Here is a 54,186-nt window from a genome sequence, read left to right on the forward strand (position 1 = left end):
AGAGAGTGGGGAGGTCTCATTCGGGGGGAATTTGGGCCTGAAAATCAGGCTGCTCGCACTCTATTTCTGCCTCTGCCACTGACTTGTTTGGGAGACTTTGGGCCAGTCACTTCTGTCTGTGTCTTGGTTTTTCCAATCTGTAAAATGCATCCAATAATAATGATAGTTAATAATAATAATAATAATGACGATGATGATGATGATAGCATTTAAGTGTTTACTATGTGCAAAGCACTGCTCTAAGAGCTAGGGTAGATACAAGGTAATCAGGGTGTCCCATGTAGGGCTCACAGACTTGATCCCCATTTTACAGATGAGGGAACTGAGGCACAGAGAAGTCAAGTGACTTGCCCAAAGTCACACAGCTAACAAGTGGCAGAAGTGGGATTAGAACCCACGACCTCTCACTCCCAAGCCAGGGCTCTTTCCACCAAGCCACGCTGCTTCTTTAGCGATTATTTTAGGGATTAGTTAACGATTATGGTATTTAAGTACTTACTATGTGTCAAGCATTGTTCTAAAGCTATAACTCAGCCATCGTAGCTGTGCATCTGCCTCCAAGAAGGTGTTCTATAAAGCTTATTGGGCAGACACCCAAAAGGGGATTTGAGATGTTGCAAAGAAAGGGGGTTATGAAAAGAGAAAGAGCCACAAGGCAAGAGAAAGTGGCAGGAAGAGAAGAGGAAGAGGGGAAACTCCAATCAGAAGAGAAGATGAGGTGTCAAATTGCTTGAAGGAAAGGCCGGAATGCCGCAACTCAGCCACCCAATTGGCACATAATCCTTTGTCCACCTTCTTCTTCCTTCCCCTCCCTCAGGGGTGGACTTGCCAGGCCATTGGGTGGGTCTATGGCTCTGTGTGTGTGTGTTGGGTTTTGTTTTTGCTATTTGTTCAGCATTACATGCCAGACATTGTTCTAAGTGTTGGGCTAATCAAGTGGTTCAGTGTCTTAATTCTCATTTTACAAATGAGGTAACTGAGGCCCAGAGAAGTGAAGTGATTTGCCCAAGGTCACACAGCAGATAAGTGGCGGAGCCGGGACTAGAACCCACGTCCTTCTGACTCCCAGGCCCGTGTTCGTTCCACTGGGCCACGATGTATGTGTGTGAGAGTGTGTGGTAGGTTTACACACTACACACCAGGTGGGAATGACTGCCCAGGTACCGAGTTCTTTATTCCTGTGGCCTCTGCTTGTTTTCAGTTTCAGTCTGGCCTGTTTCTCTTCTCTAAATCGGCATGGGAATCGCAACCCGCCCAAGGCGACAGAGCTGGGGGATGCAAATTTTCCTCTGGTGAACACTTCCTCAATTGTGGTGAAAGGGGGCGGGGGCTAGGGTCCTCCGGAGGAAGGCGGGCCCGTGCTGAGGCAAAAAGGAGGGGACCATTCCATCTGGTAAACACCCCAACCGGGCCCAGGAAAATCCTGTCTAATCGGCAGAGAGAGAAAGAGAGTGGGCCCCGGGAGCCCGACTGCAGTGCCAACGACCTCCATCCCTGGGCTGACAGGGCCCTAGCTGGAGCTTGAGGGAGACTACCGGAAGACAAGGGAAGGTCTGGCTGTGCTGGACTGGAGGGAGAAGGGCCTTCCAGGCCTCTATTTTGGTCCCTCCGGACTCCTGGAGAGCCATGTCTCTTCCCCGACAACTGCGAGATGAGAGGTGAGTGGAGGACTCCAAAATCTGGACTACCATTACCTTTTGCCTCTCCGGGCCTCTAACTCTGCCCAGATTTCCTGCTACCTCCTCCAGAGAGCTTCAGCTCAGGAGGTAGGACAGGATGAGAGAGAGCACTGGGGAGCTAGGGTGAGTGAGGTTTCCTCTCGGGCTTGGAAATTCTTGGAATGGTGTCTAGCCGTGGAGTCTTTTTTCCCTGAAAATAGAACTCGACATCAGCTCCCGGGTAGACCACCCCACTTCTGAGAAAGACCCAGAACGTCAGCCTTCTCCAAGAGGCCTGGAAAATTGATTCTTGTTTTGGAGTCTGGGTGAGGAAGGTGCATTTTCATCACCCTTTTTGACCTGTCTGCCCATTTCAAATGTAGACCCCCAGGGCCCCACCCAGGGTCAGCAGAGGCAGAGCTGAAACGGGAAGGGCCCAGCTGCCGCCTTGACCCAAACCACTCACTGGAACTTTCCTTTCCATTAGATTCGGAACAAAGATGCAAATACTGGGGCTGAAAGAAACTCTGTTGACTCTGTACTTTTTCAAACAGATATTGGGTTGCCTAGGAGCCACCAGGCCTGGAGAGGTGAAAGGGGAGGTCAAAAGGCAGGGCTCTTAGAGGAGAGGGAGTTCTTTCACTTGGGAAACATATCAACACAGAGAAGCAGTATGGCCAAGTGGATAGAGCCTAGGCTTGGAAGTCAGAAGGATCTAGGTTCTAATCTCAGCTCCACCACTTGCCTGCTGTGTTGACCTTGGACAAGTCACTTAACTTCCCTGTCCCTCGGTTACCTCATCTGTAAAATGGGGATCAAGACTGTGAGCCCCATGTGGGACAGGGATTGTGTCCAACCTGATTAGCCTGTATCTACCCCAGTACTTAGGACAGTGCCTGGCACATAGAAAGTGTTTAACAAACGCCATTAAAAATAAAACAAGAGAACCAAAAAAATCCCTGTGCAAGCTGTATTAGAGAAGACACTGTACTAAGTGCTGGGGTGGATATAAGCAAATCGGTTGGGCACAGTCCCTGTCCCTCCTGGGTGTCAGAGTCTTAATCCCCATTTTACAGATGAGGTAAATGAGACACAGAGAAGTTAGGTATCTTGTCCAAGGTCACACAGAGGACAAGTGGAGGAGCCGGTATTAGAACCCAGGTCCTGCTGAATCCCAGGCCCTGGATCTCTCCATTAGGCATGTTGTTTCTCTAATGTTCATTTATGCCAAGGTCTCATCTTCATTTCCCAGTGCCAGTCCTCCCATTCTTTACCATCCTCCCTACTCTCCTGTCACTACGTGGCAAGCACAAATCGGGGCTCCAATCGACTGATCGATAGTATTTACAGAGCACTCGTTTGGGGGAGAGCACTGTACTCCTCTCAGCATTAACCCGCAGGAAGACGAACAGCCAAAAGAAATGAGACACAACATGATTTCTTTGAGGTCAAGGGACTTCACAGGAGTGATTCAGGGATGGAGACGAAAAGTCTATGCACCTTTTTTTTAATGACACTTCATTAAGTGCTAACTGTGTCCCATGCACTGTGCCGGGGTAGACAGAAATTAATCAGGGTGGATACAGTCCCTGCCCCACTTGGGGCTCACAGTCTAAACAGGTGGGATTAAGACTTAATCCTCCTTTTCACACATGAGGAAACTGAGGCCCAGAGAAGTGAAGAGACTTGTCCAAGGTCACACAGTGGAAAAGTGGCAGAGCCAGGAATAGAACCCAAGTCCTTTGACTCCCAGGCTCCTTCTATTTGAGCCTCATTGGCCTCCTTGGACTCCTTAGCCTCTAACCCTCTCCTTTGGCCTTTCAGTGATTTTGACCAGCTCCCGGACGATGTGCCTATCTCAGCCAGCATTGCTGACACTGAAGAGAAGAGAGGTTTCACCAGCTACTTCGTAAGTAACTGATTCCCTCCTGGAGGCTAGGCCGGGCCTCTGCTCAGGGCTTGAGAGAGAGCAGCCCTTTCAGCCTGCCCTCCCTCCTTCCATTCCCAAATGTCCCGCCCTGACTGGAATCATATCTGACCCCCCCAATTTGCAGCGATCTTGCCCATATTTTGGAAACGCCTCTCCCCCTCTTCTGCCGCACCTCCCCACCAGACTGGGAGCTCCTGGAGGGCAGGGATCCTGTCTAACGACTCGATTTTACTTCCCCACGGGCTTAGCCCGGTGCTCAGCACACGGTCGGCGTTGGATAAATCCCACCGGTTGAGAAAAGTGACCGGTCTGTGCTCAGTCCCGTTTAATCCAAGGTATCCGTCAGGCAGTACTATTTTGTGGCAGTGGGATCAGGGTGACTTACACATAGGAACATCTTGAAAAATGAGGAGGAGGACGGTGGGGAAGGGCAGGGGAGTCCCTTTCCCCTACCTGTCGATGGCCCAGGCTCCATTCCGCCACTGAGCCGGACTTGGCTTCCCTCTTCAGGTGTTTATCATTGAAGTGAAGACGAAAGGAGGCTCCAGGTATCTCATTTACCGTCGTTACAGCCAGTTCTACGCTCTGCACACCAAGCTGGAGGAGCGGTACGGTCCCGAGAGCAAGACCAGCCCCTACGCCTGCTCTCTCCCCACTCTTCCGGGTAGGCTGCCGGGCCCTCTAATAATGTGCTTTTTATTAATAACTTACACTATGCCCCTTACTGGACTCCCTGAGGAATAATGGGGATTGGGTCAAATTCCCACCCGTGTATTCCCTCCCAGCGCTCAGAACAGTGCTCTGCATGAAGTAGGCACTTAGTAAATCTATTACTACTACTAAGCACTGGGGTAGATGCAATCAATCAGTGGTATTTACGAAGCGCTTACTCTGTGTAGAACACTGTATTAAATGCTTAGGACAGTGGAACAGAGCTAGCAAGATAATCGTATCGTCTTGCACACAGTAGGCGCTCAATAAATACATTGAATGAATGAATCATCATATCACCTGTTCTCTCTCCTGTTTAGTTTGTGAGCCCCATGAGGGACAGAGATTGTGTGCAATCTGCTTAACTTGTAACTGCAGTGCTTAGGATGGTGTTTGACACATAGTAAGTGCTTAACAAATACCCTAATAACAATATCAGACACAAACCCTTTCTCATATGGTTCTCATAGTCTAAGGGAGAGGGAGAAGAGCATTGAATCCCCATTTTACAGGTGAGGAGACTGAGGCAAAGAGAAGTGATTTGCCCAAGGATGTGTTAGAGCCTGGATTAGAAGCCATGTCCTCTGATTCCCAAGCCTGTGTCCTTTCCAATAGGCAATGCTGTACCCCCTCCTGCCTCTCCCCCCACATCCAGCTTTCCTCCTTACCCACTTCGGAATCATTCCATACCTCTAGGGAGGGATGATATTTGTTTAGCGCTTACTATGTGCCCAGCACTATACTAAGCATTGGGGTAAATACAAGATAATCAGTTCAGACACAGTCCCTGTCCTACCTGTAGTTCACAGTCTAAAGCGGAGGGAGAACCAGTATTTTATCCCCACTTTACAGATGAGGAAATGGAGGCACAGAGAAATTAAGTGCCCCTCTCCCCCCACAACCCAAGGCCACTCAGCAGGCAGGCGGTAGAGTTGGGATTATTTATCTTGATGATGTTGTCTTGTTTTTGTGTTGTTCTGTTTTGCTTTGCTGTCTGTCCCCCCATTTAGACTGTGAGCCCACCACTGAGCAGGGATTTTCTCTATCTGTTGACGAATTGTACATTCCAAGCGCTTAGTACGGTGCTCGACACATAGTGAGCGCTCAATAAATACGATTGAATGAATGAATGAATGATTGGAACCCAGGTTGCTTGGCTCCCAGGCCTGTTAACTTTCCAATGGGCAACACTGTTTCCCATGCTGTTCCTCGGCTGATAGCTCCCCAGGAGAAAGTCTGTGTGGTCACTTGTGATTCTGGGCTTTATACACTGGATCTGCTCTACTTTTCCAAGCACTTAGTACAGTGCTCTGCACAGAGTACATGCTCAATAAATACCATTGATTTTAAAACAATTCTTTATGATATTTGTTAAGCTCTTACTGTGTGTCAGGCACTGTACTAAGTGCTGGTGTAGATACAAATTAATCAGGTTGGACACACTCCCTGTTCCACCTGAGGCTCACAGTCTTAATCCCCATTTTATAGATGAGGTAACTGAGGCACAGAGAAGTGGAGTTACTTCTCCAAGGTCCCTCAGCAGACAAATGGCAGAGCCTTAATTAGAACCCAGGTCCTTCTGACGCCCAGGCCTGTGCCCTAACCATTAGGCCATGCTGACTGATTGATCGATTGATTGGTCTAGTTCTCCAACCTCCTGCTCTCCACCCGAGATACTAACCGACTGCCGATTGCTGCTCTTTCCTCCAGCAAAGGTTTATGTCGGTGTGAAACAGGAAATTGCAGAGAACCGGATTCCTGCCCTCAACTGCTACATGAAGGTAATGCCCAGCCCTTGGGCCAGAAAGTACACCGACCCTGGCCCTGGGCTAGTTGCTCAAGCCCCATGTGTGTCACTAAAGGAATCTTTTTTTTTAATGGTATTAGTTAAGCGCTTAATAGTCAGTCCATCAATCATATTTATTGAGCTTTTGTTGTGTGCAGAGCACTTTACTAAGCACTGGGGAGAGTACAATATAACAAACACATTCCCATGAGTTTACAGTCTAGAGGGGGCTTACAGTCTAGAGAACACACAGAGAAGCGGTGTGAACTAGTGGAAAGAGCACCGTCCTGGGAGTCAGAGGATATGGGTTCTAATCCTAGCTCTGCCACAAGTCTGCTGGATAACCTTGGGCAGGTCACTTACCTTCTCCATGCCTCAGTTACCCCATCTATAAAGTGGGGATTAAATCCTACTCCGTCCTACTTAGACCGTGAGCCCATGGGGACGAAGACTGTGTCTGACCTGATTAATTTGTATCTCCTCCAGCACTTAGAACAGTGCTTGGTACATAGTAAGTGCTTAACAAGTACCTTAAAAAACAAAAACAAAACACTGTTCTAAAGGGCTGGGGGAGATACAAGTTAATCAGATCGGACACAGTCCCTGTCCCACATTCATTCATTTATTCATTCATTCATTCAATTGTATTTATTGAATACTTACTGTGTGTAGAGCACTGTACTAAGCTCTTGGAAAGCACAATTTGGCAACAGACAGGGACAATCCCTACCCAACAATGGGCTCACAGTCTAGAAGGGGGAGACAGTAAACAAAACAAGTAGAAAGGCATCACTACCATCAAAATAGATGGAGCTCGCAAGTCTAAGTAAGAGGGAGAACAGGTATTTAATCCTCATTTTACAGTTGAAGGAACAGAAGCAGAGAGAAGTTAAGTGACTTGCCCAAGGTCACTTGGCAAGCAATTGGCAGAATTAGAATTAGAACCCAGGTCCTCTGACTCCTGGGCCTGTGCTCCATCCACTAGACCACACTGCTTCTCCTAGTCCATCTCCTACCCACCCACCCATCCCCTAGCAGAGTGATTCGGAAGACAAACAAAAGCATGGCGGTAATCCGCAGGCAGAAATTCCCTTCAAACGGTCTCATCAGAACGCCTTAATCTCCTCCATCGGAGGGTCTCGATTTCTGAACTCCTTCTACCACATTCATTCATTCATTCAATCGTATTTATTGAGCGCTTACTGTGTGCAGAGCACTGTACTAAGCCCTTGGAAAGATACAGACAATCCCTACCCGAGAACTGGCTCACAGTCTAGAAGGGGGGAGACAGACAACAAAACAAACAGACAGGCATCAATAGCATCAAAATAAATAAATGGAATTATAGATATGTACACATAATTAATAAAATAGAATAATAAATATGTACATATATACACAAGTGTCGTGGGGCGGGGAGGGGCGTAGAGCAGAGGGAGGGAGTCGGGGCGATGGGGAGGGGAGGAGGAGCAGAGGAAAAGAGGGGCTCAGTCTGGGAAGGCCTCCTGGAGGAGGGGAGCTTTCACCGGAGTGACACTAAACTTCACGCAGGAAAATGACTTTTCTGTCTTTATTTTTGAGCTTTCTCGGTGAGAGGCTCCTTCATCATTTTCATCAACAGCTCAGGTGGAGAGGGAGTGATTTTCTGAAACTCGAACTCCGTTCTCTCCGGCAGGGGGCACTGTGACAATAGAGAACCGGTCGGTAGATGGAGAACGGAAAGGCTCTTGGGGCTAAAATTAATCATTGTGCAATTTGCTAAAGTGCGCACTAGGTGCCAAGCACTGCGGTAGTAGATACAAGATAATCAGGTCGGACACGGTCCCGGTCACACACACTTACAGTTTAAGTAGGAGGGATTCACTGAGGCCTAGAGAAGTAACTTGCTCAGGTTCACACTGCAGGCAATAGGCCGAGATCAGGATTAGAACCCGGGTCCTCTGCTCCAAGGCTTGTGTTCTATCCACGGGGTCGTGGCTCAGGGGAAAGAGCACAGGATTGGGAGTCAGAGGTCATGGGTTCTAATCCCGGATCCGCCACTTGTCAGCTGTGTGACCTTGGGCAAGTCGTTAATTTCTCTGGCCCTCATCTGTAAAATGGGGATTAAGACAGTGAGCCCCATGTGGGACAACCTGATTACCTCGTATCTACCCCAGCTCTTAGAAAGCCTGTCATTGGGCAGGGATTGTCTCTATCTGTTGCCGAATTGCACATTCCAAGCGCTTAGTACAGTGCTCCGCACAGAGTAAGCACTCAATAAATACTATTGAATGAATGAAATTGACATGCCTAGTGGGTCACTTAGGTCTCTCCAGTCAGAGAAGCAGTGTGGTCTAGGGGAAAGAGCATGGGCCTGGGAGTCAGAGGACCTGGGTTCTAAACCCATTTTCACTATTTGTCTGCTCTGTGACTTTGGGCAAGTCACTTAACTTCACTTTGCCTCAGCTTCCTCATCCGTAAAGGGGGATTAAATCCTACTCCTTCCTATTTAAACTGTGAGCCCTTATGTGGGACGTGATGATCTTGTATCTACCCCGGGCGTAGTATAATGCTTGACACATAGTAAATAGTAAACAAAATACCACAATTATTAGAGTGTGAGCCCCATGTGGGACAGGGACTATGTCCAACTTGATCAATGAATCAATTGTATTTATTGAGCACTTACTTTGTGCAGAGCACTGTATTAAGGGCTTGGGAGAGTACACTATAACAATATAAGACACATTCCCTGCCCACAGTGAGCTAACAGTCTAGAGGGGGGGCAGACATTAATGTACATAGAAAATTATGGCCGTGTACCTAAGTGCTGTGGGGCTGAGGGTGGGGAGAAAATATAACTCTATTCATTTAAACTGATGCTATTGATGCCTGCTTACTTGTTTTGACGTCTGTCTCCCCACTTCTAGACTGTGAACCCGTTGTGGGCAGGGATTGTCTCTGTTGCTGAATTGTACTTTCCAAGCACTTAGTATAGTGCTCTGCACACAGTAAGCGCTCAATAAATACGATTGAATGACTAGATGAATGAATAAAAGGAATAAAGTGCGACACAGAGGGAGTGGGAGAAAAAGAAATGAGGACTTAGGGAAGGCCTCTTGGAGGAGATTTGCCTTCAATAAGGCTTTGAAGTTGGGGAGAGTCACTGTCTGTTGGATATGAAGAGGGAATGCGTTCCAGGCAAGTGGTAGGACGTATGCGAGAGGTCGGTGGTGAGATAAAAGAGATCCAGATACATCAAGTAAGTTGGCATTAGAGGAGCGAAGTGTGCGGGCTGCGTCGTAGTAGGACAGCAGTGAGGTGAAGTAGGAAGGGGCAAGGTGATTGAATGCTTTAAAGATGATCTTGACTATCTTGTATCTACCCCAGAGCTCAGTACAGTGCATGGCACAAAGTAGGTGCTTAACAAGAACCATTATTATTCTACTTTCTCCCCGTCCTCTATGTCCCCCGATCCAGAACCTGCTGTGTCTGCCCACCTGGCTGCTGATGGACGAAGACGTCCGCCTCTTCTTTTACCAGTCATCCTACGACGCTGAGCAGGTGCCCCAGGGTCTGAGGCGGCTGCGGCCACGCACGCGCAAGGTGTAAGTAGAGCGACCAGCCCGCCGCCCGGCTCTACACCCGACACTCCGCTCCTTCCCCCTGACCCGTCCACCCTCCCTCCCCCGACTTTCGTCCTGTCCTTCCATCTGGGTCTGACTCAGCAACGGATGCTTTTATCTCCTATTTCATTCATTCATTCATACAACAGATTTATCAGAGCGCTTACTATAATAATAATAATGGTATTTGTTAAGTGCTTACTATGTGCCAGGCACTGTACTAAGCGCTGGGGTGGATACAAGCAAATTGGTTTGGATACTGTCCCTGTCCCATGTAGGGCTCACACTCATCCCCATTTTACAGATGAAGTAACTGAGGCACAGACAAGTGAAATGACTTGCCCACGGTCACACAACAGACAAGTGGAAGAGCAGGGACTAGAACCCATGACCTTTTGACTCCCGGGCCTATGCTCTTTCTACTACATCATGCTGCTTCTCTTTGTGCAGAGCACTGTGTTAAGTGCTTGGAAGAGTACAATAGAACAATAAACAGACACTTTCCCTGTCCACCGTAAGCTTACAGTTTAAAGAGAGTTTACAGTCTGAAGAGACCTTACAGTCTAGAGGCCATTTTTGGCCTCTCGGGTTGGACTCGCACTCTCACCTTGCACTTCAGACTTCATGCCCACCTGCGGGGGCACACAAGGACCTGAGGCAAGTGGAGAGTACAGGGGTGCCCCCCTCACCAGAGAATCTCTTCAGGATCACACAAAAACATGCTTCCACAGGACATGATGTCATCACTGTGCGTGAAGCAGCGTGGCTCAGTGGAAAGAGCCCGGGCTTGGGAGTCAGAGGTCATAGGTTCTAATCCCGGCTCTTCCACTTGTCAGCTGTGTGACTGTGGGCAAGTCACGTAACTTCTCTGTGCCTCAGTTCCCTCATCTGCAAAATGGGGATGAAGACTGTGATCCTCACGTGGGACAAACTGATGACCTTGTATCTACCCCAGTGCTTAGAACAGTGCTCTGCACATAGTAAGCACTTAACAAACTCCAACATTATTATTATAACACATGTGCTATCAAGGGCGTCTCCTGGTCGGCCTGAGGGAGGGCTGCCAATGACCAGGCCGGGGGCTCCTTTCCTGAGAGACAGCGTCCACCACCGAGGCCTTCAGGGCCAGAGAAGACAGGGTGACATCCGGCAGGCCGGGGTCCCCCTTGTCCTACCTTGTTCGAGTTAGCTCACTTCTCATTGACACAAGAAGAGTAATTCCTCTATCCCTCCCTCTGGCCATAATAATAATAATAATGATGGTATTTGTTAAGTGCTTATTATGTGCAAAGCTCTGATCGAAGCGCTGGGGGCGATACAAGGTGATTAGGTTGTCATATGTGGGGCTCACAGTCTTAGTCCCCATTTTACAGATGAGGGAACTGAGTCACAGACAAGTTAAGTGAGTTGCCCCAAATCACACAGCTGACAAGTGGCAGAGCCGGGATTAGAACCCAAGACCTCTGACTCCCAAGCCCTTTCTCTTTCCACAGGGCCATGCCGGCCATCACTCAGTCAGTCAATCGTATTTATTGAGCACTTACTGTGTGCAGAGCACTGTACTAAGCGCTTGGATTGGAAGTTGAGTGATTTTGGGGAAGAGAGAGCTTGGAGCTCCTGTTGATGGAAGGAACACAGCCTCATTTGACCTCCACCGGGCCGAGAGAGAGCAAAGCACCCAACTGTCCTCTCTTTGTTTCTTTCCTCAGCAAGAGCATCTCCCCACAAAGCCCTAGCTTCGACCGCTTGGCAGCTCCACGGGCTGAGGTGAGTCTTCGGCCTACTTCAGCGCTTAGTACAGTGCCTGTCACGTAGTAAGCGTTTAAATACCGTAATTATTATTACTCAGAGCAGATGGCTCTCTCAGGGCCCAGACTTCCTTCTCTCCTGAGGGGAAACAGAAACGGTTTGGAGGGGGCAGATCTGGAATCAGGAGTCAGAGCTACCCGTTTCTTTTGATGGTATTTGTTAAGTGCTTACCAAGTACCAATCACTGAACAAAGCACTGGAATAAATACAACCTAATCAGGTTGGACACAGTTTCTTTCTCACATAGGGCTCGGAGTCTTAATTCCTATTTTACAGATGAGGTCACTGAGGTAAAGAGAAATGAAGTGAAATGCCCAAGTTCACACAGCAGACAAGTGGCAGAGTTGGGATTAGAACCCAGGTCCTTCTGACACCCAGGCCAGTGATCTTGTATTCAGATTCTTCTATCAAGACCTCCCTATCTGTTCCCTAATTCTGTCCTGTTTATTTCAGGAATGGGAATGGGTAGGATACCTACCTAGCAACAGTAATAATCTTGGTCTTTGTTAAACACTTTGTATCAAGCACTGGGATAAATACAAACTAAAAAAGTTGGCCTCAGAGCCTGTCCCACAGGAGGCTCACAGCTTTAAGGGGGAGGGAGCCAAGATTATGAATCCCCACTTTACAGATGAGAAAACTGAAACCTGGAGAAGGGAGTGACTTGCCCAAATCCACAGGAGGTGAGTGGCAGAGATAGGATCAGGACCTAAGTTTCCTGACACCCAGTCCTAAATTGTTTCTCACTAGGCCACACTGCTTCTCTGCTTCCACCTTTTTTCTACCTTGTACTCTGAATGGGCACAGTCACTAAATCACTGTGGCCAAGTGGCTAGAGCGAGGGTCTGGGAATCAGAAGGACCTGGGTTCTAATCTCAGCTCCACCACCTGTCTGCTTTGTGACCTTGGGTAGGTCACTTCACTTCCCTGGACCTCAGTTACCTCTTCTGTAAAATGGGATTTAAGATCGTGAGCTCCATGTGGGATATGGACTGTGTCCAAGCCGATTAGCTGGTACTTACCCCAGAACTTAGTACAGTGCCTGGCAAACAATAAGCCTTTAACAGATGCCATGATTAAAATTTAAAAAAAAGAAAAAAAAGATTCTGTTCAGGCCAGCTTGGGACCGCCATGCCCAGAGCAGGGCCACAGAATAATAATAATAATAATAATAATAATAATAATAATAATAATCATTAAACTCTTACTATGTGCCAAGGATTGTGTTAAACTCAGGAGTAGACACAAGATACCCAGGTCCTAGGTGGGAATCCTAGTTTAAGTAGGAGGGAATATAGGTGTTGAACCTCCATTTTACAGATAAGGGAACAGAGGCCCAGAGAAGAGAAGTGACTTGCCCGACAAGTGGTGGAGTTGGGATTAGAACCCAGCTTCCCTGACTCCCAGGCCCCCACTATTCCAACTAACCATCCTGATTTTTGCTTCCCCCTCATCACTGTTAGGGGCACCCCACTCCCCTCAGGCAGCCATGAGCACCACCGGGCCCCTGAGGTGACCTCACAGGAAAGGTATCCCCTTTCTTGTCCCGCGGAGAGGTCAGTGACCCCAGATATACGATTGTCCTTGAAATCAACAGGATGGAAGGAGGGAAAAGATCATGGGGCCTGGATGGAGGAAACTCAATACCAGAATGCAACTCCTTTTTTCTAAATTTCAAGTGAATTCTTGGGGATTTTCCACTCCCAGGCACGGGTTTCTTCTTGGGGATTTTCCCCCGGGGTGATGTTTCTGTGGGGAAAATCCCTGAGAAGAAATGAAAAAGTTAGAAACAGGTCGCTGAAACCCTACCCCTCCGTGCTTCACATTTCTGCCACCTGGAATGTGGGCAGCTCCTGTTGCATGAATGCTCCCAGTGCACAACTGCTCCCCGTGCATAACTGCTCCCAGTGCACAGCTGCCCCCAGGGCATGGCTCCTTCAGGTGCACAGCTTCCCCGGGTGCACGACTATTCCCGGGTGCACGAGTGCTCCCCAGTGCACGACTGCCCTCACAGCACGACCGTCCCCGGTGCCCGGCTGCGGCCGCTAAGCCTATCGGACCTTTCTCCAGGCCCTGTTCAGTTTTACTGGGAACAATCAGCTTGAACTCAGCTTCAAGGCCGGAGACCTGATCTTTCTGCTCAGCCGGATCAACAAAGAATGGTTGGAGGTGAGCGCAACAGAGGGATTGGGAGACTGGTTGGGGAAACAGACAGCAGTGGAGCTCAGAGACCCCCAGAAAGGAGTTCTTTCCATCCCTTCCCCCGGGGAGGAAGGCTAGCGTGGCCACCTCTCCTCCCCACCCTCATCGTGCCCGCCTGACAGATTAGGTTCTGTTGGGTTCAGCCGCTCAGATCTTTCAGTTCAGAAGCTTGGTTTTGAGACTACACCTGGTGAGTGCTGCCTTTTTTCTCTCTTCCATTCCTGGTGTCCCGCTGATCCTCCTGGAGCAGGGAGAATCACTCCAGCCTTAAAACTCAATAAATAATAATAATAATAATAATGATAATAACAATTATGGTATTTGTTAAGCACTCTATGCCAAGCACTGTTCTAAGTGTTGGGATAGATACAAGGTGATTAGATTGTTCCACATGGGGTTTATAATCTTAATCCCCATTTTCCAGATGAGGTAACTGAGGCACTGAGAAGTGAAGTGGCTTGCCCAAAGTCATACAGCAGACAAGTAGTGGAGCCGGTAACCCACGGCCTCTGACTTCCAAACCCAAGCTCTTTTCACTTATCCATGGTGTTATTATTATTATTGCTATTGCTAATAATAATAAAAAGTATGGTGTTTGTTGGGTGCTTACTATGTGCCAGGCACTGTACTGAGCACCGGGGTAGATATGAGCTAATAGGGTGGGACCCAGTCCCTGCCCCACATATGGTTCACAGTGTCAATCACCATTTTACAGATTAGGTAAGTGAGGCACAGAGAAGTAAGGTGACTTGCCTAAGGTCACACAGCAGACAAGTGGTAGAGATAGGATTAAAACCCATGACCTTCTGACTCCCAGGCCCATGCTCTATCCACCACACCTCTATCCACCGCACCATGCTGCTTCCCATGATGTTTTTTGTATGGTACTTGCTTAGCACTTACTACGTGTCAAACACTGTTCTAAGCACTGACACTGTTCTAATATTGTTATTACTATTAATGACAATAACAATAATAGCAATAATAATAATAGCACCAAATTGTGGGGTTTGTTAAGCACTTACTATTTATATATATTAATATCTGTCTCCCCCTCTAGACTGTAAGCTTGTTGTGGCCAGGGAATATGTCTGTTATACTGTTATAATTGTACTCTCCGAAGCGCTTAGTATGGTACTCTGCACACAGTAAGCGCCTAGTAAATACGATTGACTGATGAACCGGGCACTGTACTAAGCGCTGGGGTGGATACAAGCCAATCAGGTTGGACACAGTCCCCGTCCCACTTGGGGCTCCCAGTTTTGATCCCCATTTTACCGATGGGGTACCTGAGGCACAGAGAAGTTAAGTGGCCTTAGAACCCAGTTCCTTCTGACTCCCAGGCCCAAGCCTTGTCCACTACCATTGATCGAATGATAGCTTACGGGACCCTGAAGAGTCCAGCCTCGTCCCCGGTCCCGAGTTGAAAAGGAGCCACCCCCAAACTGACCTGGGTCCTGGTGGTCACTTCTAGGGCAGATCTAGAGCAGCTCCAGGAGTTCCCGATCTGAACTATACACCCAAATAGGACTAGAGCAGATCTAAGTTTGAGTCAGTGGGATTTACTGAGTGCTTACTCTGTGCAGAGCACTGTACTAAGCGCGTGGGAGAGGACAATAGTGGTAATAGCCACGGTTCCTGCTGACAATCTAGTTTTGAACTCAACTGCTTTCAGGGGTCCCCCAATCTGGGGTTGACCCACCCCACTGGGGCTTCCCTAAAGTCACCGGGCCGGGCCGGCACCGGGCCGAAACCAGGTGAGCCTCTCGCGGGAAAGGGAGGAGACACCTCCACCTGGGCGTCTAAGGGGAATAATCAGACCTCCAGGGTGGTGGCAGGGTGGGTGGAGGGTTCTCTCCCTGGTGTTCAGTTTCACCTCAGAACCCCGCATCACTGCCTTTATTTCATAAGCTGATTCCATAGAAGCGATAGGGCCTCTCTGGGTCCTCTTTAGAACAAGGAAATGCATGCTTCATTGAGATTAGCCCGCTTCCTGTTCGAAGGATGCTCGGTGCACGCAATGACTCACCCAGGCCGGTCCATCGGGGCTGGAGGGAATCAGTGGCCCCCGCCGGTCGGAGCATCGGTGTATCCTGGATCTTCCCTCCGGGTCTGACTCCCGGACCCTCTCCCCCTGCCTGATGATCCCAGGACTGTGCCGCCAATGGTGCTGCCAGGCTCCCGGTTTCCAGTGATCATGCCCCATCCCCAAATCCTCCATTTCAGACAAGCTGGGGGAGAAGTGTCACGTCCCCTGGATCCGACACCGAGTCTGAACAAGAATCAAGCCAAAATAATAATAATAATAATAATAATAATGTCAGTATTTGTAAAGCGCTTACTATGTGCCGAGCACTGTTCTAAGCGCTGGGGTAGATACAGGGTCATCAGGTTGTCCCATGTGAGGCTCACAGTTAATCCCCATTTTGCAGATAAGGTAACTGAGGCACTGAGAAGTTAAGTGACTTGCCCACAGTCACACAGCTGACAAGTGGCAAGGGCTGGGATTCGAACTCATGACCTCTGACTCCCAAGCCCGTGCTCTTTCCACTGAGCCACGCTGCTTCTCTTGGTGAGGGCGGTATTAGGTAGAGCCTTCAGGGTATCGCAGAGCAGAGGCACCTTTATACTCGTCTCCCGAGGAAGATGGTGGGAGGGAGCACAGGCCTAGAGGAAAGGGTTCGTCATCACGGCTACCACTCTGGCACCTCTCTTCATCCAAATGACTAAAGTTCCTGCCCCCGTCGGCAAACCATCTAAAACAGGCAAGGCAAATAGTGAGGGGGCGTTTTCACTCACAATGCCATGGGGCCCTCCAACTGCCCTTCTCATCCACCGCTCCTCTCAGGGCACAGTCCATGGGGCCACCGGCATCTTCCCGCTCTCCTTTGTGAAGATCATCAAAGATCTCCCAGAGGAAGAGGACCCCAGCAACTGGTTGCGCTGTCACTACTATGAAGACACCGTCAGCGTCGTCAGGTACTGGTCTGGGGTGGAGGGGGGAAATCACGGCCTGCCCTCGCAAACTAACCTGCCTAAAGTCTCCTCAGGAAAGTCCCCTGCGTTATGTCTCCCATTTTTCCCTCACCCTTGTGTTTGCTCTCTTAGGGACATTGCCATCGAAGAGGATTTGAATAGCACCCCTTTATACAAGGATCTGCTGGCACTCATGCAGTAAGGAGAAATTACCTATTATGTTCTGTTGCTTCTCCCCCTTCCCCCCCCCCGACCTTTTAATGGTATTCACTAAGTGCTTACTATGTGCCAGGCACCTTACTAAGCACCGCTGTACATACAAGCTAATCAATTCGGACACAGTCCGTGTCCTGGGGTTCTGCCAACTGCCTGCTGTGTGACCTTCAGCAATCGCTTCAGAGCTCTGTGCCTTAGTTTCCTCGTCTACAAAATGGGGATTCAATACCTGTTCTCCCTTTTTAGGCTGTAAACTCTTTGTGGGCAGGGATCTTGTCTATCAAGTCTGTTGTATTGTACTTTCCCAAGGGTTCAGTACAGTGTTCTGCACACAGCCAGCACTCAGCACATATCACTGATATCTGTTAAGGTTTTCAGTGGGTCAAGCACTGTCCTAAGTGTTGGGGTAGACACAGTCTAGACAGAGTCTGCTAGACTCTGAGATGATTGTGAGCAGGGAATGTGTCTGTTGTTGCATTGTCCTCTCCCAAGCTCTTAGTGCAGGGCTTTGCACGTAGTAAGCACTCAATAAATACAATTGAATGAATGAATGAATGAACAAATTAATCAGGTCAGACACAATCCCTGTCCCACAGCGGATTCACAGTCTAAATGGGGAGAACAGACATTGAATTCCCATTTTACAGATGAGGAAAGTAGGCACAGAGCAGTAAAGTGACTGCCCCAAGATCACACAGCAGGCAGCTGGCAGAGCCAGGATTAGAACCCAAGTCCTCTGACTCCGAGGCTCACGCTCTTTCCACTAGGCCACGCTGCTCCTCTGACTGATCGACTGAAAGTCAAGTTCATCCTAAAGCCCCAGGAGACAATCCATCCCCTTGGCCCCTGTGCTGGGGAACTGCCGTCTCCAGGGTGCACATGCTGAGGAATCCTAGCCATGTCTCCAGCGTTGGGGTGGGAGTGGAATGTGAATGAGGAAGCCTGACTCTCTGTCTTGAGATCGGGGCCTCCCCAGCAGGAAGGACGAAAGGGCCCAGATGGGAAGGAATCGGAACACACAGACTAGGCTGAGTCTTCCCTCAGACGGAAGTGCATGTGTAGTGGCTAGAGCACGGGCCTGGGAGTCAGAAGGTCATGGGTTCTAATCCCGGCTCCGCCCCTTGTCTACTCTGTGACCTTGGACAAGTCACTTCACATCTCTGGGTCTCAGTGACCTCATCTGAAGAATGGGGATTGAGACTGTCGGCCCCACATGGGGCGGGGACTGTGTCCAAGTCTATTTGCTTGTATCCTCCCCGGTGCTTAGTACAGTGCCTAGCACATAGCAAGCGCTTAACAATACCATCTTTACTATTATTATTAAATGGGGAGGACGGATACGCCACCTTCCTCTCTGGACAGAAAGCGGATGCTCCTGGGAGAGGCGATTTCGAGCCCACCCTGAGCATCGGCAGTGAAGGTGGGTTTGGCAGCTGGGGGTGGTTCAGAACCCCGGTCCGGTCCCTCTCTCCCCATGGACCTCGGGTGACCACGGCCTCCCCTCTCGTCTCCCCAGGCGGGAGTTCCAGCGCAAAGATATCGTCCTCAACTACCGGGACCCCCAGGGAGACCTGGTGCGCCTGCTGTCTGACCAGGACGTGAGGCTCATGGTGAGGCAGTCCTCCCGCAACGCCCCCGTCCAGACCCACCTCTTCGCCTGGAAGCTGCACATCACCCAGCGAGATGACTTCAGCGTCTACAACACCTCCTCCTGAGACGGCCCGCCCCGACTGCTCGGACACTGCCGCTCTATACCGACCCTGCAGTCGTCCTCCCCTGATCGGCCGGTGGTACCGCTTGTTCCATGTGTGAAAATAATAATAATTATTATTATTATGGTACTTGTTAAGCACTTACTATGTGTCCACCACTGTTCTAAGCGCTGGGGTAGATACAGGTTCATCAGGTTGGACACAGTCTCGGTCCCACAAGAAGTTCACACTCTTATCCCCGTGAGGTAACTGAGGCTCAGAGAAGTGAAGTGACTAGCCCAAGGTCATGCAGCAGACATGTGGCAGAGGCGGTATTAGAACCCAGATCTTTCTGACTCCCCGGCCCACGCTCTAACCACCGATCCATGCAACAACACGTTCTCTGGTCTTCGGCTCCCTTTCCCTTGGTAGCATTTTTAGAATCTTAAGGATTCGGGCAAGGCCCTCACTGGGTCAGACCTTTGGTCCAGTAGTTTTCTGTCTCTGACGACCACAGTGGGATGCTTGAAGGGACTATGTGATGACTGCCCTCCCTTTCTTCTCCTCTCCTCTCGCTGTAATCGGTTCCAGGGCAAACATCTCCTCGTTGCCAGGGTGTACATCTTCATAATCACAATTGTCGTGCCAGGGTGTGCATCTTATTAATAATAGTGATAATAATAATAGTAATTGTGGTCCCAGGGCAGGTATCTTAATAATAACAATTATCATAACGATTGTGGTCCCAGGGTGAGCATCTTAATAATAATAATTGTGGTTTCTGCTAAGCACTTAGTATGTGTCAAGCACTGCACTAATAATAATAATAATAATTGTGGTATTTGTTAAATGCTTAGTACAGTGCCTGCTTACTAAGGCACTGTACTAAGCACTAGGGCGGATACAAGCAAATCGGGTTGGACACAATCCCTGTCCCACATGGGGCAAACAGTCTTGATTCCCATTTTACAGATGAGGGAATTGAGGCACAGAAAAGTGATGTGACTTCCTCAACATCAAGCAGCAGATGAACTGCGGAGCCGGGATTAGAACCCAGGTCCTTCTGACTCGCAGGCCCGTGATCTATCCACTAGGCTGTGCTGCTTCTCTTATTCCCCCTACCTCCTCTCTGAGAGCCTGGACTCTACTGGTACATGAAACTTGAAGTTAATCAGCATGGAAGCAGACATAAATTGGAAGGAGTTCAAAGAAAATCGGCTAAGAGGAAATGGTTTAAATTACAGCAAGAGAACTTGACTGTTAGAGAGAGATAAAATATTCAAAAAGCCTTCCAAGGGAATGGCCACTGTGGAGATCTTAAGAAAAAAAAGGAAGAGATAGCCATCTAGCGCACGGGCCTGAGAGTCAGAGGACCTGGGTTCTAATTCCGATTCCACCTCTTACCTGCTGTGTGATTTTGGCCAAGTCACTTCACTTTTCTGTGCCTCGGTTTCCTTCTCTATAAAATGGGGAGTCGATATCTTGTCTCCCTCCCCCTTAGGCCGTGAACCCATGGCCTAGTGGAAAGAGCACAGGCCTGAGAGTCAAAGGACCTGAGTTCTAATCCCAGCTCCGCCCCTTGTCTGCTTTGTGACCTCGAGCAAGTCATTTGACTTCTCTGAACCTCACAGTTACCTCGTCTGTAAAATGCAGATTAAGACTGTGAGCCCCAAAGGGGACATGGACTGTGTTCAACCTGGTTAGCTCGTATCTACCCCCGGCTTAGTACAGTGCCCAATACAGAACAAGCACAAATGTCATTTTTTTTACAAAAAGGGACTGCGTCTGACCTTATATCTTGTATCTACCCCACTGCTTAGTCAGGGCTTGGCACATAATAACCATTATTATTATTATTATCTGCCTATCCTGGCTGAATAAAATATACAACTGTATAGAGGCAGGAGCCTGGAACTTCTTTGAGCTTCATGATTCTGTGACTCTATTGCACGACTTGCAAGTCAGAGAACCTGAGTTCCAATTCCAACTCTGCCACATGTCTGCCGTGTGACCTTGGGCAAATCACTTCACTTCTCTGTGCCTCCGTACCCTCATCAAATAGAGATTCAATACTTGTCAGCTGTGTGACTTTGGGCAAGTCACTTAACTTCTCGGTGCCTCAGTTCCCTCATCTGTAAAATGGGGATTAAGACTGGGAGCCCCACGTGGGACAACCTGATTCCCCTGTGTCTACCCCAGCGCTTAGAACAGTGCTCGGCACATAGTAAGCGCTTAGCAAATACCAACATTAATATTATCTGTCCTCCCTCCTTATTAGGCTGTGAGCCCTATGTGGGACCTAATTATCTTGTATCCACCCCAGAGCCCAATACAATGCTTGGCACATGGTAAGCGCTCAATAAATGCCACAATTATTTATCGGCAATTCATTTTGCTAGGTCAGGTCAGGTTTACTGGAGAACTACTACTAAAATTTGTGTTTTCTGGAGATCCATCTCCCATCAGATTCAAGAGGCTGGTGTTTCCACAGCTCTGACATCTCTGGCTTGTGATTCAAATGAACACAACAGCCACCCCGGGTAAAGCAGCCTCTAAAAAGCATCTTTTGCTCACAAGACTGAGGTTCATCAGGCTTTGTCTCTTAGTATGACATGGGGAGCTGGGAGAGGCAAGCTGAGCTCCGCGGGTATAATAATACTAGTAATAATAATATTTGTTAATAATAATAACAATTGTGGTGTTTGTTAAGTGCTTACTATATGCCAGGTACATAGTTTCCCATCCCAGAAGCCCCACATGGGTCGAGCAGGTCGATTTCGAAGGCCTGAGAGCGAGAGGGGTAGGATGGAGGCGGCTGGATACCCTCCTCTCACTTCCACCACCAGCCTCTCCAATACCAGGGCTCCAGTGGCCACCTCTCGGCCAGAGCTCTTTTTTTGTTATTTGTTAAGTGCTTACTGTGTGCCGGCCCTGTATTAAAAGCAGGGGTAGATACGAGCTAATCAGGGTGGACACAGTTCATGTCCCACAAGGGGCTCACAGTCTTAATCTCTAGTTTACAGATGAGGTAACTGAGGCACAGAGAAGTGAAATGATTTGCCCCAGCTCACACAGCAGACAAGCGGCGGAGGCAGGATTAGAATCCAGGTCCTTCTGACTCCCAGGCTATACTCTATTCATTAGGCACCCTGCTTCTCAGAGCTTGGCACCAGCTGTGCTCTCGCTCCCCACTGCTGATCTACGTAGCTCAAAACCCTTAAGTTTTTCCTGCACTCAGCCCTGCACTGAGTTTGCTGCCCAGAGATTCCCAGAACTGGCCAGAGAGGCCGGTTTTCCTGGCTGAGCCCTTCCTTTCTTTTCCCCTGACTTCCAAGAAAGAGGTCAAAGGCTACTGTGATCTCCATTTTCCAATTCCTGGCCTCTGAGCATGAAAGGGAAAGGAAAGAGTCCCCATAAGCTCTCTCTCTGCCTCTCTCTGTCTGTTTCTCTCTCTCTCTTCTGAACCCTTTCTTAGCTCAGCCCAACCCCTGGGTGAAGAGGACAGTCAGTGGCTCCGTTCCCTGGAGCCCTGATCTCCACAGAGGGCTGGGCCAAGTCTTCCCCTTAAAGAGTACAGGACCGAGGAGGACTCTGCCTGGAGAATCCCAGGGAGCGGTGTTCTTTGTTCCCCAAGACCCCATCTCCTCCCACAAGCCTTCCCCGCCTAGTCTCCAGCACCCCTAGTTGTACACATCCTCCAGTCGTCTCCAGGATTTGCATACTTGTATATTCATCCTGACTACCTTTGTATATTCCAGTGCTCATTCAATTGCTTACTTTGACTACTCTGTTTGTAAATGTTCTCAGTTGGGTGCCCCCCCCCCCCCCATTTGACACCGCTCAGAGTCACACCATGAGAGTTTCCTGAGAATTTCGACTACAGGAGAGAGAGTCAAGCTAAGGCCTACCCATTCCATTTCTAGTTTGGGCAGTGACTAGCGAGTGGAAGGCAATCTGCTACAAGTCAAAACTCCCCCGTGTTGCACAGCAGCGGCACGGGAGAGACTCAAGACCGGACTCTCAGGTTTACCGCGTGGAAGGAGGCGATGGTAAAGTGCTTACCAAGAAAACTCTGGATCCACTGCCAGAGTGATTGCAGATAGAGGCGGGGCATTCTGGGAGAGATATGTCCATGGCGTCGCTATGGGTCGGACTTTGACAACCTAAGAAAATGACAACAACAATCCTTATTTGAATAAAAGCTCCATTCCTCAATTTGTACATCCAAAATGCTTAAGTATTGTGCATTACACTCAGAGGGTATTCAATAAATACTACTTCTAATACTATTACCACTTTTCTACTATTCTACTATTTCTTCTAATAATCACTCTAGTATCTGTTAAGCGCTTAGTATGTACCAGGCACTATACTGAGTTGTGGTGGAGACAAGCAAATCATGTTGGATACGGTCCATGTCCCACATGGAGTTTACAGTCTCAATCCCCATTTTACAGATGAGGTCACAGATAAAGTGAAGTGACTTGTCCAAGGTCACCCAGCAGACAAGTCGGGGAGTCTGAATGAGAACTCAGGTCCTTCTGATTGCCGGGGTAGATACAAGATCATCAGGTTGGATACAGTTCCTGTCCTGCAGTCTATGAAGGAGGGAGTAGGATCGAATCGCCATTGTACAGATGAGGAAACTGAGATCCAGAGAAGTTAAATGACTCACCCAAGTTCACACAGCAGATGAGTGCCAGAGCCGGGATTAGAAACCAGGTCCTCTGACGTCCAGGTCCATGTGTCTAGCACTGTGCTCTATGCTGAGGTAGGTACAGTATAGAGGTCATCTCTGTCTCACATGGGATTCACAAAGAGTGAAGAAGAACAGGTATTTCACCCAGCACTTAGAACAGTGTTTGGCACATAGTGAGTACTTAACAAACACCATCATTATTATTATTATTATCCCCAGTTTGCAGGTGAGGAGGCCCAGAAAAAGAGAATTGAGAAGCAGCATGGTCTAGTGGAAAGAGGAGGGGCTTAGGAGTCAGAGGACCTGGGTTCTAATCCTGGCCTTGGCAATTGCTTCCTGTGTGACTTTGGGCAAGTCACATAACCTCTTTGTCCTTCAGTTTCCACCACTATAAAATGGGGAATAAACCCTACTCTCTCCTACTTAGATCGCAAGTCCTATGTGGGACAGGGACTGAGTTCAACTTGATAAACTTGTATCTAGCCCAGCACTTGGAACAGTGCTTGACACATAGTAAGTGGTTAATAAATACCATTTAAAAAAAACGACTTGCCCAAAGTCACCCAGGAGATGAGTGTTGGAGCCAGGTTTAAAAACCCTATCTCTTGACTCTTGTTACCACCTGAAATGGCCCAAATTTGGGATTCTGAGGGTGAATCGAGGAGCGAGAGATCAACGTCAGGATATTTTTCTTCTTGGTTTGCACCACTCTCATCCCCCTTCGGAAATACAATTTTTGCAATGCCGCCGTGTCCCATCATCTAATTCCATGGTACTTAGATTACATATCTGGTAATCAAATTTTGCTGTCTGGTCAGCTGTTTACAGACTCACTTTCTTATCTCTGCAGTGTCATGTGACTATGCTGTGGCAATAAGACCGGCTATCAAAATACTGCTAGTTGAATGTCCACCTAGGTGGGCTGGCAAATTAGCTCACTGAGAACAAACCGGTTCTCAGAAGTGGGGGCAAGTATTGAGCTTAGAGAGGCAGGGAATTTGTCAGTTTATTGTTGTACTGTACTCTCCCAAGTGCTTAGTACAGTGCCTTGCACACAGTAAGCACTCAATAAATAGGATCCAATGAGTAAACTGGGCTTCACTGTTGGATCGCGGGAGACTGTGAGAATCCATGAACTAGTGATGGAGCCAGGTGGTCAATCTGAGCCCACCACGGGAGGCAGTGTGACCTAGTAGGAAGAGCTCGGGTCTGCGAGTCAGAGGACCTGGATTCCAATCCCGTCTCCACCACGTCTGCTGTGTGACCTTGGGGATGTCATTTCACTTCTCTGTCACTCAGTTATCTCATCCAAAAAATGGGGATTAAGAAGGTCAGCCCCATGTGGGACAGAAACTTCTGCATCGGGACTAGGGAGGGTCACCCCGGTTCCTTGTTCAGCCCCAGGGGCAGCAGGGCAGGGGGTTCCACAGTGCCAAGGTGATCCTTAGGACTCCCAGGGATGAGGCTGCTCTTCTGTTCTCTCCCATGCTCTAAAACTGCCTTGCCTGGAACATATCCCTGTGGGACCCCGTCTCACTCTCCAACACCTCCAAACAAAGTTTTTGTGGGGTCTCAGCCCCCAAAGAGCCTGGTTCTCCTGTCAGCATTCCATCCCACCTCACTGTGCCCAATTCAAAGCGCTCCCATCCCTTTGGCCTCCACAGTACCCATAACTCACTTCTGTTCTTGCTTCCTCGTCACTCAGAACTTTCTCTACCGCAGACGGCCCCGTTCACTCAGAGCAGATTCACTTCCCAAACTACTTTGCCACCCAGACTGTTCGCTGGGATCGAGCGTTCCCTCCCTAGCTTGGCGGTCTTTTCCATTCCTGAACCTCCGTTGGGAAATTGGAGAACCTACCGTTGCCCTCTAGGTTAGAGGAAAGAAGCTCGTCTTGGGGTATCCCCAGCGGGTGTCGAGATTCCAAGCTTCGTTGCGACTCCGCTACCGCTCCCAATTCTCCGGCCGAGTTCCCGAGAGCTGGAGGCAGAAGGATACTGCACACCGGAATATATCCTTTCTCGGACTAGAGCTGGGTCTTTGGTCTTTATGGGGATTTATTTACAGACTGGCTGAAACCTCCTGGGGGTTAGGAGGGATTTATGATATGAGATTTTTCCACTTCTTCTCACTGAGGACCTGCCCCTCTCTCCTCCTTAATGGTATTTGTTAAGTGCTGGCTAGGTGTCAGATATTGTTCTAAGCTCCGGGGAAGATTCAAAGTAAATAGGTTGGACCCAGCCCACGCAGGGCTAACGGTCTTAGTTCCCATTTTATAGATGAAGGAACTGAGACACAGAGAAGTGAAGTGACACAACCAAGGTCACACAGCAGGTGAAGTGACACAACCAAGGTCACACAGCAGACAAATAATCGTAATAATAATGTTGGTATTGGTTAAGCACTTACTATGTGCCAAGCACTGTTCTAAGCGCTGGGGTAGATACAAGGTAATCAGGTTGTCCCACGTAGGGCTCAAAGTCTTTTTCCCCATTTTACAGATGAGGGAACTGAGGTAAAGAGAAATGAAATGACTTGCCCAAGGTCACACAGCTGAAGAGCAGCGGAGCTGGAATTAGAACCCATGACCTCTGACTCCCAAACCCGTGCTCTTTCCACTGAGCCACGCTGCTTCTCCAGTGGCGGAGTGGGGATTAGAACCTGGGTTCTTCTGACTCCCAGGCCCATGCTCTATCCACCAGGCCATTCTGCTTGGGACCAGAGGAAGCTGGTTCTAGGCAGGAATGAACAAAATCACTGTTGGGTTGAGAAAGAGCTGCTTCTGAAAATTACTGTTGGGGAGATTATTGTTGAATAGCAGGGCTTGGTCTCATTCAGTTTGGGAACCAGGGAGGAGCCGTGCAGCTCAGTTGATAGAGCATGAGTCTGGGAGTCAGAGGACCTGGGTTCTAATATCGGCTCTGCCACTCGTCTGCTGTGTGACAAGTCACTTGACTTCTCTGTGCCTCAGTTTCCTCCTCTGTAAAATGGGGATTAAGGCTTTGCCCACCACGTGGGACATGGACTATGTCCATCCTGATTAACTTGTACTCACCCAGTGCTTAGTATAGTAACTAGTACATAGTAAGCACTTAGATGTCATTTAAAAAAAAACAAAAATCGGGGTCACAGCTGGGTCGAGCCTGCGGTTTTAGCTAGTCTTTCTTGGGCATGCGTGTTTCTCGGTCCTGTGTGTTTGTCAGTGCAGATGGAGGGTGTGGCTATGAGGAAGAGGGAGAATGAAAAGCAGAGTGAGAAAAAAGGAAGAACAGAAATGTGAGCAGGAGTGAGACAGCCAAAGAGGGGAAATTGGAGATGAAAGGAAGGGAGAGTGAGTAAACTGGAAAGGGAAATAAGGAAATGGAGGGAGAATGAGGAAACACACAGAAAAGGCTCTGGGTCCCTGCAAGGACTGAACATCCCCTGAGGGGATGGTTTTCTGGCTGTCTCCTGACATCTCGTGGAAGGGTCCTGTGGAGTCAACTTTCTTTGAGTTTTCCCAGGGCTATTCTCTCTGCCTTTTGCTCCTAGAGCTTGTGGGTCCAGTAAAATGTCCTGCCTCTGGGAAACAGGATGTTGGGACAGAGTAACAATAATAATAATTGTGGTATTTGTTAAGCTCTATGTGCCAGGCATTGTATTTAGCGCTGAGGTGGATACAAGTAAATTGGGTTGGAAATAGACCCTGTCCCATGTGGGGCTCAGTCTTAATCCCCATTTTACAGATGAGGTAACTGAGGCCCAGAGAAGTGAGTTCATTCCCTTGATTCTATTTATGGCTATTGTTTTTGTCCGTCCGTCTCCCCCGATTAGACTGTAAGCCCATCAAAGGGCAGGGACTGTCTCTATCTGTTACCGATTTGTACATTCCAAGCGCTTAATACAGTGCTCTGCACATAGTAAGCGCTCAAGAAATACTATCGAATGAATTAATGAATGAAGGCCACACAGCAGAGAAATGGTGGAGCTGGAATTGGAACCTTATGACCTTCTGACTCCCAGGTCTGTGCTCTATCCATTACACCATGCGTCATCCAGGAAGGCCTGGGGGTTGGGGGGCCTGGGCTAAAGAGGCTTGCTCTTAACTTATTTGGTTAGACTGCTTTAGCCATTGGACACCAAAGAAAAAGGGGAAGAGGGGGAGACTAAACCTTTTTAACCACAAAATAAGACAGCTACGTGGCCTAGTGGATAAAACACGGGCCTGGGAGTCAGAAGGACGTGGGTTCTAGTCCCAGCTCTGCCACTTGCCTGCCGTGTGACCCAGGGCAAGTCACTTCACTTATCGGTGCCTCAGTGACCTCATCTGTAAAATGAGGATTAAGACTGTGAGGCGCGGATGGGATATGGACTGTATCCAAACTGATTACTTGGTATCTGCCCCACTCTTAGAAAAGTCCCTAGTACATAGAAAGCACTTTAAAGATACCATTAAAACAAAAAGCTCCTTGGGCCAAACTGTGGTTTGGATCCGGTCTCCAGCCATCTGCCAGTCAATGGTGTTGGCCCCTCGTTTCCGGTGGCCTCCTCTCGACCCTGTGCCTGAGTTCAAACAAGGACTGGGGACTGAAAACCTTCGCCAGGTGCCTGTAACAGCTGCTCGTGCTCCTTAGCTGGGGAAGCAAGGTGGATAGAGCATGGGCCTGGGAGTCAGAAGGTATGAGTTCTAATCCAGGCTCCCCCACTTGTCTATTGTGTGGCCTTGGGCTGCCCGGATTATCTTTCTAAAGAAAGGTTCAGGGCATCTCCAGGGGTTGCCTAACCATCTCCTTATCCAACAAAAACCCCTCACTAGTGGCTTTGAAGTTCTCCATCACCTTTCCCCCTCCTACCTCACCTCCCTTCTCTCCTTTTACATCCCAGCCTGCACACTCTGCTCCTCTGGTGCCACTAACCTCCTCACTGGACCTCGTTCTCACCTGTCCTGCCGTCGACCCATGGCCCACGTCCTACCTCTGGCCTGGAACATCCTCCCTCCTCAAATCTGCCAGACAATCACTCTTCCCCCTTCAAAGCCCTTCTGAAGAACTTCTTCCAAGAGGCCTTCCCAGACTAAGCCCTACTTTTCCTCAGCTCCCACTCCTTTCCGTGTCACCATGAATCACTCCCTTTGCTCTCCCCACCTTCCCTGCCCCACAGCACTTATGTATATATGCATTTATCTATACGCCTATTTATTTATACTGATGTCTGTTTATTTGTATTGATGTCTGTCTCCCCCACTCTAGACTATGACCCTGATGTGGACAGGAATTGTCTCTCTTTATTGCTGTACTGTACTTTCCAAGAGCTTAGTACAGTTCTCTGCACACATTAAGTGCTCAATAAATACAATTGAATGGATTAATGAATGCACTTCTCTAGGCCTCAGTTACCTCATCTGTAAAATGGGGATTAAGAGTGCAAGCCCTTTGAGACACAGGGAAGGCGTCCAATCCGATTTGCTTGTATCCACCCCCACACTTAGTAGAGTGTCTGGCACATAGCAAGTGCTTAACAAATACCATCATTATCATTATTTTTATTACCTGCCAGGACCCGGTGTAGGGGGGCAGGGTTGTGGGAAGGGCCTCAGTAGGTCATTCCAGAGCACTGCAGCTTGAGGGGATGGGCTCACCACCCAGCCTAGTTACAGGAAGTAGGACAGTGCAGGATCTCAAGTCTCCTTCTTGTTGAATTTTTCCTTAAAGCACTCAATCAGCTCACCCAATTCATTCAGTCGTATTTATAGAGTCCTTCCTGTGTGCAGAGCACTGTAACTGAGCATTTGGCGGAGTGCAATGCAGCAATAAACACACATTCCCTGCTCACACCGAGTTTACAGTCATCATCATCCTCTTATCATTTTATCATTATATTGCCAAAATATCATCATCAGAGAAGCAGCAAAGCAGCGTGCCTTAGTAGAAAGAGCTTGGGCTTGGAAAGCAGAGCTCGTGGGTTCTAATCCCGGCTCCACCACTTGTCAGCCGTGTGACTTTGGGCAAGTCATTTCATTGCTCTGGGCCTCAGTTACCTCATCTGTAAAATGGGGATTAAGACTGTGAGCCTCACGTGGGATAACCTGATAACCTTGTACCTACCCCAGCGCTTAGAACAGTGCTTGGCACGTAGTAAACGCTTAACAAATACCATCATCATCATCACTGCCATTATCACTGCCATCATTACCATCATCAGCCTCATCACATCATCATATCATTAGCCTCATCCTATAATCCCAGCTCCGCCACGTGCCTGCTGTGTGACCTTGGGCAAATCACTTTATTTCTCTGTGCCTCAGGCATAAAAAGAGGACAGAGTACCATGTGGATCGGAGACCTGATTAACTTGTACTTATCCTGGTGCTTAGAACGTAATGCTTTCCCAAGTGCTTATTATAGTGTTCTGTACACAGTAAGTGCTAATAAATAAGATTAAATGAATGAATAATAATAATAATAATAATGTTGGTATTTGTTAAGTTCTTACTATGTGCCGAGCACTGTTCTAAGTGCTGGGGTAGATACAGGGTAATCAGGTTGTCCCACGTGAGGCTCACAGTTAATCTCCATTTTACAGATGAGGTAACTGAGTCCAGAGAAGTTCAGTGACTTGCCCACAGTCACACAGCTGACAAGTGGCAGAGCCGGGATTGGAACCCATGACCTCTGACTCCCAAGATGGGCTCTTTCCACTCAGGCACGTTGCTTCTCTATACTTGACACATAGTAAGTGCTTAAAATAAATACCATAATTCTTAATTCTTATTACTGGGAACACTCCATAGAAGTGAAAGGTATAGTCCTGCTTTGACAGAGTCCACTCCCATTCACTTCTATCTCATTTCCTTTGTCGCAGTAGTTTTCTTAGTCAATCTAGTCAACTGCTGTTGATTGAAGAGGCTCAGACGGGCTCTTAAACTGCTTATTCATTCCTTTTCTCCCTTCACTGGAGCTGACCTTTCAGGGAGTAAGTCTCAGAGGTCTAGGAAACTGTCATGGAGACCTGAACGTCCAGGGAGACAGTCAACTCACGGTTGGCTTCTTTCTGCCACTCGGCCTTTGGTCCTGAACCAAGACGGTCCTGTCTCAGGGGTCCACTGAGTCCACCAGAGTGGGAGTAGAATCTCTAGCCCTTGAACTAGAGGAGTGACTTCTCCTTTCCACAGAAACCAGGAGATCGGTTATTCCCCAACAATGGGAACCAGACTTTTCTGAGAAATAACGTGGCCCAGTGAGAAGCCGTGAGGTCTAGTGGAAAGAACATGGGCCTGAGGATTCAGGAGACCTGAGTACTAATCCTGTCTCATCCCCCTGCCTTGGACAAGTCACTCAACTTCTAGTCACTCAACTTCTCCGTGTCTCAGCTTTCCCATCTGTAAAATGGAAATTACCTGTTCTCCCTCCCTCTTAAATGGTGAGCATTACATAGGACAGGAACTGACTGAATCCGATCTGATTATAATAATAATGATGATGATGGTATTTGTTAAGTGCTTATTACGTGCCAAGCACTGTTCTAAGCAAGGTTATCTGACTGTCCCAATTGGAATTCACAGTCTTAATCTCCATTTTACAGAAGAGGTCACTGAGGCACAGAGAAATGAAGTGACTTGCCCAAAGTCACACAACAGACAAGTGGCAGAACCCACAACCTCTGACTCCCAAGCCCGTGATTATCTTATACCAACGCCAGCCCTTGACCCATAGGAAGCTTTAAGCAAATGCCACTTTTTCTTTTTTTGTTAAGTGCTTACTATGTGTCAGGCAGTGAACTAAACACTAGGCTAGTTACAAAATAATCCCACTTAGGGCTCACCACCTTAACCCCCATTTTACAGATGTGGTAGCTGAGGCTCCGAGGGGTTAAGTGATTTGCCCTAGGTCACACAGCATGGGGAGGGGCCAAGCAGTGGCAAAGAGGGGATCGGGGATGCGGGGAGACTGGGTTCCGCAGGAGGATCCGATGGGCCCCCCAACTTGTCTGTCAGAACGTCTCCTGGTGCCGCCCCACTCTGTGCCCCCCATTAGAATAGAAGCTCCTTGTGGACAGGGAATGGGTCGCTTTGTAATAATGTTGGTATTTGTTAAGCGCTTACTATGTGCAGAGCACTGTTCTAAGTGCTGGGATAGATACAGGGTAATCAGGTTGTCCCACCTGAGGCTCACAGTTAATCTCCGTTTTTTACAGATGAAGTAACTGAGGCACAGAGAAGTTAAGTGACTTGCCTGCAGTCACACAGCTGACAAGTGGCAGAGCCAGTAGTCGAACCCATGACCTTTGACTCCAAAGCCCGGGCTCTTTCCACTGAGCCACGCTTTGTTTCATCTGTACTTCTCAAGTGCCCAGGGCAGTGATCACACTGCACCAACTGGGTGTTCAATAAATATTACTACTTCTACTCTATCCACCTGGTGATTCTCCTCAGCTTCTGGTGTTGTTTCTTCTAGACTGTAAATTTGTTATGGGCAGGGAACGTGTCAGTTTTGTTGTATTGTAATAATAATAATGATGGTACTTGTTAAATGTTTACTATGTGCCAGTCACCGTATTAAGCGTTGGGGTGGATCTAAGAAAATCGGGTTGAACACAGTCCCCGTCCCACATGGGGCTCACAATCTCAATCCCCATTTTACAGATGAGAGAACTGAGGCACAGAGAAGTGAAGTGACTTTTCCAAGGCCACGCAGTCTCCCAAGTGCTTAGTACACTACTCTGCACAGAGTAAGTACTTAATAAGTATCGTTGTTTGACTGACTGAATGCAGGATCGATGGTCCTGACCCGGTGGGCATCTACCATGCTCTGATTTTTTGGTCACTTGAAGGAAGGCTGAGCCAAAACACCTTCAGGGCAGAGCATTGTAAGCTCCCCATCTATACCATAAACTCATTATGGGCCAGGGAATGTGTCCACTAATTCTGCTGTCTTGTACTCTCCCAAGTCCTTAGTACAGTGCTCTGCACACAGTAAACGCTCAATAAATACCACTGATGGATGTTCCCCAAGTCATGTAGCACACAACCCTTGCTGCAGACATATTCTGGATTTCCTGCCTAAGGGGCTTTCCATCATATTTTCAGGGAATTCCACCCCAACTTCCTGCCTTCTGCCTTCATTATCAACATTTTTATCGACATCCTGAGTCCTGTTTACAGGGAGCATGTTCTACAGATGAGTGGTCTTGATCGGTAGGACTCACAAGGTAGACTGAAAAGAGGAATCTTCTAAGTAAAAATTTACTTAGAAGAGGGTATAGAGACTCTCTTCAAGGTCTTTATAAGCAATCTGGAAAAAAGAGGAAGTCGAGGTGGCTCTGTGGGTAGGGATCCCAGGGAGTCAGAGGACGTAGGTTTTAATCCCGGTTCCGCCACTTAATAAAAATAATTGTCATATTTGTTGAACACTTACTACGTTTTCAGCGCTGGGGCAGACACAAGATGGCTGCCTGACAACTGTGACCCAGGGCCTCACTGTTGTGCGAAGCTCCTCAGTGTTTGAACGTTCAGGGCGCTGTGTGGGTGATCTGCTTTCACAAGCTGGACATATCTTGCAACCGCACACCTCACGAGCCCTGGCGGAGCTCGAGGGCTGATGTTGGAAGTCTTGAGGATTCCTCTTCCGCTCTGAGATTCAGTTGATCTGGGAACTCAATAATAATAATAGTATTTGTTAGGTGCTTACTAAGTGCCAAGCACTGTTCTAAGCGCTGGGGTAGATACAAGGTAATCAGATTGTCCCACGTAGGGCTCACAGTCTTAATCCCCATTTTACAGATGACGTAACTGAGGCACCGAGAAGTTAATTGGCTTGCCCACGGTCACACAGCAGACAAGTGGCGGTGCTGGGTTTACAACCCATGTCCTCTGACTCCCAAGCCTGTGCTCTTTCCACTAAGCCATGCTGCTTTTCCGCTAAGCCATTCAAACCATTTGGCCCTTTTGTTCTCTGAAACACTTTTACATTTGAAAACCAGATCGAACAATTTTCCCTCTTTCTGTTCCGAATGTCCTGCTTTCAGACACTGAGCCCTGGCTTTTCTAGGTGGATGCTCCCAGCTGTTTATCCTTCTACTTAGATCGTGAGCCCCATGTGGGATGGGGCCTATATCCCATTTAACTGGTTTGTATCTACCCCAGCGCTTAGAACAGTGTTTGACATACAATAAGCATTTAACAAATGATATTAAAAAAGATTCTTTTTTATTGTGATATTGGGGTCCTTTGCTGTGTCCTGATACAAGGCTGAGAGGCAGTCAGTTGCTCGCTGACATTTTCCCTGGAAACGTCATGATGTCTCACCAGCATTGCTGAAGAAGAAATTGTCTGTTGAAATGCTTCTATTTCCCTGAAATGTGCCCTTTATAGATAAAGAACTTCCCTATTAGTGCTTAATGAAGATCTTTCAGATTCCTCTTCCACGGGAGGAAGAAAGGTCCCCTAATCTCTATTCCTCTCACCCATGCATGTGCCTTAGTCCTCCCCTCAGGCAGACAATAGGATGTTTGATTCATTCAGTAATAATAATAATAATAATTGTACTAAGCACTGAGGTAGATACATTGTGGGCAGAGAATGGGTCTGTTTGTTATATTGTACTCTCCCAAGCTTTGCTCAGTAAATATGATTGAATGAATGAATGAATGAACGAATGAATACAAGCAAGTTGGGTTGGACACAGTCCCTGTCCCACATGGGAATCACAGATTCAATCCCCATTTTACAGATGAGGTAACTGAGGCCCAAGGTCACAAGCAGGCATGTGACAGAGCCAGAACCCAGACCAGTGCTCTATCCACTAAGCCACACTGCTTCAATGCTATTGAGCTCTTACCGTGTACAAAACAATCAATCAATCATATTTATTGAATGTCTACTGTGTGCAGAGCTCTGAACTAAGCACCCTGTACTAAATCTCTTCCACCTTCCTGCTGTTGGCTCCATAATCCCTGTAAGCCCCCTCCAGGGCACCCCGCTGGGGTTGTGGCTCTCCCACTTATCTTAGGCTCTAGAGAAGCACCAAAATGCCCCCCCCCCCCCACTCCGGTCCCTTTCCCTGGCCCTACCTGCCACAGGGACTGTTTTGACTCACCGGTCTCAGACCTAGGTGGCAGAGGTTTCAGGTAAGGTCCAGAGATCATGAGCAAGATAGAATGTTCTGGGTCCACCAGGTAGGTGGGTGCTGGAAGATTTGGGTTCCACTAGATCCCCACCAAAATTCCTAGAGGAATCCAAGACCCACAGGCTCTCCGGATCAGACGCCAACTTTCTCTTTTAAGTGGTGTTTGTTAAACGCTTATTATATGTGTCTAAGTCCTGACTTGCCTTGGAGCGGATCCTACAGTACCGATGCACCCCTTCACCCACCCCAAACTCTTTCCGAACTCCTGGAGGAGCCCTAGGGGTCCCTAAAACTGCCTCAGGGCAGTTGGGGATTCAGACTAAGGCTCACAGCAGGTGAATTTTGCCACATGGAAATCCAACTGTTCTTGACTTGCCAACAGCTAGGGCTTCTAGTAGTGACACTAAGGGAAGTTTCACATCACCCTCCCCCTACTCTGGCTCTTCCTCCTGTCTATCCTCCCAGCTCTAACCCAGTTCCTTGTGTCAGCTGTCTAGAGGGAAGATGAGGAGTCTTCAAATCAGTCAGTTAGTCAATGGTATTTATTGAGCGCTAACTGTGTGCATAGCACTGTACTAAGCTCTTGGGAGAGTACAATAGAACAATAAAGCAGGCACATTCTCTGGCCAAAGATTGCTTACAGTCTAGAGGGGGAGACTGACATAAAGGATTAATATAAAAGATATAAAGGATTCAAGGATTATCCCATCAGATGTGCCTGGGCCTAGTGTCCCCCCAACCCCCCACCCCCAGGAACTTATGACTGGCTCAGAATGACCCCCAGGCAGTGATTGTCTGGAAGGGCAGGACCAGGAGTGGGAAGAGTGCCAGGAGCCGTAGTGAAGAAGGAGCAAGGAAGTCCAGGGAGAGAGAAAGAAGACGACAGAGAAGAGAAAGAAGGAGCTCACTTGGGGTCTCCTCCTATAGGGTGGGTGCCAGCCCCTCCCCTGTTGGCCCTCCCCACTTAGGGTGGCCACTGAGACTCTGAATAATCCCACGCAACAGAGAGCATTCGGTGTAACATAGCAGATTCCTGATACTCACACCCTGAGCAGTATAGTCGACCCCGGGGAAGAGAATCAGGCCCTGGAAACCACCGGGTTTGAGTGGGGAAACCAAGAGGAACATCACGACCTGGTCAGGCATTCCTGCTGGAAGAAGATAATGGAGAAATATAACAAGGGGACAAATCCAATTTAAGATCCAAAACCTGTACATTGTGTTTGATATCTGTCTTCCCAGAGTGTGGGTGAGTCTCACAGACAATGTTATTCATCATGTATACTTGTGTTTTATATATATATACCACTTTACTGCATCAGTCTTCTTGCCGATGTCCCTGGCTCCAGAATTCCTTCACTCCAGTCCATGTTTCATTCTGCTGACCAAATCATTTTTCTAACAAATCATTCTGTACATGTCTTCCCACTCCTCAAGAACCTCCAGTGGTTACCCATCCATCTCAACATTCACAGAAACTCCTCACCATTGGCTTTAAGGCAGTCAGTCAAGCATTCATGAGGGAGAGGGCCCAAAACAACCACTTGGTCACTGACCTGCTGCAGTGGAAAGGGCAAGATGGGGCCCATTATTAAGGGGAGTGAGGCCATCTGACTTTGATTTGACAGACACAGAATACTGATGGTCCTCCTACCTCTGTGACCACCCCTTCTCATATTCATTCACTGGCTCTTCTACGCTTCTCATCCCTCAAAGCTTGGTTTATGCTTACTCTTTCAGGGAGCTCATCTGTACACTTGCCTTTAATTTACCACTTCTACTGGGTGATCTCAAAACTACTTCACCTGTACCAACCTCCCACCAGCTTTACAGTCTTGTATTTCCCCTTGACACCAGGATATGTTCACATGGATGGCCTGCCCCACCTCACACTCAACATAGTTAAACTAAACTTCTCCTCTTTCTGCCTGAACCACTTCTCCTCTGAACTTTCTCATCACTGTAAATGATTCAAACTCATTCTCCCAGTCCCAGAAGCTCACAACCTTGGTGTCATTTTGGATTCCCCACTGTCTAAAGTCCCCACACTCAACCTGTAACCAAATCCTGACAGTTGTTTTTTCACAATATTCCTCAGATGTATCCTTTCCTTTGCATCCAACAGGCCTCCACCCTGGGTTAAGTTCTCCTCAGTTGACCATATCCATCTCCTTTTACCATCTGTTGTTCTTAGGGCATCAGTCTAAGGAGCTAAGGCTGTAACTTTGTGTCTAGAAGACATCCATTTGAAAAAGGAGTATCAAGGAAGACAATTTTTCTCCCTATTTTTTCAAAATGATAAAATTAAAATTGCTTCAAATGGCAATGCTGTCTAAGATTTGTTGAGCCGTCTCTCTCGATGGGGCCATTTTATCTGGTCATCTGAAACAAAGACTCAGGAACATTTGTGGACTCGAGAACATTTTGAAGATACAATAAAGCAAACAATAAGGCATAGCACACGACAGTTGTATAATAGTGAAGAGAGGCAACTAATGAAATAGAGTGACTAACAGAAGCTTCCGGAAGATAGCTATAACAGAAGGAATGAAAAAAACAGTGCCAGGCATATTGGATATTAAATATAATAGTACAATAAAATTTCACCATCAGTAATGCCATTTTCAAAGGTAAAGGAGACCTATATAATAGCGACTGGTGATTTCACAAGAAGGCATATTTTGGGATGCTGCATTACGTAATGGAAAGAGCATGAGACTCTGCACACTTGCTTTTAATTTACCACTTCTTCCGGGTGATCTCAAATTTACCTCACCTGCCCCAACCTTCCACCAGCTTTACAGTCTTGTATTTCCCCTTGACATGAGCTAGAGATCCAGGTTCTAAACCCAGTTGTGCCATACATCTGTTATGTGAACTTGGGCAAATTATTTAGCCTTTATGTATTCCAGTTTTCTCATCTGTAAAATGGGGATAAGATATTTGCTCTCCCTAGGGCTCAGATTGTAAAACCTGCATAGGACAGAGAATGTGACCTGATTGTCTTGTACCTACAATATAACAATTGCTTAATAAAGACCATAACTATTATTAACAAAAAATTAACTTATCTTTCTGAATCATCCTGATAAAACTTAGAATGAGCCCAGGAATATGTAAAAATACCACATATACAAATAAACCAAAAGCCTTGTCTTCCAGTTCACTTGTTTCTAAATTTAATTATTTATACCATAATTTATTTTTGTTAACTTGTTAACATGACAGTACAAGAACCTTGAAGATGGACTTCGAAATAACCAATTCAGATTCTTTTTTATAATTGTTAAAGAAAAACAGGTCATCTACCCAGCAAGAGAGTGGCAATTGCTTTGAATAATAATAATAATAATAATAATGATGGCATTTGTTAAGCACTTACTGTGTGCCAAGCACTGTTCTAAGCACTGGGGGGCAGATACAAGGTAATCACGTTGTCCCACATGGGGCTCACAATCTCATTCCTCATTGTCTGCCCTTTTCTCAAACCCCAGTGGAATAAAGCAGGCTAACTGTAGGCAGTAAGTGGCTTGGTCCAGTCTTGTTTATCTTATTCTTCATTGCCATGCTTGAATCACAGGACACAGGAAAGAATATGGGAGTTGGGATCTCTGATAGAGGTAGGGATAAGAGCCGCCATTTTGGTTCCAGTCACTCTCAGAGGCAGCAGATCATTTCCATGATGCTCTTGGACTCTTTTCCCATTTTCCTCCCATGCTCTCTGAGAATTCACATTGGATGGAGAAACCCCATATTCAGCTGCAACCAGAGAGAATCGCACCTAGAGCAGAGTCTGTTCTGGATTATGCAGTTTGCTGCCCTGGGCTTCTGTGGTGCTATCCTGAGTCCTGACTGACCCCCATTTCCTTGGAAGAAAAACAGGAAACTCTTATCAGACCTTTCAGAGGACCTGATCAATCAATCAATCAGTAGCATTTATTGTGCGCTTACTCTGTGTGGAGCACTGTACTAAGCACTTGGGAGTGTACAATTAACAATAAACAGACATATTCCTTGCCCACAACGAGCTCACAGAGATGGGGAGACAGGCATTAATATAAATAAATTACAGATACGTACATAAGTGCTGGGGGATGGGAGCGGGGATGAATAAGGGGAGCAAGTCGGGGGGATACAAAAGGGAGTGGGAGAAGGAACGAGGGCTTAGTCAAGGAAGGTTTCTTGGAGGAGATGTGCCTTCAATAAAGCTTTGAAGGAGGGGAAAGTGAGGCTCTTCTCTGGACCCTGCAGGGGTTCAAGCTCTGCTCCTGCCCCTCCCCATCCAGGGCCCCGGTTTCCTACTCTGTTGGGACCTCATGGGATTCTCACTCTCCCCTGGTTTCCTTCCCACAAGACTCTGGATCTCTTTCTCTGCTACGTAAATTGATTCCTCAGAAGCGATAAGGTCTGGCTGGGCCACAAAAGAAGAAGGAAATACAGGTTTCATTTAGATTAGAAGAGTTTCCTGTTTTGAGAGAACTTGTTATCCCCCAAAGTTGATTCTGCTTCCTGGGGGTTGAGGTGGGGGGTGGAAGGGAAGGGGGGGGAATGTTCCATGAAGGAGAAAGGGGGAGGAAAGAAAGGAGGAGTTGCTGTTCTCGCTGATCCCTACTGGTTGACCCAGTCTGCTTGAGCGGTGAGAAGAGAGTCATTGCGAGGGTCAGTGGGCTGGGCAATGCCCATGGCCCATGAGTAGTCAGGGTGGGAGTGTAGGGTGGGGGGAGAGGGGTGACAGAGAGCCTGATGACTAAATTATCTTTCCATTCTCAGTTGTCTCCCCTCTTCCCTCACAGAAGTCTTCGCCTTCCTCCCCACACACAAAAAGCGATCTAGGGGAAGGGAAGAAAAGAGCTAGAAGCCAACAACTGACTTTGCCTTGCCCCCAGATGCAAGCTGGGTAGCCTTTCTCAGAGGCGGCTAGCTTGGTACCCCTCTCTCCACCAAGCCCCAGTACATGTGAAAGGCGATGCCCATTTTCTAGTGCCAAGAGGGAAATTGATTCCAGTGTGACTGATGCTGCGGCAGGCCCAGGAGGCTGAGGGAAGGAAGGAAGTGGGACTGAAGTGATTCAAGCCCCCAGAAGGAGGAGGAGGAGGAGGAGAAGGAAGAGGAAGAAGGAGAAGAAGAACAACAACAATAATAGTCCTTAAGGAAGCAGCATGGCCTAGTGAAAAGAGCCCTAGCCTGGGAGCCAGAGGACCTGTGTTCTAATCCCGATTCTGCTGCTTGTCTGCTGTTCATCCTTGGGTAAGTCACTTCACTTCTCCGTGTCTCAGTTCCCTCATCTGTAAAACGGGGTTTCATTAGCTGTTCTCCCTCCTATTTGGACTGTGAGCCCCATATGGGGCCTGATTATCTTCTATCTACCCCAGCACTTAGTACAGTGCTTGGCACGTAGTCGCCTCTTAACAAATATCACAACTATTATTATTAGTAGTAGTAGTAGTAGTATTTGTTAAATGCTTACTATATGCCAAGTATCGTACTAAGTGACGGATTAGATATAATGCAATCAGGTCAGAAAAGTCCTTGTCCTCCACAGGGCTCTCGATCTAAAAGGGAGGGAGAACACGTATTTAATCACCATTTTACAGAAGAGGAAACCAAGGCCCAGAGAAGTTAGGTGACTTGTCCAAGGTCACACAGCAGGCAAGTGGTAGAACCAGGATTGGAACCCAAGTCTCCTTGGCCCCTTAGGAGAACAGACCAAAGAAGAAATCATTCCTTTAAGGGTATCCCAGTGACTTGTGCAGAGTCTCTTCCATCCCACCCCAGATCCTGGGGATGCTGAGGATAATAGGAATTATTAAACCCCAAATACCTTCAGGTCATCATCCTCCCCCTAGTATCCCCTCCCACTAGTATCCATCCTTATTCTCGTTCCAAATCAATCAGTGATATTTACTGGGTGCTTACTTTGTACAGAGCAGTGTACTAAGCACTTGGGAGAGTACAATCCAACAGAGTTGGTAGACAAGTTCCCCGCCCACATTGTCTTCCAGAGGGGCAGAAGCGCTCCAGTAGGGACTGCTGGGGGGGGAGGAGGAGGGGGCCCAGAATAGGACTCCAGAATCCCACATTCCCTTCTGGCTCTTACTCTATTCCTGGCAGTCCAGGGATCTGGGATCCCAGCTGGTCTGGTCTCTGCTGCTTCAGAGACCCTTTTTTCTAATGGTATGTGCTAGGCAATCAATCAATGAGTGAGCAAAATCAATACTGAGAACTTACTATATGCAAAGTACTGTACTAAGCACTTGGGTGAGTGCAATTCAACAGAATTAGCAGACGCGTCCCCTGCCCATGTTAAGCACTTACTATGTGCCAGGCACTGTTCTAAGTGCTATGGTAGATACAGGCTAATCAGATTGGACACAGTCCATGTCCCACATGAGTCTCACAGTCTTAATCTCCGTTTTCCAGATGAGGTAACTGAGGAACAGAGAAGTGAAGTGACTTGCCCAAGGTCACAGCAGAAAAGTGGTGGAGCCGGGGTTAGAACCTCCTATTGAGGCCCCACTCAGCTTTACCTGCTAACTGTGGAAAATGATAAAAATGTCTCTTTCAGACTCAGTAGGTTGAGGCTAGGAAGGCTTTCCCCTGAAAAAGCCATCATCAGGGCCCTAGGCTGGTTTTAGTTCCCTTGTGCTTTCCCTGGTAAGAAGGAAAGGCCCAGGTTCCCTCACAGCCCAGGTTCCTCTCCCACGGCCTAGACCTATGCCTTCTTCTCCTTCCCCAGCCTGAAAAAAAAGGCTCAGCACTCTGGTGGTTCAGCTCAATTCTATCCCCAGAAAGCCTGCACTGAGGAGTTTTCCAGTTATGCACAAATCAGCTCAACCCAGCCCAGCTCGATCCAGTTCAGCCAGTCCAGTCCAGCTCAGCTCAGCCCAGCTCAGCTCAGTTAGGTCCAGCCCATCCCATTCCAGCCCGGCCGGGCCCAGCTCGTCCCAACTCAGTTCAACTCAACCTAGCCCAGTTCAGCCCAGTCCAGCCCAGTGCAACACAGCCCAGCCTAGATTAGCTCAGCCCAGTTCATCTCAGTCCATCCCTGACCAGTTTATCTCGACCCAATCAACTCAGCTCAGCCCAGTCTGGCCCAGGCCAGCCCAGTCCAGGTCACTTCAACCCTGACCAACTCATGTTAACCCAATCAATTCAACTTAGTCCAGGGGACTAAGCTCAGCTCTAGTTCAGCTCAGCCCAGCCCAGCCTAGTTCATCCCAGGATCAATTCCCTGACCCCTGTCTAATCCAATGAATAGCTGTTTTCCTCTCTAAGCCATCTTCTCCTGCAGTAAGCCCCATTTTCTAAGTGCGGAGTCTTTGCAGAGAGGGTTTGATCAGATCCTGTACCCTCCTAAGGCCCAGCGTTGGGGTTTAAGGCTGAAGAAGAGGACTCTGAGTGGCTCAGCATCTCTGCCTCCCTTTTTTTAATGGTATTGGTTTAGTGCTTACTGTGTGCCAGGCACTGTATTAAGCACTAGGGATAACGCAAGCTAATCAGGTTGGGCACAGCCTCTGTCCCACATGGGGCTCAAAATATTAATCTCCATTTTTGCAGATGAGGGAACTGAGGCCCAGAGAAGTTAGGGGGTCTGCCACAGAGCAGATAAGTGGCAGAGTTGGGATTAGAACCCAGATCCCTCCAATTCCCAGGTCCATGATCTTTCCACTATGCCACACTGCTTCTCCATTGATGGCGATGATACCCCAAAACTAGAGAGCTTCCCCGAGTGCACCCTTAACCTCCATTACTTGCTTCAGAGGTGATTTGTCCCCCTCCCCAGTTCGCCTGGAAACGGGAGCAGCTTCCGAGACATGGAACTCTGCAGCAGGAGCCGAGGAGGAAGGACGGGCCCTGGAAAAAAAGATCCCAGCCTTAAAGACGTCCTGGCTTGAATCTTTATTGGACAAGGGACAGATCATCTGAAAGCTGGACTGTCAGTATCGAATTGGACAACTGACTATCTGACCTACAGCTTTTAGCCTGGTTGACAAAACCTTTACCCTGCCCAGGCTGTTTTCCACCTTCCTCTTGGCAGGCTGGGTTGAATTTTCTGGCTAGGTGCCCCTTATGTATTTCCTGACTTTCCGGAAGAAATTCAAGTGCTATCTCAAGGGAAATCCAGAACATGGGTCCTCTGTGACTCTGGCCTCCCCTTACCTTGCCCTTTCTTTCTCTTCCTGCCTTCCTTCCTGGCCTAGTGGAAAGAGACCACAACCGGGAATCACAAGGAAAGGGGTTCTAATCCAGCAACACCACATGTCTGCTGTGGGATCTTAGGCAAGTCACTTAACTTCTCTGGGCCTCGGGTTCCCTCATCTGTAAAAATGGGGATCAAAACCGTGAGCCCCATGTGGGCTATGGTTGTGTCCAACCTGATTAACCTGTCTCTACCCCAGCACTTAGTACAGTGCCTGGCACATTGTAAGTGCCTAACAGATACCAAGAAAAAAATGGTAGTTGTCAAGCACTTGCTCATTAATTCATTATTCATTCAATCTTATTTATTGAGTGCTTACTGTGTGCAAAGCACTATACTAAGCTAGTATAGTAGTATTGTAGTAGGAAAGTAATGAGGTGAGATAGGAGGAGGCAAGGTGATTGAGTGTTTTAAAGCCAATGGTGAGGAATTTTTGTTTGATGCAGAGGTGATGGGCAACCACTGGAGTGTCTTGAAGAGTGGGGAATCATGGCCTGAGCGTTTTTGTAGAAAAGTGATCTGAGCATCAGAGTGAAGTATAGACTAGAGCGGGGAGAGGCAGGAGGCAGGGAGATCAGCAAGGGGACTGGTACAGTAATCCAGGTAGGGTAGGATAAATGATTGGCTTAATCCATTCAATAGTATTTATTAAGCGCTTACTCTGTGCAGAGCACTGTACTAAGCGCCTGGAATGTACAATTCGGCAACAGATAGAGACAATCCCTGCCCAGTAACGGGCTCACAGTCTAAGCGGTAGCGGTTTGGATGGAGAGGAAAGGGTGGATTTTAGCAATGTCGTGAAGGTGGAATCGACAGGATTTAGTGATGAATTGAATATGTGGGTTGAATGAGAGAGCGGAGTCAAGGATAACAGCAAGGTTATGGCCTTGTGAGACAGGAAGAATGGTGGTGCTGTCTACAATGACAGGAAAATCTGGGGAGGACAGGGTTTGGGTGGGAAGATAAGGTGTTCTCTTTCTGACATGTTAAATTTGAGGTGATGGGAGGACGTCCAAGTAGAGATATCTTGAAGACAGGAGGAGATGTGAGGCTGGAGAGAAGGAGAGAGATCAGGGCTGGAGATGTAGATCTGGGAATCATCCACCCAAGAGGTGGTAGTTGAAGCCATGTGAACGAATGAGTTCTCCAAGGGAGGGTGCGTAGATGGAGAATAGAAGGGGACCCAGAACTGAACCTTAAGGGAACCCCAGTTAGGGGTTGGGAGGCGGAGGAGGCGCCTGCAAAAGAGACTGAGAATAAGCGACCAGAGAGATAGGAGGAGAACCAGGAAAAGAATCAGCGAGGCCGAGGTTGGACAACGCTTCTAGGAGAAGAGGATGGTTGACAGTGTCCAAGGCAGCTGAGAGGTAGAGGAGGATTAAGATGTAGTAGCAGAGCACTGAACTAAGCATTAAGGAGAGAACACTGGATTAAATACGCATGATCCCCACCCTCAAGGAATCCCCTCTCTCTTCTCCACATCCCACCTTTCATCCCCCATTAGCGTGTTCTCAGGGGGAGGCTGGGATGAATCACACCTGACCCCAATTCTCTCCGGACTTCTTTCTCAGGCCCACTCTCAATTCCAGAAAGCAGTTTGGTCGGAAATTAGCCAATTGTTTGAAACTTCCTCTTCACTGCCCCTCGCTCTTCAACAGTAACGTCATTCCAACTGCCATGAGGGGGGTGGTGATAAAAAAGGAAGTCCTGAACCTGCTCCTGGTCACTGCTGTTCCAGCGCCTCAGATGACCAGATGGGCCCGGGTGGAAGAGCTCCTTCCAGGGCCGGGAGGAGCCCCCTGGGGGTGATTTTTGCCAGCATCTGAGGTGTGACTTGGGAATGCGGAGTGGGAGGCGGGGCGGAAGAGGAGATGTTCCGTGGCTTCATCTCCTCCCTGCAGGAGGAAGTGCGGGAGAACTGGGCCGGGCCTCCAGCCTGCCCCAACGCCTGTCTGAGCCGCCGGGGCCTCCGGGCGGGAGGGCCCCGAGAGTGGGGTGGGGGTTGTCGGGGGTGAAGGGAGGACCCGGATCCCTTACTGAACAGGGAGGGAAGAGCCCAAGTGTTTGGGCGCTTCCCCTGACAGGTGGGTGGCAGTTTGTGGTTGTCTCAGTTGCCAAGGGGACAAACAGCTGCAAATGCCACCTCCTCTTTCAATTTAGCCAGGGGGCTTGAGGTGGGGCTCGACTTCTTGTACTGTGGAGCCCCAGAAAAATGAGCCCTTGAGCGGGAGCTACTGCTCTCCCACAGACACATACCCCTCCACACATTCACACATCCATATACACACACACGCACACACTCACACATACACCCATGTCCCTTACCATGCTGATCTCGGGTCCGCTTTGGGAGCTAGAGACAGCTCCTTCACTCTCTGAAGGAGGTACTTTAATTTGGGCCAGGACAAAGAGTGCAGGAATTCCCTCAAGAAATCTTAAGGTGGATTGCCCATCCACAGGTTTTGTGTATGTGTATGTGTGTGTGTGTGTGTGTGTGTATTTTCACACATCCGTGGGCTTAGCTGTGAACTGTGGGAGTTTGGGGGTATGGTAACTTTGTGTGTATAACGTGTGAGGGTACTGAGGAGAAGAAGGGCATTGTGTGGGATCACTGGATTGCTGACAAGTGCGGGTAACTCAGGTAAGTGAGAGCCATCCACAGCAGCATCCTTCACCTTTTCCAGGGATCAGGCGGCTCTGGCCCAGCCAGGCGAGAGCTGGGGGAAGGGGACAGCTCGGGGTTGAAGAGTCTGAAAACCTCTAGGTCCTGAGTGCAGGAGGGCCGGGGTAACCTGGCCTGCCCCACCCAGCCCCGGCTCACTGGAGCGGAGCCAAGTGACTTCTCGATTTCCATTTTCTGCTGCGCAGCTGCCCATCCAAGACACAGCTGGGGAGGACCCTGCCATTTGGTGATGGTGCTGTGCTTCTGCTCCCCAGGTCCCGGGTCATCTGCCTCTGTCCAGGGGCACCTGGATTGGAGAGCCTGGAGAGGAGAGTCCGTGCCCTTGGAGGAAGTGGGGGTGGAGACATCTTGGAGCCCGGGTGGCACTGACATCTGAGCGGGGCCCAAGAAGAGCCAGCCAGCCCAGTGACCCCCACAGGAGGCAAACTCCGCCTTGGCCCTCCCTCGGTCCCGCTGCCGATCTCAGCTGGAGCAAAGCGATGGCGCCGCCCTCGAGAGCTCTCTCCCTTGTCCTGCTCGCTCTGTGCTGGGCTGCCGCGGTCCAGGGAGATCAAGGTAGGAGAGTTTCTCCCCCATCTTCTGCCCAACCTCTCTCCACTTCTCTCCCATCCCCTGCCTACCACCCACTCCCCTCATCTCTCTCAGTCTCTTCTTCTCTCTCCCTCAACAAACCACACCGGCCTACCTGGTCATCCACCACAGGGCCTCCAATAGGAACCTCCGTGGCCGAGAAAGGGGCTGGGACCCAGAGGGTGAGTGGGAAGGTGGACCATGGCCCACTTAATCCGAGGAAAGAGACCATCGGGGAGGCCAGACCCATAACCTTTCCGATTCTTCAGGCCTCAGTGGAGCCTTATTTTGTCTCTCTAAATTCCAAGGCAGTAAGATGTGTCTCCTTTGGGGGAATTCTGAGAGGATCTTAGCCGAAGGATATTGTTGGGGTCAACTTCTTGGGGACCCACATCTCCCTGGTTGCTATCGCCCCAAAAGGACTCTGACAATGTGGTCGAGTTTCCGACCGAGAGAAACCACAATCCCGTACCAGGATTCATGGTCAGGGGCCGCTCCTGCCTATTCGTCCACCCCCTGGGTGATGGGGATGGTAGGGAAGGAATATTTGAGGCAGACTGTCCTCTCCCAGGGAGGCCCACACTCCCCTCACCTTCCTCCATGGCCTTCCAGGACCGAGAGAGGAGGTCTCTTGTGGGTGTAGGCTGGGATCAGGGAACTGGAGGAGGGTGGGGGTTCAAGCCTCTTGAGCCGCTGGTGTCGGAACCGCTTTTCCCTCTGGTTCCCAGAAAGCTTCCTGTTGAAGAACCTGCACTGCCACAATGACTTTACCACCCAGATTGTCTGTCATTGGGCAGAAAAGACGGACAGTCACCGCTACATCCCCATGAACCTCTACCACAGCTCCATGGGGTAAGTGTCCCAAACAATTGCTCCCGGATGACCTGAGGTTAGAATAGAGAAAGAGGCCGAGATCGGGTCCGGGCTCCACCGGCCCTTCCCTGGGACGGAGAGAGAGACAGAGAGAGTAGCAGGGTCTAATGGATAAAGTCCAGCCCGAGAGTCAGATAGACCTGGGTTCTAATCCCGGTTCTGCTGATGGGCTTGGAAGAGAACAACAGAGAGGGCAGACACCACCGCTGCTCTGAAGGAGTTTACAGTCTAGCCAATCCATCTCTTACCCTCCCCTTCCTTAAAGTTGTTCTGGAAATAGTCTCTTCCAGGAAGCCTTCTTAGATCGCCACCTCCCCGACTGTCCCACCCTTTATGTGTAGCTCTTAAATACTGTGTCTAGAGTCCCGTTAGGAGTTCTGAGCTCTAGGTTCCCAGCAATTGCAATCTAATTTGTGTCCTGTCATTCATTCATTCGGTTGTATTTAGTGGGCGCTTACTGTGTGCAGAGTACTGACTAAGCACTTGGAAAGTACAATTCAGCAACAGAGAGAGACAATCCCTGCCCACAAGGGGCTGTCTTCCCCCAGTTGATTGTAAGCCTTGAGGACAGGGACCTTAACTTGTTTTTCCATTAGCTGCAAAAAATAGCTAGATTAGAGGAGGTGGAGGTACAGCAAGTAGGTGGGCTTTAAAGGAGAGGAGTATGTGGGCTTGGTAGGAGAGCAGAAAGGTGAGTTGGGGGTGTGTGTCAAGGAGATTGACAGCTTTAAAGCCAGTGGTGAGGAGTTTCTGTTTGGTGCGGAGGTGGATAGGCAACCACTGGAGATTCTCGAGGAGTGGGGAAACATGGACTGAATGTTTTTGTAGAAAAATGATCCGGGCAGCAGCGTGAATTATGGACTGGAGTCCATGATGGTCTCAAATGACCCCAGGGGAGGTGCCCCATGCATTTCTGGGACGATAAAATGGTTCAACCTGTAAATCGATGCCCAGGGTGTTGTCGGCCCCAGAGGCTGCCCCCATGAGCCGATAGGACTATCGGCCCGGAGGAAGCGAGTGATCAAGGAGCCCTACCCCGACCCCTGAGGTCTCCTTGATCTCATTCTCCCCCAGCCATCCGCCCCATCAGATCCCCTGTGAGCCGGATCCTGGCCCGATCATCCCAGACTGTGCCAATTCCTCTTGCCTGCCCTGGAAGTGCGTCCTGAACTTCTCCAGCTTCACCAGCAGCTCCGTCGACATCTACTCTTTCCAGACAACCCGGGAGCTGAAGGCGGAGCTGAACGTCGATCTCTTCCGAAGCGGTGAGGAGGGAGGGGCAGCATGGCGTAGTAGAGAAGCAGCATGGTGTAGTGGATAGAGCACGGGCCTGGGAGTCAGAAGGTCATGGGTTCTAATCCCAGCTCCGTCACTTGTCTGTTGTGTGACCTTGGGCAAGTCACTTCATTTCTCTGTGCCTCAGTTACTTCATCTGTAAAATAGGTATTGAGGCTCTGAACCCCATGTGGGACAAGGACCGTGTCTGACCCGATTTGCCTGTAACTACCTCAGTGCTTAGAACAGTGTCTGGCACGTGGTAAGTGCTTAACAAATACCGTAATTATGATTTATTATATTAGGGGCCTCCCTTGGCCGTTCAGGATCCCCAGGCTGCAGTTCCCTGGGTAGCCCAGATGAGGGGAAGGGGCCTGGGACCCGAGCTACAGGAAATTGGCCGAGTTCCCACCCACCAGCCTGGCCCGGGACCCAGGAGACCCTGGAGTCCAGCTGCCTGCCATTGCCTACTTTCCCGATCATCATAAGCTCAATGTGGGCAGCAAATGTACCTACCAACTCTATCATATTGTACTCGCCCAAGCACTTAGTATAGTGTTCTGCACACAGTAATCGCTCAATACATACCATTGACTTACAGGTTCTGGATGATTAGTAGCCCCCTCATTGATTCTGGAGTTTCTGTGGTTTGGCCACAGGTTCTCTTTCCCCTTGGGATTAGTTGAGGAGGTCTGTCGATCAACCCATGGTGTTGCTTGGGTACCTACTATGTTTGGAGCACTGCATTAATTCCTTGGGAGATTTACAATTTACCCGCTGTGTGACCTTGAGCAAGTCACTTCACTTCTCTGGGCCTCAGTTACCTCATCTGCAAACTGGGGATTCAATACCTGTTCTCCCTCCTACCTAAACTGTGAACTCTATGTGGGGACTGATTATCTTTTATGTAACCCAGTGCTTAGTACAGTGTTTGGCACTTATCAAATACCATAGTTATTACAACTAGACTGTAAGCTCCTTGTGGGCAGAGAACATGTCCACCAACTCTGTTATATTGTCCTCTCCCAGTCACTTGGCACAGTGCTCTGCACACAGTAAGTGCTCAATAAATACCATTGATTGTTTGATTACAATGGAAGCAAGACATATGTTCCCTACTCTCAAGAAGCTTATAATCTAGAAGGGAAGAAATAAGCATTTATGTCATGGATCGAGCACTTACTACATACTAAGCACCGGGGTGGACACAAAGTAGTCAGATTGGACCCCGTCCCTTGTCCCCCATGGAGTTCATAGTCTCAGAGGTAGGGAGAGGCAGTTATTATTTTCTGTGTTTTATAAGTGAGGAATCAGAGCCTGAGAGAGGTTCAACGACTTGCCCAAGAACATACAGCAGGCCAGGGGCAGAGCTTGGAGAAGTTTGGCAGGCCCACACCGTCCTGGTCAAAATCAATCAATCACCCAGTGATCAATCAATTGTATTTACTGAGTACTCGCTGTGTGCAGAGCACTATTCTAATCACTTGGGAAAGTACCATATAACAATCAGTCAATCGCACTGATTGAGCACTTACTGTGTGCAGAGCAAAGTACTAAGCACTTAGGAATGTACAATATAATAATAAACAGATGCATTCCCTGCCCGCAAAGAGCTTACGGAGTTGGTAGATGCGTTCCCTGTCCGCAAGGAGCTGACAGTCTAACGGGGACGAAATGGCAAGACTTGGATCGTGACCGGTAGATGATGAAGGTAAAGAGCTGCAGGTATGGGCAGCCTCTTAGTTCTGTTGTCCCAGCAAAAGCCGAGGTCAAGGCAGGTGGCCGAGAAGCGCCGCTCAGAAGCACAACCACTTCTGCTGAGGGACAGGGCCTCAGTGCCTACCCCGCCTTAGACTCAGACTTCAAGCCAAGCTAATCGATCCATCCATCTACCAGAGTATTTACTGATTTCTGACTCTGTGCTGAGCACTGTCCTGAGTGCGTGGGAGGGTCCATTAACATGGAGAGAGCCGATCCCTGACCTCAACTGAGGTCTCTTTCTTGGGTCCTGCTCCATCCCATCTAATAACAAATGGTCTGCTGCCCTTTCACCTATCAGTCCAGCCTCCAGCCCCCAAGCAGCTCAAGGTCAAGTCCATTGGGGAGAAGGGTTTTCTGCTCTCTTGGAATGTCAGCACTGAGATGCCACTGCAGGATCTGGAGTTCGAAGTTCTCTACAAGAGGCAGAGGGATTCTTGGGAGGTAGGAAACGAGGCCTGTCAACCGTCAACCCAACCCGACCCAACCTAATCTAAGAACAGATGTACCCTCAGCACCCCCCGCAACCCCCAACCCCAGCCAACCTTCCTCCCCGGCACCAACCCTGGTCTGACCCTGGTCTAACAGCAGCCACCTCTCCATGGGCAGGATGCTTCATCCAGGTACATCTTAAACAGAACCCAGATGATCTTAAACGACACCCTCATCCCCGGGAGCACCTACGTGGCCAGAATTCGGACACGGCTCGCCCCAAGCAGTGCCCTCTCTGGCCGCCCCAGTGCATGGAGTCCTGAGGAAACCTGGCAGTCACAAGCAGGTAACTTTGGGGACAGAGACGGGGTAGTGCTGGGGAGGGTGGGGTCTGATGGAATTTTCTATAAACTCCAAGGAGACCCCGGGGCCTCACCTCAGGTTTCCTCCCATCTTTGATTATTCTGGAGCAACCTTCTCCACTCTCTTCTGGGCCCAGTTTAGACTCCATCCTCCTGTCCCTCCTCCCCCAAACTCACAACATTCTCCAAACCCATAAGCAACCCCACGGGTTGAAGACCCCAGGACCCCTGAGTAACTTTCCACCACTTGGGACCTCCTGCTCAGGAGATAAAAACCTCAGAGAAATTACAAGCAAGTCACAGGGACAGAAAAGACCTTGTTAGTTGAAAGGGGTTTAGAGGAGTCCAGCGACAAGAGGTTCATGATGAACTGGAGGGAAAGGGCAGGGGAAATGTTAAGGATGGGAGAAGGACTAATTCTCACCACGAAGACAGATGTCACGTGGGCAACAGGAAATGGCTTCTGGGAGTATCTTTGGGTCCTATTGTCAGAAAGGGGTCCCAGGGCCAGAAGGACCATAGGAGTGGCTCACATTTGATAAAGAACACCAGAAATGTCATAGTGACTTTGAATCGGAGTGTAGTCATTCAGCGGTGTGGCCCACTCTAGCAGAGGAAAGACTCGGACCTGGCTTCCAGAGCCGGGGCTCCACCAGACAGAACCAGTCTGGCCCAGTTGGGCTCAGCGTCCACGGCTGGGTGAGCCTGGAGACCCAGGAGCCGGTACCCGGGCTCCCTCTCAAGCAGCATGGAGGCTTCCCCTCCACCCCAACACCGGTTGCCGAACAGCCATCCATCCATTCATCCATCCTGGACTGAGAGGTCCCCTGGAGTGTCACCCTGTCCCTCCCTAGGCGACGAAGCTCAACCCAGGAACCTTCAGTGCCACTTTGACGGGACCAGCTTCCTCAGCTGCAGTTGGGAAGTGAACGCCGCGGTTTACGACTCCATCCCTTTCGGCCTCTTCTACAAGCCGGGCCCGGGGGCCGAGTGAGTGACCAATCTCCCCTTCCATCCTCCTGGCTGCCCCTCTCCCTCGACCTTCCTGCCCCCAGCTCCCCACCTCCCCCTTCCCCGACCCTGCTGGTGGAAGCATCTGTTGCCGTTCTGCTCCTGACACCCCGGGCGAGGCCTCCCTTCATGGCGTCTGTCCCCAGGGAGAAGGAATGCATCCCGGAGTCGCAGCCGCCGCAGAAAAAGGCCAGTAGCAGTGTGGTCCTGCAGCACTGCCAGGTGTTCGTCACCGACCCCCACAGGCACAGCAACTACGTCGTGACCGTCCGGCCCCAGGAGGAGAAGAAAGAGATCCTCAGTTATATCAACAGTGAGTGCCACTTTGTCCAGATGGGCATACAGGGGCAGTGGCGACCCGCCACAGCACAGCTCCTGGGCAAGGGAGGAAGGTGGAAGGAGATGGGGGAGGGGACGAAGCTATCACTTCCTCTCCTAATGCCTTTACTCCATCCATCCTGGTCTCCTTCCCTCCCTTTGCCCTATCGGTTTCTCGCACACCCTCCCCTTTCAGCCACCCTGCGGCCTACCCTGTGGCTCTCCGCCTCAGCCCACCTCCCAGTCTGCCCCTGGGAAGAGATCTCGCGCCTGAGGAGGAAGAAGGAGTCTCCAGCCTCCCGCCTTTGCTCACTTCCAAAGTGTTCATTGAGTAGGCCCACTGGGGAACCACGCACTCTCGAGTCACCAGTTCCTTTGATTGGGTGGACCTGAAGGACAGAATAGTTTATAAACCAGAGGGCCAGAAGGACAGGCCTGGATGTCTGGAAACCTGGGTTCTAATCTCAGCTCTGCCATTTACCCGCTTCCTGACCCTGAGCAACACACTTAACTTCTCTGTGCCTCAGTCTCCTCATCTGTAAAATGGGGATTAAAAACCTGTTCTCTCCCCTTAAGCCTCATGTCAGGCAGGAAATGTGTCTGACCTGATTATTTTGTATCTACCCCAGCACTTAGTAAAATACTTGGCACATATTGAGTACTAACAAATTATTATTATTATTATTACCAGGGAACATAAGCTTGGGTCCAGGGATTATTTGGGTGGGGGTGTCTGTTAGTGGGGAAGAGATGAGTGAGGATCAACTTTCTACCCATCCTATAATGGAATTTTGTTTGTATCAGAAATTACAAAAGTAAGCAGCCTGATGTATTGATATTATAAGGATCCTTGTAAATGTTCTTTGTGGAGCTTGTCAGATCTCTACAGTTGCTAAGCATGTCCCTTCCTGTAATAATAGTGATGGGATTTATTAAGTGCTAACTGTGTGCTGAGCAGCGGAGTAGGTTCAAGGTAATAAGATCTGACTCAGTTTCTGTCCCACACCAGGCTCACACCCTATGAGGGAGGGAAAACAGGTACTTTGTCCAATTTTACAGATGAGGAAACTGAGGCACAGAGAAGTGAAGTGACTTAGCTAAGGTCACACAGCAGGGAAGCAACAGAGCCAGACCTAGAACCAAGGTCTCCTGACTCCTAGGCCTGGGCATCTGTCCACTAGTCTATGGGCCATTCCCTCCTTCCTCCAGCTCCCCGTAGTCACGGGTGCCGTTTTGCCACCAAATTTGGCAGTGCGAGTCGAGGTGGAGAAGGCTGGGCGCTAGCAAGAACAAACCAGATGACTGCCCACCTCGGCGATTGGTGGGCAGGCGGGGATTGGTGACCCTACTGCGGCGTGTGCCGGTGAGGGGGTGACTCTGGGGAGCATCCATTCCCGCCTCCAGTGACCAGATCGGGCAACTATCGCCGACCTGGGTCAATCAGGGTCGCCGATTCGATCCCAAGCAGCACCCCGTGGGATGGGGGCGAGGGACACCCAGGCATGATTTCTTTTTGTCTTCCAGTTCAACTGCCTGCGCCGTTCAACGTCATGATGACCAAAAAAAGCAATGAATACCTGCTGGAATGGGAGAGTCTGAAGATATCCTATAACATCAGACAGGTCTTTCAAGTGGAGCTCAGGAGGAACAACGAGTCATGGAAGGTCTGGGACCGTTGGGGTGGGGAGGGATCAGAGGCTGGGGATGGGATGAAGCTGTGGAGCTGGGGGGCTGGAAGCCAGTAGGGAGCTGGGACACCAGCCGAAAGGAGGCTGACGGGGCAAGGGGAGGCTGGGCAGGTAGGGACTGTCAAGGAGGCTGGCATTCAGCAGAGTCAAGGCCGCTGGGTACACAGTACACCACGGAGTGGCGGGGCCGAGGATGGGGTGTTTCCAGAGAAACCTGAGAGCCAGCAGGGACTCTTGGGAAAGACGCGCATGTCTCCTTTCTGCTCAAAAACCTCCAGTGGTTCCCCATTTCTCTCTGCATCGAGCAGAAACTCCTCACCATCGCCTTTAAGGCGTTGGACCGACTCTTCCCACTACCTATCCTCGCTCCTCTCCCCCTGCAATCCAGCTCGTACTCTTGGCTCCTCTGTTACACGTACTCACTGGGCCTCAGTCCCGTCTCTCCCATTACTGACCTCTTGCTCACGCCCTCCCTCCTGCTCGGCGCTCCCACCTCCTTCACATCCGACATGCCACTGCTCTCCCATCTTCAAAACCCTATTCAAATCACAACTCCTCCAGGAAGCCTTCCCTGACTAACCTCTAATCTCCCCACCCTACTCTCCCTCCCTTCCACATCACTTAGGCCCTG

The 54,186-nt window shown here is 49.1% G+C and overlaps 2 protein-coding genes and 1 long non-coding RNA gene across 4 annotated transcripts in view; 2 read left to right on the plus strand and 1 right to left on the minus strand.

The window, feature by feature from the left end:
- The first annotated feature begins 1,360 nt into the window (after window positions 1-1,360).
- On the plus strand, window positions 1,361-18,729 carry NCF4 (neutrophil cytosolic factor 4). Of its 2 annotated transcripts, XM_029078570.2 has the most exons (10): window positions 1,361-1,658; window positions 3,483-3,567; window positions 4,099-4,252; window positions 6,010-6,080; window positions 9,545-9,672; window positions 11,400-11,457; window positions 13,570-13,668; window positions 16,550-16,680; window positions 16,810-16,875; window positions 18,410-18,729. In XM_029078570.2, the coding sequence occupies exons 1-10, from the start codon at window positions 1,627-1,629 to the stop codon at window positions 18,606-18,608; spliced, it is 1,023 nt and encodes a 340-aa protein (XP_028934403.1). In that variant the 5' UTR covers window positions 1,361-1,626; the 3' UTR covers window positions 18,609-18,729. The 2 variants fall into 2 exon arrangements, with proteins under 2 accessions (XP_028934403.1, XP_028934404.1); XM_029078571.1 differs by lacking the exon at window positions 13,570-13,668.
- LOC114816419 lies at window positions 13,144-13,997 on the minus strand. Its single transcript, XR_003764192.2, has 2 exons — window positions 13,889-13,997; window positions 13,144-13,263 (listed from the first exon to the last, which is right to left on the minus strand). It is a non-coding gene; the product is annotated as an uncharacterized LOC114816419 (long non-coding RNA).
- A 25,578-nt stretch (window positions 18,730-44,307) lies between the features above and the next one.
- Window positions 44,308-54,186, plus strand: part of CSF2RB (colony stimulating factor 2 receptor subunit beta) — a 15,498-nt gene continuing 5,619 nt past the window's right edge. Inside the window, exons 1-9 of the mRNA XM_029078495.1 lie at window positions 44,308-44,412; window positions 45,523-45,823; window positions 46,567-46,690; window positions 47,786-47,976; window positions 50,046-50,188; window positions 50,354-50,522; window positions 51,393-51,528; window positions 51,696-51,862; window positions 53,392-53,531. Coding sequence (XP_028934328.1) covers window positions 45,748-45,823; window positions 46,567-46,690; window positions 47,786-47,976; window positions 50,046-50,188; window positions 50,354-50,522; window positions 51,393-51,528; window positions 51,696-51,862; window positions 53,392-53,531 — 1,146 coding nt within the window. The 5' untranslated portion in view covers window positions 44,308-44,412; window positions 45,523-45,747. The remainder of the gene's footprint in view (window positions 44,413-45,522; window positions 45,824-46,566; window positions 46,691-47,785; window positions 47,977-50,045; window positions 50,189-50,353; window positions 50,523-51,392; window positions 51,529-51,695; window positions 51,863-53,391; window positions 53,532-54,186) is intronic.

Source organism: Ornithorhynchus anatinus, chromosome 14 (assembly GCF_004115215.2).
Source record: "Ornithorhynchus anatinus isolate Pmale09 chromosome 14, mOrnAna1.pri.v4, whole genome shotgun sequence".
Taxonomy (NCBI): Eukaryota; Metazoa; Chordata; class Mammalia; order Monotremata; family Ornithorhynchidae; genus Ornithorhynchus; species Ornithorhynchus anatinus.

What these genes read in the sequence shown, in the direction of transcription:
- NCF4 (XM_029078570.2), top strand. Translation starts at nt 1,627, where the DNA reads ATGTCTCTTCCCCGACAACTGCGAGATGAGAG. An exon ending in CGACAACTGCGAGATGAGAG is followed by an intron (nt 1,659 to 3,482) that starts GTGAGTGGAGGA and finishes TTGGCCTTTCAG; the next exon opens with TGATTTTGACCAGCTCCCGG. An exon ending in CCCTCAACTGCTACATGAAG is followed by an intron (nt 6,081 to 9,544) that starts GTAATGCCCAGC and finishes CCCCCGATCCAG; the next exon opens with AACCTGCTGTGTCTGCCCAC.